At 39.6% G+C, this 72,089-nt stretch overlaps 2 non-coding genes across 2 annotated transcripts; one reads left to right on the forward strand and one right to left on the reverse strand.

Annotated features, from left to right (window-relative positions):
* Positions 1 to 14,505: 14,505 nt before the first annotated feature.
* Positions 14,506 to 14,612, forward strand: LOC127109461 (small nucleolar RNA R71). The gene has a single exon (XR_007796743.1). It is a non-coding gene; the product is annotated as a small nucleolar RNA R71 (small nucleolar RNA).
* Positions 14,613 to 56,327: 41,715 nt separating this feature from the next.
* LOC127109480 (small nucleolar RNA R71) lies at positions 56,328 to 56,434 on the reverse strand. Its single transcript, XR_007796759.1, has one exon. It is a non-coding gene; the product is annotated as a small nucleolar RNA R71 (small nucleolar RNA).
* Positions 56,435 to 72,089: the final 15,655 nt, after the last annotated feature.

A 72,089-nucleotide genomic window follows, 5' to 3' on the forward strand; every position in this document is an offset into this window, starting at 1 on the left:
AATGTATGTTATGCTGTACATATGATGTAAACTGAAAAATAAAATCGAAGTTATGAAAACTTAAAATGCCCGGACAAAATTGGGGTAATGCACAAAGCACCGCCTGAAAAGGCTCTCTTAACAACATATGGACCTTCATAGTTTGGAGTCCACTTGCCCCTGGAATCGGGCGCGAAAGACAAGACTTTCTTGAGCACAAGGTCACCTTCTCGAAACACACGAGGCTTGACCTTCTTATCAAAAGCTTTCTTCATCCTTTGCTGATATAACTGACCGTGGCACATGGCAGTCAATCTCTTCTCTTCAATCAAATTTAGCTGGTCATAACGACTCTGAACCCATTCAGCATCAGTCAAATTGGCTTCCAACAAGACTCTCATTGATGGGATCTCCACCTATACTGGGAGTACAACCTCCATGCCATAAACAAGAGAGAAAGGGGTTGCCCCTATTGAAGTGCGGATAGATGTACGATATCCGTGTAAAGCAAATGGCAGCATCTCATGCCAATCTTTGTACGTGACAACCATCTTTTGGATAATCTTCTTGATATTCTTATTAGCAGCTTCAACAACCCCATTCATCTTGGGTCTATAGGGAGAAGAGTTGTGATGCGCGATCTTGAACTCACTACACAACTCTTTCATCCTTTTGTTGTTCAGGTTAGATCCATTATCAGTAATGATCTTATCCGGCACACCATATCGGCATATGAGTTGATTCTTGATGAACTTCACAACTACCTGCCTAGTCACATTTGCATATGATGCCGCTTCAACCCACTTGGTGAAGTAATCAATTGCTACGAGAATAAATCTGTGTCCATTAGACGCTTTTGGCTCTATCATGCCAATCATGTCAATTCCCCACATGGAGAAAGGCCATGGTGATGAAATCACATTCAAAAGTGTCGGGGGAATATGAATCTTGTCTGCATAAATCTGACACTTATGGCACTTCTTCACGTATTTGCAGCAGTCAAACTCCATTGTCAGCCAATAGTAGCCTGCTCTCAATATCTTTCTAGCCATGGCATGTCCATTGGAATGAGTACCAAATGAACCCTCATGGACCTCATTCATTAAAAGGTCTGCTTTGTGTTTATCCACGCATATGAGCAGAACCATGTCAAAATTTCTCTTATAAAGCACATCACCATTGAGGTAGAAACTTCCTGATAATCTCCTCAGAGTTTTCCTATCCTTCACAGATGCCCCAGGCGGGTAAGACTGGTTCTGAAGGAAACACTTGATATCATAATACCATGACTTATCATCCTTCACTTCTTCAACCGCAAACACATGAGCTGGTCTATCCAAGCGCATCACAGTGATATTGGGAACTTCATTCCAGAGTCTTACCACAATCATTGAAGCAAGTGTAGCGAGAGCGTCTGCCATCCGATTCTCATCTCGAGGAATATGATGGAAGTCAACCTCCTTAAAGAATGTTGAAATCCTCCTCGTGTAATCCCTATACGAAATGAGGCCAGGCTGATTCGTTTCCCATTCTCCCTTTATCTGATTAACAACGAGGGCCGAATCACCGTATACATCAAGATGCTTGATCCTTAGATCAATGTACTCCAACAATCCCATAATACAGGCCTCATACTCAGCCATATTATTCGTGCATTTGAAAGTTAGCCTTGCTGTAAAAGGAATGTGTGTGCCATGAGGAGTAATAATCACTGCCCCAATACCATTTCCATATTGATTTACAACGCCATCAAACACCATACTCCATTTGGAACCAGGCTCTGGCCCTTCATCGAGCGTAGGCTCATCACAATCTTTCATTTTCAAATACAGAATCTCCTCATCTGGGAAGTCATACTGAACTGACTAATAATCCTCAATCGGCTGATGTGCCAAGTGGTCAGCCAAAATACTACCTTTAATAGCTTTCTGAGCTCGATACTCAATATCATACTCGGATAACAACATCTGCCAACGGGCAATCCTCCCTGTTAAAGCAGGCTTCTCGAAGATATACTTGATCGGATCCATTCTGGATATCAACCAAGTCGTATGATTCAACATGTACTGGCGTAAGCGCTTAGCAGCCCAAGTCAAAGCACAACATGTTTTCTCAAGCATTGAGTATCGAGACTCACAATCAGTGGACTTCTTTCTCAAGTAGTAAATAGCATATTCTTTCTTCCCTGTTTCATCTTGCTGACCAAGGACACAGCCCATAGAATCTTCAAGAACAGTCAGATACATAATCAAGGGTCTCCCTTCTACAGGCGGAGACAGAATCGGAGGTTCGGACAGATACTCTTTAATACTGTCAAAAGCTTTCTGGCAATCCTCGGTCCAATCATGGGACTGATCTTTCTGGAGGAGCTTGAATATCGGCGCACATGTGGCAGTCATGTGGGATATGAATCTGGAAATATAATTCAAACGGCCAAGAAAACCTCGGACTTGCTTCTCAGTTTTGGGCGCAGGCATCTCTTGTATTGCTTTGGCCTTTGCAGGATCAACTTCAATACCTCTTTCACTGACAATAAAGCCCAATAACTTGCCGGAACGGACTCCAAATGTACACTTGTTGGGATTCAGACGGAGCTTATACTTTCTCAAACGCTGAAAAAGCTTCAACAAGTGCTCTACATGTTCAACTTCCGTTCTTGACTTAGCGATCATATCGTCAACATATACCTCGATCTCCTTGTGCATCATATCATGGAACAAGGTGGTCATAACTCGTTGATACGTGGCTCCGGCGTTCTTCAAACCGAAGGGCATCACTCGATAACAGAATGTTCCCCAAGGTGTGATGAATGTTGTCTTCTCCATATCCTCGGGTGCCATCTTAATCTGATTATATCCGGAAAATCCATCCATAAATGAGAAGACATTGAATTTAGCTGTATTGTCTACCAACATATCAATATGTGGTAGAGGAAAATCATCTTTCGGACTAGCTTTATTCAAGTCTCTATAGTCAACACACATCCGGACTTTTCCGTCTTTCTTAGGCACAAACACAATATTGGCCACCCATTGAGGATACATAGAAGTCAACAGAAACCCCGCATCAATTTGCTTATGAACTTCCTCTTTGATCTTCACTACCATATCAGGATGAGTTCTTCTGAGCTTCTGCTTCACAGGCACGCACTCAGGTTTTAGAGGTAGGAAATGTTGCACAATATCTGTATCTAGACCAGGCATGTCTTCATATGACCAGGCAAAGACATCAACATATTCTCGTAGCAATTCAATCAACCCCTTCTTAACAGACTCTTCCAGGAGTGCCCCAATCTTCACTTCTCGCACACAATCTTCAGACCCCAAGTTGATTGTTTCCAGATTCTCAAGATGTGGCTGAATGATCTTCTCTTCATGCTCAAGTAGACGGGTAATCTCGTCAGGAATCTCTTCAACATCATCTTCTTCCGCTTCAAATACAGGGATTCAAAGTTGGGAGATGGTGTTGGGTCATTATGTTCAATGGGTTTGATCAACCTGCATAATGATTTTGGATATAAAGAGCTTTAGAATTCAAACAAGGCAAATCATTATGCAGATGAAAAGATTGATTTTATTCTTATTTTTGAGGTTTTATGTGATCACCAATTTCATGCAAAAAAACGAAAAAGGAGAATAATTGGAAAAACAAATATTTAACATGAATCTATTGAATGAAAATATCATTGTATTTATGCGGCAACAATGTCATCACTTCTCCTTTTGGCATGGGAGAAGGGTTTTTTAAACACAATGAACATTACTTTGACTTATGGATAACTGTTGGAACATCCACAGCGACCTAATTATTGCAGATCCCCCAAGGGATGATGAAGTTGCCAGAATCCTCTTCGTCCTCTTCCAAGATGGCAGCAGCCTCCTCGTCTTGACCAGTGTGGATGAAACCTCCATTCTTGAACATCCCTTGCATACTAGAAACCCCAAATGAATAACCTATGCCAGCCCGGGTCTTGTTGTCTTCTAGCTCAATCATTTTCCCTAATCCAGCGGTTGCACCACACTCAATGGCCAACTTTGCATCTTTGTAGGAAGCAAATGAAGGAGTTCTCTTCTCAATAGGTTCAGCAATAGATAAAGCTTGGAAAGGAGTTCCAACTTCATCCTCAGCATCTATATATGAGAAGGAAGACAAATGGCTAACCAGAAGATCCTTTTCTCCCCCTACCACCACCAACTTCTTATTCTTCACAAATTTCAGTTTCTGGTGTAGGGTGGATGTCACGGTGCCTGCCTCGTGAATCCATGGTCTGCCTAGTAGACAGCTATATGATGGGTGAATTCCCATAACCTGGAAGGTAATCTGGAAATCACTTGGTCCGATTTTGACTGGGAGATCATCCTCACCAATCACAGTTTTGCGAGACCCATCGAAAGCCTTCACAACTACTCCACTCTGCCTCATGGGAGGCCCTTCATATGACAGCTTCGTAAGAGTGGTTTTTGGCAATACATTCAATGATGACCCAATGTCCACCAGTACATTGGACATGGCGTCATCTTTGCAACCCATAGATATATGCAATGCCAAGTTGTGGTCTCTTTCCTCCTCGGGGAGATCAGAGTCACAAAAACTCAAGTTGTTACAAGCAGTAATGTTTGCAACAATGCTATCGAATTGTTCTATCGTGATATCGTGATCCACATATGCCACATCCAAAACCTTCTGCAGAGCCTCTCGGTGTGGTTCTGAATTCAAAAGCAATGATAACACAGATATTTTGGATGGTGTTTGTAGAAGTTGGTCTACAACGTTGTACTCGCTCCTTTTGATGAGCCTCAGCATCTCATCACAGTCTTCTTTCGCATGGCCACTCGGGCCAGTAGCAGCAGGAGTTCTCAACGTAGAGGATGGCTTAACAACAAGTGTCGGATTCGGGGTGCTCACAGCATTCCCAATCGGAAGCTCAACAAAGTCAACATCAACACTTCCTCGAGCATCAGCCTGAGGTTTTGGCGGAGCTGAAAATACACGACCGCTGCGGGTCAAACCACTAACATCAGCAATGTTAACAACAGATGAAGATGGCAAGGACACCTCTTTCCCATTTTCCACTGCCACAACATTGTAGCGATAAGGGACTGCCTTCTCAGAAGAGTATGGTACTGGTCCGGCCGGTTTAATGGTTAATGCAGGAGAAACCTTCTACTTGCTACCATCATACTTGATGACAACAGGCTCAGGTATCCGGAACACCGGGGAAATCACGTTGACCTCATCAGCATCTTCGTCAACATTTCTGTTTTGAAGGATCTCAATAACTCCTTCATCCAACATTTCTTGAACATCTTTGCGTACCTGGCGACAACCTCTTTGATTAACAGAACATACTCGGCATCTATCACGGTCATGCTCATAATGACTATAATCACATAGCAAACGATGCATCTTGACCAGAGATTGTCGAATATGACTGACGTATTTGACTTTGTATTTGCCAGGGCAACCCTGGACCATGTTGACAGGTTTCCCATGCTCGGGCAATGGGTTCTTCTTCATGTTAGGACTTACATCCTCGAAACACAGAATGCCACACCTCACAAGGTCCTGAACTTTGGTCTTCAAAGGGTAGTAATTCTCCACGTCGTGGCCGGGAGCACCAGAATGGTAAATACAGTGTAATTCGGGCTTATACCACCACTGAGGGTTAGTAGGCATAGCCGGTGGGTCTCGCGGAGTAATCAACTTCCTCTCTATCAAAGAGGGATATAACTCTGCGTACGTCATCAGAATAGGACCGAAGGTGACCCTTTTCGTCTCATAACTCGTGCTGGTTTGATTACTGTTTCGAGGCTGGTAGGCCTGCTGTTGCAGATGGTGTTGTTGTTGTTGATATTGCGGATGTGGTGGTTGCTGATTGTTGTTATGTTGCTGGTATTGCTGATTATCTCTGAAGACATGTGCTATATGAGCCACCTGGTGCTGGTTACCGGCGGGACGCACGATCTTCCTCCTCACATAGGGTCTTCTTGGTTTCATATGAGAGGTCACAACATGTGCCTCTCCATCTTTCTTTTTCGCAAACGCCCCATAACGTTTGGCAGAAAAGCCTTCTTCTCTTGTCAGACGCCCTTCCCTAACCCTTTCTTCTAGACGCATCCCCATATTCACCATCTCGGTGAAGTCAGAAGGAGCGCTAGTAATCATCCGCTCATAATAAAAAGAACTCAAGGTCTTCAAAAATATCTTCTCTTCTAGCGGGGGCACGATCTGTGCTGCTACCTCTCGCCACCTCTGGGCGTATTCTTTGAATTTTTCCTTGTCCTTCTGGGACATGGCCCTCAATTGGTCCCTATCGGGAGCCATATCCACATTGTACTTGTATTGCTTGACGAAGGCCTCGCCAAGATCGTTGAAGGATCGGACGTTCGCACTGTCTAAACCCATGTACCAATGCAGAGCAGCACCAGACAAACTGTCCTGAAAGTAGTGGATGAGCAGTTGGTCATTGTCGGTCTGAGTCGACATTTTCCTGGCATACATGACCAGGTGGCTGAGAGGGCAAGTATTTCCCTTGTATTTCTCAAAGTCAGGGACCTTGAATTTCACAGGGATCTTCACATTAGGAACCAAGCAGAGTTCAGCAGCAGACTTGCCGAAAAGATCCTTTCCTCTGAGAGTTTTCAATTCCTTGCGAAGCTCAAGAAATTGATCGTTCATAGCGTCCATCTTCTCATAGACATCTGGGCCCTCAGACGGCTCAAAATGATAGATGGTGTCGTCTACTCTGGGCAGAGTATGCACGATAGTAGGAGGAACAGCAAGGATCGGGCTAGATGCCGGCATAGAAGCAAAGGTGGGAGCAGGACCCTCGGGCATGAAATTGGGAGGCATCCCCCACGAGAATCCGGCTGGCATGGCCGTTGAAGCAAAGTGTGCACTGGCTGCGGGCACAGTAGAAGAGACAATCTCAGAGATGACTGTCCTCTGGGGAGGAGTTGAAGGTGTCGGAGAAGACTAGCTCTGGGAAGCCATGAATGACTCCATTAAGGCACTTAATCTGGCCACTTCCTCTTTCAGCTCGCGGTTCTCTTGTTCCAAATGATCCATCAGTCTGGATGTTGGCTCTGGTGTAGTACCGGTGAGTCAGCTTGTCTTGAAAATAAATGAAGAACACAAAGTTAGACCACAGGACAAGAAGTCGGGAACAAAACCTGCTTATGCACATGATGCATGCAATGATTGTGCACATGATTTGTTTTTTTTCAAAGGAACTTTAGGGTTCTATTTGCAAAGTTTGGAAGTATTAAACATTTATCACATATGGAAATATCTCATCAAATAATATCTGGAAACATTTTTACACTAAAGAAGTACAGTTTTGGTAACCAAATATAATACAAGAGAGAAGGGAAATAAACATCTTATGGATCTCTAGTCTAGAAGCAATCGTCCAAAGCTCTGGACACAGGAAGATAAGATGCACGAAGCCTCTTCACCTCCCTCTCGTAGGCTGCCTCCATATCTGCCTTCTCTTTGGCGAGTCGATCGTACTTCCTTTTCCAAAACTTGGAAGACTGAGGAAGTAGAGAGGTTCATGCATCATCAGGATCATCAATAGCCTGATGTTCGAGGAACTCTATCAAAGCATCCTTCTCCTTGATTTGCTGAAGAAACTCCTCTCTTTCACGGATCTAAGCACGTGATCGGTCTTCGTCTTTCAACTCCTCTGCTCCTTGGTCAGGGAGGGTTGAAGGCCTAGCCATAACCAAAGGTGTAGGTCTTGGATACTCGTAAGGCATGAGATACTCAGACGCTCTCTTCCTAACCCAAGCAGTGTAAGGCTCCATAGCAACACAATTCTTAGGACCCAACTCTTTCCTTCCTTTCCTATGAATCTTGCGCCAAGCGTGAACCATTCTGCCCTTCAAGTTTTGGGGATCTTTACCCTCCTGAAAGAACACACCCTCTAACAAAATGTTATTAGGTTTATCCTTTAGAGGGAACCCAAGCTGACGACGTGCCAAAACAGGGTTGTAGTTAATCCCACCACATGTACCAAGAAGAGGTACATTGGAGAATTCACCACAAGAGTCGATAATCTGCACACCATCATACACACGGTTGTACCAAGAGATATCATCATTAGTGAGAGACATAAGTCTCGTGGACCACCGTAGACATCCTTTGTTCTCCTTGAAGGCGACCGTCTGCGGTAAGTGAGAAATAAACCACATATACAACAGAGGAAAACATCACACAATGGCACCACCACCCTTTGCATTCCTCATATGCAAAGAAAAATAAGCGTCACCCAACAGAGTCGGAACGGGATTAAGAGTAGAGAAGATCCTAATAGCGTTCATATCCACAAACTTGTCGATGTTGGGGAACATCACTAACCCATAGATGAGAAGTACAAATGTGGCCTCAAAGGCATCCTCACTCATGGCCTTCCCATACATAATAACTTGAGCAATGAGGAACTCAGAAGGGAGACCTTGAATTCCACCTTTGGTAGTCATATGAGCACCAACCAGAGGTTCATCTATGTGCAACATGTCTGCTATCTCTTGAGAAGTAGGAATACTCTCCAAGCCACTGAACAACAACTGGTCTAGAATCGGTATACCCACAAGGTAGGCATACTCCTCAAGTGTAGGCAAAAGCTGGAAATCCGGAAACGTGAAGCAACGGTACAAGGGATCATAAAACTTCACCAATACACTAATCAATCCTTCGTCCACCTGAGTAGTCAGAAGAGGAAGAAGCTTCCCAAAACAAGCCTTGAAACCCAAGGGATCTAGTACATAGGATGTCAGATTCCTTAACTCTTTCAAATCTTGGTGTCTGAAACTGTACTTCTTTGTCTTTCAATGTCTGAAAATTTGCAAATAGACCTCTTAAGTTCCTTGAAAGTTTTCTTCATTATTGATGATATGGATGCATGAATGCATGAATGCATGAATGCAACAATGACACTCAAGGATCAAGCAAAGCACACCAAACAAAGGTCATGGGATGGATCATATCATCCTTAATATCAATCATCCATTTTGGTGGATTATGGTTTACACCTTATCAACATCCAAGTTCCATGGATATTAAGGATACATGAACGGATCAACCACGAATCAAGGGTTTGTTGCGAGTCACAAGCATGGAGCCTCGGTTAAGAACCACCCAAAGGGAGTGTACTAGGGTTTAAACCTGCCAAACATGTTCTACAAGAGGTTCCCATAGTCATCATTCCATCTTTCGGATATTATCGGAGAAACGACTACTCGTATTCCAAAAATATTCTCAAGAGAGACTCTTATGAGTGTAGTATCGTGTAACAATCGTATCAAACCTTACACTTGAATGACTTTCGCATTACATCCTAAGAATAGGCCAAGATGGGCTTGGTAAACTAAGGTCCTTGGCTTCTAAGGTCTATATTGGAAAGAGTAATGTCTAACCACAACTACTTGTGTGACATTATTGATCCCAACATGACCTCCACCAAGTGAATGGACTTGCAAGTCAACTTGCTAAGGAATAACTCCACACAAGTCAACAAGACTATGCCATTCTCCTATCCTAAGTGCACTCGAGTCTAGGTATAGAACTCATCTCACAAAGATCACCAAGCATACAAGGAATTAATATTCAAGCAATTCAATCATTACATACAATACAGTAATCCCAAATTGCACAAAAATATGTCACAAAACAATATACCATACAATACAACAAATATGAAAAGTAGGCAAAACCCACTAGGGTAAACACAATGCGTGCCCAGCAGAGTCGCCACTTTTCTGTAGCGGGGTATTCGTTACCATTAGAGATATTGACTAAATCCAAGGTAAATCATACAAGTCGAGTCGCCACCGCACTTCTATTTATCCAAAGGAATGGTTAGAAAGCGAACAAAAACCTAAAAGTTTTATCGAATCAAAAACTAGTAAAAGAGAGTCAGAGATCTGGGTAAGGGGGTTGGTTATGCAATGGGAAGGTGTTAGGCACCCAAAACATCCTAGGTACTCCTAGGGAGCCCTTTTCATACAAGTTATTTATATTTGTGTTTTTGGATGGATAAACCCATTGCCTACGTACCATCTTATAAAAGATTAGGATCAAAACCTCGTAGTTCGGGGTAAAAATCTCAAAACAAGTTGGTGAATTGATTGGTCCAAAAGCCTTAAGGTCTTTTGTTATCAAAGGAAGAAAACTCAACCTAAAACCACAAATCCACCATGTGAGGATAGCTTCAACATGCTAGTGAGGGGTTAACCCTATAATAAGCATGGAAAACTCATTGTCCATCACTAAGGATATAGGTGAGTATTACATCTACCACAAAGATAACTCAAACCTAATAGCTAAAGGTTATGAAATTTTTTTGATTAGAAAGTGGCCATTGAAACCACAAAAAGACATTTGAATGGGTTATATTTACCACTTAGAAGTATATACAAAATGGTCAAAGTTGACTTAAAGATTCAATTCAAAATAAGTATTATGAAAAGCAAGTTTGAAAATCAAAAGCATAAGGCTTAGGTTTCTAATGTTGAAAACAAGTGTTAGATTTTTGCACAAAAGTTTTGGCTTGGGTTAGAGTGGAGAGAAGAAGAAGAAGGGCTAAAGTCCTAAGCATGTAAGAGGTAAGGAAGAAGAAACAAAACCACAATGGAGTTCCTCTCTTGAGATCATATTGATGATCCAAGTAGCTCCCATCCTTTGGAATAAGCAATCACATAAGCATAAACTCAAGCAATCAACAGTCAAATGAACTCTTGGAAGGATCTTCAAGGCATCTTGTAATTCTTTCTCTTAGAAGCTCATGGCAATGGTTCCCCAAATTTGAATCAAGGTGGAATCCCTAGCACAAGAACACACACATCAAAGAGTTTTATGAAGCAAATCAAGAATGGACAAGAGTGAGTTTAGAGGTTGTGTACTTCATGGTCATCTTCAACATTAAGGTCCTTTTACTCCAATTTTTGCATAGGGAATGTCCTAGAAACTAAGTCCATTTGTCCATTTCTTTGCATTTGGTCCACAACAATCAAAACAAAACACAAGCACAATGACATATACACAATTATGTGCTCAAGTGAGCAAAAGGCAAATTGTATTAACATAAACATGTGCTCAAGTGAGAAAAGGAAAAAGAAAATGGATAATATGTGCAAGAATAGTAAATTGCATAAAAGTAAAGAGCAAAAAGTAAATGTTAATTGTTAATGGTTAGTGTTAGTAGTTAGTGTGCCATAAGGCAAATTTAGCGCTATGTTAAGCAATCGTAATTGGACTTATGTAGAAGTCACAACTATCTGAGGCCGGTCAATAATAATGTAGGCAACAACACAAGTTAGAAGTCTTGATTAGTGAACCAAGTTCCAACAACTTGCCATGCCAAAAAGAAGAAGAGAATTGATCTTGTATTGGTTTAAGTCTTTTGCATAATTTAGGAAACAACCTATCCTTAATGCAAAGCCATTCACTTGATCAATTGATCAAGATGAATTAGATTTGAATCAAGGAAGGTTAAGTCTCCCTAATCAATGCTAACTTGTCAACCTTCAACTCATTGATCAAAAAAGAAAAAGAAGAAGAAGAAAGAGATGAATAATGGAAGATGAAAATGCATAAGATGAAATAAATGTACCAATCTATGTATGTTGACCAAATGACATTGAAAGTCAAAGTCAAACAATGAGAAATCAGAAATGAGATGAAGATTGGAGGTCAAACAATAAGCAAAATATTTTTGGCATTTTTAATATTAAAATAAACTTGAATTAAAAATAAAAGAAAGGTCAAACTTCAAAATCACTTCAAATCAACCTTGAAAGGTCCAAGTGATTTATCCTAAGTTCAACAATGTCAAACAAAGTTTGGCAAAAAATTTCAGCATTTTTAAAAGTCAGAAACTATTTTTAATCAATTAAAAATGAATAAAAATAACCTAATTGAACTAAAATCTCAAATAAATCTCAAATCAATTAAAAAATTGATGAGAATATTTTTCATAGATCCATCATCATTCAAAAAGGTTAGGAAAATATTTTTGTATTTTTTGAATATCAAAAACTATTTAAAATGAATTAAAAATAACCAGAAAAGAGAAAATTCACAAAAAATATCAAATGACAAAATAAAAAATATTAAAAATCAAAATTAGAAACTAGAAATTATTTGGAGAAGAATGCAATTGGTCCCATATTTTTTGGAATTAAAATGAAGAAGATATGAATTTTTGAAAATAATGGGAATAAAAGAAAATAAATCAGAAAATAGAAAATGCCAAAAATCCAGAGGCTTCAGATCTGGATTCATTAATTGACGTGGCACATCTGAAGGCAGGGAGGCGCGCGCGCATGGTGTAGTTGAGTCAACAACATCACACATGGCATTATTAAAAGTCATAAGATCAAACGGTTGTGATATAAACTGGAGAAAGCATCCAACGGTCCACAATGCATCTGGCAAAGGGACGGTCATCGGAGCCACATTCTTCTCCGGTGAGCATGAAGATTCCGGTGACATTTGCAGGTTTCAAAAACTTAACCAAAATACACGATCCATACATCATTGGAAAGCTGTGATGATGTACATCATCCCTGTACCACTCAATTCCACTATAGATCTCTATATTGAGAGAAATCAGAGATGGAAATTCTGTGGTGTTCAAGTGAACTTCATGGATTTCAACAACTAAGTACTCAAAACAATTGCCTCTATGAAGAGGACTTCAGCCAACATAATATCCAAGCAAATAGATCAATAAATTGTGAGTTTCGAAGAGAAAACCAGTTGAAGAACAACCTTGAATTCTGGAGATTTGAGCTTGCTTCCTTGCTTCCTTTGGCCAAACAGAAGATCAATGGAGTGTGAGAGAGAGGTCTAGGAACTTTAGATCTAGAAATTCAACCTGATTTAGTTGAATTTCAGATCTGAGAAATTGAAGAAAAATTGGAATAGTTCCTTTAGGTGTGGCTCGGTTTTCAGTTCAGCAACATTTCAGGTTGATTCATGGATGAAATTTGAATGGAGTGAGGCTCTTATTTATAGATGGAAAGGCAAGGTAAATGTGATCAAAGCCGTGTGCATGGAATTGGATATTCATTGCATGGGCTTGCATGATCATTCAAAAGGCCCAAATTCAATGCCAAATGCACTCTGAATCATAACTGAGCTGAAATGGTCGTGGAATTGGCAATGCACAAGCTTGCATAATGAGTTCCAACATGTTATGCATAATCATGCCTAAAACTTCTCCTCTTCGAAAATGCCATTTGCCAAATCCAAACATGAGCATGTGAGTAATGGTTGGAAAGGTTTTGATGTAAGGAACATTTGTTATGTTGGGCAAAAATCCATTTGAAGTGTGGAAATTGGTGAAATTTGAGTTTAAAGTGCAAGGTGCAAAACATGTAAAGGCAAAGTTTCTAAATTTGGACAATGTTCAAGCCCTTCTGTTTTGATGATGCAAACTTCAAATGAAACAACCTCCAACATAGACGTTGTATATCTTTTCAAGACAATCAAAATGGACTTAAATTTTGCATCATTTGGATTTTTGATGAAAGAGTTATGGGCACTTGAAGTTGGACTTTTTTGCCTTTCAATGCATTTGGTCCAAAGTGACCTATAATGTTTTGCATTATCACATGTATTTCCCTTGAGATTTTGAAATTTTGTTCAACATAACATTTGAAGTAGACATCTTAAGATTTCCAATTAATTTTATCCCACCTCAAAATCATAAGAAATGAATGAGTTATGTCCTTGGGAAGTTCACCTAAAATTAGGGTTTCAGTCAAAATGACCTATAATGTCTTCGAATGGGAGATGACCTTCCAAGCTTCAAATTAATTTTTGATGAACATGAAAATTGTTCATATTATCCTTAAGAATATTTTTTCTTTTGGGATCATCTCCATTTGACCAACACATAAAAAGTTAGGTCTCAATGCATTTCAAAATAGTTAGATGAATTGACTGATCAACTTCTCAAGTCCATGATTCATATCTTGATGAATTGATGATTTAGGACAATCAAATAAGTTTAAATATGAATGAAATGACGAGTTAAAGAACTTCCCTTAATTGTATTTGATCATGGGCTGAGGTTGCTTCAAGAGCAAGGCATTGTGGTGCACAGATGAATTAGGGTTTCTTTGGGGAACAAACCTCAAACCCTTTGACCTTCCTTGATCAAAATGATGAATTGAGATGCTAGGGAGGCATATTTGATGGAGGGGAGCTTTGGTAACTATTACCATGCTTGCTTTCCTCTTCTTTTGACCATATCTTTGTACCAATGATCTCCTTGAAGCTTTTGACCTTGTGATTGTTCAAGCTACAAACAAAAGATGTTAGTGACATATTTTTGTGCTTTTGGTTAGTAAACAAAATAAGAAAAGCAATAATATACAATTCAAGCATGCTTGGTGATCTCAAACCACTCACAAGAGGTCCTACCCAAAGGTAAAGGGAACCAAGATGCTTATGATCCTTGAGGCTTTGCAAATGCAATGTTATGATGCCAAGAGGGATCTTAGGGTCAAAATTGGGGTCTTACAATGTGGGCATGCTCTTAACAACTCTTTATATCTCTCCCAGGCTTCGAACATTGATTCTCCTTGGTTCTGGGTAAATCTAGTTATATGGTTTCGAAAAACGGCGGTCTTACTTGGGGGAAAGTATCTAGCAAGAAAAACTCTTCTAAGGTTATCCCAAGTCGTAATGGAATTGGGTGGAAGGAAATCTAACCATGATAGGGCTTTATCTCTGAGGGAAAAAGGGAATAATCTTAAACGTATTGCCTCAGGAGAAGCTCCATTGGTTTTAAAAGTGTCTGCTAATTGGAGAAATATTTTTAAATGTTGGTTTGGGTTCTCAGTAGCGAGACCTGCGAATTGTCTCTGTTGCACTAGTTGCAACAGGGAGGGTTTAAGTTCGAAATTATTAGTTGGGATGGTTGGGTTTACTATACTAGAACTAGGTTCTTCGTTAGATGGTTGGGCGAAATCCTTAAGAGGTCTTTGGTTTTGATCTTCGGCCATAGCTCTCCTAATTCTATGAAAGAATAAACGTGCGCGAGCATAACGTTCAGGTTCCGCCAGAGGGTATACTAAGCTTCTGGTGCTGCGAGCTTTTCGCATTGACCGGCGGGAAATAGCCTAAGTCTAAACGATATAACAATAGGGTAATGAAATTTGACGAAATTGGTCCCCGACAACGGCGCCAAAAACTTGATGCGTGCTTTTCGCAAGTATACGAACGCGTCAGAGTAATATAAAAGATTTTCGAATCCACAGAGACCAAGTGTCAATCTATCATTGTCTGTTGTTATGGTGTTTATCAAAGGTAATCAAAATAGGAGTTTTTAGAGTGTGCAATGAAAAGTAAAGTGTTGAATAAAGTTCAATTAATAAAGACAGGCTCAGATGTAATTCACATAATCAATTAATAATCCAAGTACTTGCTAATAGAACTACTTATGGGCAGTGTTTCCTACTTTGAAAAGAACTAATTTAACAGGAACTGTCGCTTTCGCGTATTCAGAACCGAGTTGTACTCCCTAATCAAACCCTCTTATTGTCACTTATAAAAAGGCGCGCATTGCGTTAGAGTAGTAAACCTATTTTTAAGAAATATAGTATCTTGACTAAGTTGAAAAGTATTTTAACCTGGATTTCTTAACCAAAAGAGGTTCTCACGAACCAGACTCTAAACTTATAAACGCGTCCGAAAATAGTTTTAAAATCTCTTTTCTTCTTAAGTTAAAAACTCCTAATGAACTAAACAAAGAGCTTTCACTGTTTTTGAAATAGTTAAAAACAATTAAGTTTAAATAGACGTTGGACGACTTTCGATCTTACCCAACGAAAATTAAGTGCGAGAAAACTTAAGTTGAAAGTTAAAATAGACCTTAAGTGTTTCTACGAACAATTGTACGGATTATCGGTTCAATTACGATACTTACATTCTAACCTTATAGATTTAGTTAGACGGTAAAGTAAAGGTGCATTTAATTTAAATAAAAGTAGTGCGAGTGCGGAAAATAAATAAAAGTAGTGCGAGTGCGGAAAGTAAATAAAAGTAGTGCGAGTGCGGAAAATAAATAAAGTAGTGCGAGTGCGGAAAATAAATAAAGTAGTGTGAGTGCGAAAAGTAAATAAAAGTAAAGCGAGTGCGAGAAATAAATAAAGTAAAGACAGTGCGAGAAATAAATAAAGTAAAGCGAGTGCGAGAAACAAATAAAGTAAAGACAGTGCGGGAAATAAATAGATAAAGGCAAGGCAATAAAAACCTGCTCCAATCGGAGGGTTGAATAAAATGCGAAGTGGAAATGAAAATGGCGACAAGATTAACTTCCTTCCAAAGTGCTCCAAACTCGATTACAGACTCGATCACAAACTCGATTACACAATTGTGGTAACACCCCAATGCGAAGCGATTACCACTTTAAAATACTGAATATATGCCTAAGTGAAACTAAGTTTGCTCTAAGTTTGCCTCTGCTCTAAGTTTGGATGATTAAACAAATGAATTCGAGTTTCTATTTATAAGCAAGTAAAATGATGGAAATGACAAGGATGCCCTTCAGTTTGAATTTGGGAGGGAAAACTTTTCCTCTTGTGGAATCCGCCACAAATCCATGGCGCCCGCCATAAAGCCAAATTGTGGCGCCTTAGGGGAAGTAGTGGGGAATGTGGCAGTTGAGGGAAGTTGAGCTAGGAAATGCCATGGCTGGGTCTATGGCGACAACCACAAGTACAAAATGCTGAACTTTAGGGTTTTTAGCTCATTTTCACTCCTTTTCTCGATCGGGGCTCCGATTAAAGTAAAAACCTGAAAACAAAGAGAAACATAGTAATAACACAACAAAATAACAATAAAACTACTAAAATGCATGCGAAATCGGAGTCGAAAATAAGGTGAATTTCAGTGTCATCATGGAGTAGTCCTTAACAAGTTGGCTTGAGATCCATCTGCTCAGTGGAGACTCTTTTGGATTTGGAAATGTCACACAAGTATTTATGGTTAGGCATTACTATCTCTAAATTGGGTCTGAGAAGCTAAGGACCGTAGAACATTTACCCCTTCTTGGCTTATTTAGGACGTAGTGCGGAGACTGTTCAAGTGTAGACTTGATAACAGTTTTCACACGATACTACACTCAGACGAGTTTCTCTTGAGAATACTATGGGTTGATGAGTCAGTCATCTTAACCTCTAATATCCGATAGATGGAATTAAGACTCTGGGAACTTAGAACATGATCTACAGATTTTATCCTTAGTTCACCCCTTTGGGATGGTTCTTACCCAGACTCCATGCTCGTGACTCACAACAAACCCTTGATTCTTGGTTGATCCGGTCAAGTCTTATCAATATCAATGGAACTTGGGTGTTGATAAGGTGAAAACCATAATCCACCAAAACGGATGATTAATCTTGACAATGACTTGATTCATCCCTTGACCTTTGTTTGTTTGCCTTGTGTGTGATCCCTTATTTGTTATTGTTGCATTCATGCATTCATGCGTATCATAACATTCATCACACGAAAATTTCAAGGAACTGAGGTTTTATTTGCAAATATTTTCAGACCATGGATTGTGGACGAAGGAATACTAAGAAGTACAGTTTCAGATGTCCCGACTTGAAAGAGTTAAGGAAGCTAGCATCTTTTGTATTAGATCCCTTGGACTTCAAATAATGTCATGGAAAGTTATTGTCTATCTTGTCTGCTGATGTGGTTGAAGGACTTTTGAGTGTGTTGGTGCAGTTCTATGATCCTCTCTGCCGTTGCTTCACTTTCCCAGATTATCAGCTTGTGCCTACATTGGAGGAGTATGCCCATCTATTAGAGATACCCGTTTCTTGCAAAGTGCCATTTAGTGGGTTGGAAGAGATTCCGAGATCCCGTCTTATTACTGAAGCTCTTCACTTGAAGAAGTCTGAGATATGGCTCATTGGGTGAAGAAAGGAGGTTTATTTGGGTTGCCATCTGATTTCCTCATCAAGGAAGCCACTGCTTTTGCTCAAGCTGGTAGTGTGGATGCTTTTGAAGCTATCTTTGTGTTGCTCATTTATGGATTAGCTTTGTTCCCTAACATTGACGGTTTTGTTGATGTTAACACCATTAGACTTTTCTTGATTGGGAATCCTGTGCCTACTTTGTTGGGTGATATGTACTTCTCTTTGCATCTAAGGAATTCTAAGGGTGGGAGAACTAGTGTTTGTTGCATTCCTCTTATGTACAAGTGGTTGATTTTGCACTTGCCTCAGACACATGCTTTTGTGGAGAACAACCAATGTCTACGGTGGTCTCAGAGACTTATGTCTCTCACTAATGATGATATAGTTTGGTATGATCCTTCTTTGAGCAGTTTGGATATTATTGATTGTTGTGGTGAATTCTCTAATGTGTCTCTCATTGGTACACAAGAAGGAATTAACTACAACCCCGTTTTGGCTCGTCGACAACTTGGGTACCCCTTGAGAGACAAACCTAATAACACTTTGTTAGAAGGCCCTTTCTATCAAGAGGGTAAAGATCCCCAACATTTGAAGCAGAAAATGGTTCATGCTTGGCATAACATACATAGGAAAGGTAGATCTGAGCTTGGTCCGCATAATTATGTAGCTTTGGAAGCATACACTCCTTGGGTGAAGAAGAGAGCTTTGGAGTTAAAGATGCCTTATCCTTGTGAGAGACCTATGTCTATGGTTGTGGTTAAGCCATTAACTCTCCCGAACCAAGATGTAGAGGAGTTGGAAGACGCACTCGCCAAGATGAAGCAAGAGAAGGATATGTGGGAAGAACGTTTCCATGCTTTGAGCAAGAAGCATGATGAGTTGCAGTTGGAGTCTAAGGACAAGGATGCACTTATTGAGCTACTTGAAGACCGAGTGACAAAGAGACAGAGAGAGCCGAAGGTTTCATCTTCTAGCATGCCCTAGCCTTCCGTTGCTTAGAAGAAAATTGTTGATCAACTTGTCCTTCAGAAGACTCAGATGAAGGCTTCTTTTGAGACCGAGATCCAACATATTCGAAGGAAGTACGCGCCTTCAGCCAAATCTTCTGGTATTGTTGTTAGGGATCCTTAGGATGACTAGTTTCCTTTTCTCTTGTGTCTTTTTGGTTTCTGAAGTTGTACTCAGTGTAATCCTTCCAATTACATAAATAAAAAGAGATTTTTTATGGTCATATCAAATTGTTGCAATTGTTGTTAAGTATATATCTATTTGTAAATAATATAGTAAGTACCTTGAAAATAAAAATAATCAAACATTGCATTTCATGCATCATTTGCATAAGCAAGTTTCTCTTTCGCCAAATGTCTCATTGGTGTTTCTTATGTGCTTCAGCCAAGCTGACTCATCAGTACAACACTCACGCCAATCATCTGAGAATCATGGAACATCTTAAGCAAGAGAACAGAGAGTTGAAGGACGAGATCGCTTGACTGACTGCCATGATGGAGTCAGTGTTGGTTGCTCATAGTCAATCTTCTCCAACGCCCATAACTCTTCCTCCTCAGAGGACTGTTATTTCCGAGGTGGCTACCTCTACCATGCCCACTGCGACCGCTCACTTTGCGCCTTCTATGCCTTCCGGATTCCCATGGGGAATGCCGCCGAACTTCATGCCTGAAGGCTTTGCGCCTACTTTTGCTTCCATGTCAGTATTTATCCCGGTCATGTCTGTGCCACCTCCCGTTGTTCACATCTTACCTCGTGTAGAGGATACCATTTATCATTCCGAGTCGTCTGAGGGTCCGGATGTTTATGAGAAAATGGACAAAATGAAGGATCAGTTTCTTGAACTGCGCAAGGAATTGAAGATGTTGAGAGGTAAAAACTTGTACTCTAAGTCTGACTTTGAAAAATACAGAGGGAACACATGTACTCTAAGTCATCTAGTGATGTATGCCCGCAAGATGTCTACCCAAACTGACAATGATCAACTGTTGATACACTACTTCTAAGACAGTTTGACCGGTGCTGCGCTCCGTTGGTATATGGGTTTGGACAGTGCAAGCATTCACACTTTCAATGACTTGGGAGAAGCTTTTGTAAAACAATATAAGCACAACGTGGATATGGCGCCTGATAGAGACCAACTGAAGTCTATGTCTCAGAAGGATAAAGAGACATTCAAGGAGTATGCGTAGAGGTGGAGAGAGTTGGCTGCTCAGATCACTCCTCCTTTAGAGGAGAAGGAAATGACAAAGATATTTTTGAAGACCCTGCGTTAATTTTATTATGAACGTATGATTGCTAGTGCCCCCATTTACTTTATCGAAATGGTAAACACGGGGATGAGGCTTGAGGCAGGTGTCCGTGAAGGACATTTGTCAAAGGAGAAAGCATCATCGAGTAAGAGATATGGCAGTAGCTTTGGGAAGAAGAAAGATAGCGAAGCTAATGCAATTTCTAGTGGGAGGCAGAGGAGGCCTCAGATCATAAGGAATCAACCACCCCGTCAACACCATCATCAATTATCTTCAGTCATTCATGTATTCTCGAATAATCAAGCAACACCAATTCAGCAACAATAATAACATCAACATCAACATCAACAACCACAATAACGCACAAACACCTACAACAAAAACAATACCAGCAATCATCATCAATAAAACATTGAGAGGAAGAAGGTCTCTTTTGACCCAATTCCTATGACTTACGCCAAACTTTACCCGTCTTTGGTTCTCAAGAACCTACTCCAACCAAGAAACCTGCCACAAATTCCAGAACCACTTCCATGGTGGTACAAGCCTGAACTCTGTTGTGCTTTTCACCAAGGAGCACCCGGACATGACATAGAGAATTGCTATCCACTCAAGTATGAGGTTCAAAAGCTGATAAAGAGTGGAATGGTGTCCTTTGAGGACCGTGCACCAAATGTGAAAGCAAATCCACTACCTGCTCATGGGAATTCTTTTGTCAATATGGTGGACGGTTGTCTTGGAGAGTTTAAAGTGTTTGATGTTCGTTTTATCCGGAGGTCCTTGGTGACGATGCACAAGGACATTTATATGGTGAGTGATTGTGAGCATGACCATGACGATTGTGCTATCTGTAGTGTCAACCCGATAGGTTATGAGGTTATGAAAAGGGACATCCAGCGGTTGATGGATGAAGGCATGATTCAAATTGTTCAATCCCGTCATGTAGATGATGATGTGAATGTCATAGTGCCCGTTTTTAAGAATCCCGAGAGAGTGGTGATTCAGTACAATAACAGTAATAGTAACAACGTCATCAACAGATCGGTATCGCCGTTGGTTATACGGTTAGCGGGTCCAGTCCCGTATTCATTCGATAAAGCTGTTCTATATCAATACAATGCAATAATGATGAAGGATGGTCAAGAGGTCCCGTTTCCTACGACTAGTTCTGTAGTAAGTATTGCTGATGTTACCAAGGCGACCCGTAGTGGTCGTGTGTTTGGGCCGGTGTTCCCAAAAGATAAAGCAGAATCAACTGTCAGTAAGGAGGTGGAAGTGCCTGCTGTAACAATCTCAGTTTCTGTGATGAAGAACTCCCTGAGGAGGGTAGGAATCATAATCTGGATTTGCATATCTCTATAAATTGCAAAGACTATGCTTTGTCTAATGTGCTTGTTGACACCGGGTCGTCACTGAATATGTTGCCGAAGTCAACTCTGTCAAAGCTGACATATCAAGGAGCGCCTATGAGGTATAGTGGCGTAATCGTCAAAGCTTTTGACGGTTCATGCAAAACAGTGATAGGTGAAGTGGACCTTCCAGTGAAGATAAGTCCGAGTGATTTTCAGATTACTTTTTAAGTAATGGATATCCACCCGGCCTACAATTGTTTATTGGGAAGGCCATGGATCCACGAGGCGGGAGATGTTACCTCCATGTTGCATCAGAAGCTCAAATTTGTGAAGAATGGCAAGCTTGTCATTGTTGGTGGGGAAAATGCGCTAATGGTTAGCCACCTGTCGTCTTTCTCTTACGTTGAGGCTGAGGATGAGGTTGGGACTCTGTTCCAAGCCTTATCTATTGCTGCTGAAAAGAGAGTTGGGGCACCTATGTCCTCATTGAAGGATGCAAAGAAGATTGTTGAAGAAGGCAATGTTGATCAATGGGGGCACATGGTAGAGGTCTCCGACAACAAAGGTAGAACCGGTCTGGGCTTTCAGCGAGGTTCATCAACTGCAAGATCATATGATATGCAACTTAGCTTCCATAGCGGAGAGTTCATTCATGGCAATGAACAACACTTAGCTGATGTGCTAGAGGATGACGAAGAGGAAGACTGCACCAATTTTGTGACACGTGGAAAGGCTTGCAACAATTGGATTGCTGTTGATATTCATGTTATTTTGCATCGACCTAAGTAATTGCTTTTGTATGTTTTCAAAAATCCTTCTCCTATGCCTAAGGGAGAAGTGAACATTGTTTGGGACTTTTGAAATTGATCATTAATAAAATTAATTCTATTCATCCACATCTATGATGTTTTGATTTTACTTTTTGCTTTATTCTGAAAATAGCAATCACAAAAAATATAAATAAACAATATAATTGTCCATCTGCATAATGTTTGATCACAAATTCACTTCTCTAAAATCAAAATATCAAATCATTATGCAGGTTGGTTTCTAACCCCATTGAATACAATGATCCTTCTCCTTCTCCAAATTTTGAATTCCCTGTGTTTGAGGCCAAAGAGGAAAGTGATGAAGAAGTGAGTGATGAATTATATCGTCTTCTTGAGCATGATGAAAAGACCATTCAGTCGTTCGAAAAGCAAATTGAGTTAGTCAACTTGGGTTCTAAGGATGATGTGAAAGAAGTCAAGATTGGGTCTCGAATGTCTCAAGATGTTAAGAAAGGGTTGATTGATCTTCTTTGAGAATATTCAGATGTGTTTGCTTGGTCCTATCAAGACATGCCTGGTTTGGATTCTGAGATTGTGGAGCATAGATTGCTGTTGAAGCCAGAATGCCCGCCAGTCAAACAGAAGTTGAGGAGAACGCATCCTGATATGGCAGTAAAGATCAAAGAGGAAGTGCAGAAGTATATTGATGTCGGTTTCCTTGTGAACACCAAATATCCGCAATGGGTGGCCAATATTGTGTCTGTGCCGAAGAAAGATGTAAAAGTTCGTATGTGTGTTGACTATAGAGATTTGAATAAAGCCAGTCCGAAAGATGATTTCCCTTTGCCACACATTGATATGTTGGTAGACAATACTGCTAAATTCAAAGTCTTTTCGTTTATGGACGGATTTTCTGGATATAATCAGATCAAGATGGCACCCGAAGATATGGAGAAGACCACATTCATTACACCCTGGGGAACATTCTGTTATAGAGTGATGCCTTTCGGTCTAAAGAATGCTGGTGCAACTTTCCAGAGAGCAATGACTACTCTTTTTCATGATATGATGCATAAAGAGATTGAAGTTTATGTCGATGACATGATTGCTAAATCAATTGATGAAGAGGAGCATGTTGAGCATTTGTTGAAGCTATTCCAGTGTTTGAGGAAGTATAAACTCCGCTTGAATCTCAATAAGTGTACTTTTGGTGTTTGTTCTGGTAAGTTGTTAGGCTTTATTGTCAGCGAGAAGGGTATTAAAGTTGATCCTGCCAAGGTCAAAGCAATACAAGAGATTCCTGCGCCCAAAAATGAGAAGCAAGTCAGAGGTTTTCTCGGCCGCTTGAATTATATCTCAAGATTCATTTCACACATGACTACCACATGTGCACCTATATTCAAGCTTCTTCGGAAATATCAGTCTTTTGATTGGACCGAAGACTGCCATAAAGCTTTTGACAATATCAAGGAATATCTGCTTGAGCCTCCGATTTTGTCTCCGCTTGTGGAAGGAAGACCATTGATAATGTATTTGACCGTGCTTGAAGAAAGTATGGGTTGTGTTCTTGGTCAACAAGATGAGACTGGAAATAAAGAATTTGCAACTTACTACCTCAGTAAGAAGTTCACCGACTGTGAAACTCGATATTCTATGCTTGAGAAAACTTGTGGCGCGTTGGCTTGGGCTGCTAAGCATTTGCGTCAATATATGTTGAATCATACCACTTGGTTGATATCCAAAATGGATCCAATCAAGTATATGTTTGAGAAGCCTGCTTTAACTGGGAGAATTTCCTGTTGCCAGATGTTATTATTAGAGTATGATGTTGAATACCGATATTAGAAAGCGATCAAAGGTAGTATCTTGGCTGACCATTTGCTCACCAACCGATTGATGATTACCAGTCAGTGCAATATGATTTTCCGGATGAAGAGATCTTATACTTGAAAATGAAGGATTGTGATGAACCATTGCTTGAAGAAGGGCCAGAACCTGGTTCCTATTGGGGCATGGTATTTGATGGAGCTGTTAATCAGTATGAGAATGGTATTGGGGCAGTGATCATTACTCCTCAAGGCACGCATTTTCCGTTTACAACTAGATTGACTTTCAAGTGTACAAACAACATGGAAGAATATGAAGCTTGCACTATGGGGCTCGAAGAGGCCATTGATCTCAGAATCAAGCATTTAAATGTATTTGGAGATTCAGCTTTGGTTGTGAATCAGATCAAAGGTGAACGGGAGACGGATCAACCCGGTTTGATACCATATAAAGATTACGCGAGGAGGATTTCAACTTTCTTTACAAAGGTTGAGTTTCATCATATCCCTCGAGATGAAAACCGGATGGCAGATGCTCTCGCAATGTTGGCGTCAATGATCGTAGTGAAGTATTTGAATGAGGTTCCCAATTTGACTGTGATGCGTCTTGATAGACCAACTCATGTGTTTTTTTGTTGAGGAAGTCAAAGATGAAAAGCCGTGGTATTACGATGTCAAATGTTTCCTTCAAAGTCATATTTACCCGTCTGGAGCATCTTTGAACGATAAGAAGACTTTGAGAAGATTAGCCGGCAATTTCTACTTGAATGAAGAAGTACCGTACAAGAGAAACTTCGACATGGTTCTGCTCAGATGCGTGGATAGACATGAAGCAGACCTGTTGATGACTGAAGTGCATGAAGGTTCCTTTGGTACTCATTCCAATGGAGATGCAATGGCGAAGAAGATGTTGCGAGCAAGTTACTATTGGCTGACAATGGAATCTGGCTGTTGTAAGTTTGTAAAGAAATGCCACAAGTGTCAAATATATGCAGATAAGATTCATGTTCCTTCGACACTATTGAATGTTATTTCCTCCCCATGGCCCTTCTCCGTATGGGGAATTGATATGATTGAGCCTAAAGCTTCGAATGGATATCGTTTCATTTTAGTGGCAATTGACTACTTCACAAAATGGGTTGAAGAGGAATCATATGCAAATGTAACCAAGCAAGTTGTTGTAAGGTTTATCAAGAATCAGATTATATGCCGGTATGGTGGGCCAAGTAAGATCATTACTGATAATGGATCGAACTTGAATAATAATATGATGGAAGCTCTTTATAAAGACTTCAAGATTGCACATCATAATTCTTCTCCCTACAGACCCAAGATGAATGGGGTTGTTGAAGCTGCGAACAAAAACATTAAGAAGATTATCCAGAAGATGGTTGTGACGTATAAGGATTGGCATGAGATGCTCCCATTTGCTTTGCACGAGTATCGTATATCCATCCACACTTCCCCAATGCTCCCCGTAGAGGTTGAGATTTTGTCGTTGTGTGTGCTTATGGAAGCCAAGTTGACTAAGGATGAATGGTGTCAGATCAGGTTTGATCAGTTGAACTTGATTGAAGAGAAGAGATTAACTGCCATGTGTCATGGTCAGTTATATCAGTAGAGGATGAAGAAAGCTTTTGATAAGAAGGTCAGACCTCGTGTATTCATAGAAGGTGACCTTATGCTCAAGAAGATCTTGTCGTTCAAGCCAGATTCTAGGGGCAAATGGACTCCTAATTATGAAGGCACATATGTTATTAAGAGAGCCTTTTCAAGCGGTGTTTTGATTCTTACAACTATGGATGGTGAAGAGTTCACACGCCCTGTGAATACCGATGCAGTCAAGAAATACTTCGCCTAAAAAAAGAAAAAAACAGCTCGCTAAGTTGAAAACCCAAAAGGGCGGGCTAGGAAAAAAGGAGCGTCTCGGTGGATTGGAAACCCGAAAGGGCGATCCAAGCAAAAATTAGAGACATAAAATAGAAAAGAACTTTATCCCGATAAATTGAGTACCCCACCTTGGGGAAATTTATGCAAAAATTAGGGATTATGGCAAGTAACTGCATTCTGCTGATCTCCAATATTGGGAAACTTTGTTGAGCACAAGGGTTGACGTCGATTCATCATCCCCGGTAGCGGTCAAAAGCACAGCGGATATCAAGAGTTGATAGAAGGATTAACGGTCAATTGTATTGAATGTAACCCTTTTCCATGTAAATTACCATTTTCAAAGGAGTCTTGTCATTTACAGACTATCATTCTATTAAATAAAGTTGAGCTTTTATCCAATTGTTTCTACTCTTATTTGTTTCAGCCAAATAGTTTTAAATTTTATTATGATCATTTTTGAAATTAAAATTTTTAAATCAAAATCATTTTCTTAAACATATAAAAGGAAGAATTATTCAGAGGCAGTTTTAAAGCAATATCAACAACATTTCGAAAAAATAACAAGTCTTAAGTGCGGAGCATTAATGGTTCCCCCAAGCAGATAACCCTTCGGGTATCCTTAGCTGAGTTTGTTGGTTCAGTTCTCCTATGGAGTGTTTTATCCCCAGTGGAGCTTCTGTACTTTTCCTAGCTGAGTTGGTTGATTTAGTCCCAGGCAGAGTTTGTGTGTTCCTTAGCAGGGTTGATTTTCTGTTTTGATCTTCAGCAGAGTAAGATCGATTTCCCCAGTAGATCGCGTTGGTTTCTCCGCCAATAGCCATCCAACTCGCTCCCAGTTAGAGTTTCCTCCTGGTTTCTGAGCAGCTATTTGTGTTTATCCTCTGTATGGTTGACCTAAAATTCCCTGCAGATTCGATAATATTTCCTTTCCTCTGCAGATCTCGTCCTTCCCCAGATATTGTTGAGCCTTTGGGATGTTGATCTCCCTGTTCTCCGACAGTTGTATCCCGTTGTTGTGGATTGACCGAGGATTGTACCAATGATTCAAATTGTTTGTGACACCTTTGTATCCTTTGCGATCGTTTTGTTAACATAATCATCATATATACATATACGTATACATCATATAATTTCATGATTACATATTTTTGCATAATCATATTTGTTGATTCATTGTCTGAGATTCTTATTCTTTGTTATGGCGGTACTTTATCCCCATACAAGTTTGGCGTCTGTCATCCTTCAATTGTAGAGTGTCGACCCCTTAAGTAGAAAGATTTTAACCTTTCTCCCTTCCCCACTGAGTTATTTTTGTAGCGGTAAATTCATGATCATCAAGATATGGATAAACTAGAGATCAATAAAACTAGAGTCGCCACCGCGCTTTTATTGTTTCCAAGGGAAAAGGGAAAAGTACGAACAAAACCCAAAAGTAAGAAGTTTTCAAATCAAAACTAATAAAATGTTAGAGATTACAGGTAAGGGGGTTGGTTACACAGAGGGAATGTGTTAGCATCCAAAATGTCCTAGGTACTCCTAGGGAGCCTTTTTTGTGTGCATATGTATTTTGTATAAAATGATGTTTACAAACAAATAGAATGGGGGATGAGAAAAGAATTCATTAATTATATTTTTGTGATTGACAAGACCTTCGGACTTGTGCTTATGTACCAACATAAAAATGAGGGATCAAAACCTCGTAGTTCATGATACAAATTTCAAAGTGGATGTATTGCTTTTAACAAAAATTAAGTTTGAAAGGCACAGAGGCCCAAAAATGGTTTGAATGAGTTAGTTCTTTTTGGCTTTTTGAAGGTTTAAGTCAAGTATAATTAAGTCTATTTACAAGTTTCATTAAGAAAAGGAAGTTTGAAAATTTAATGGCATAAGGCCAAAGTTTCTATCTTTTTGCAAAGTAGTCAAAGTTTAGAACAAAACTAGTTCAAACAAAGAAAATTTAAAAAATGAGGGATAGATTTTGAAATTAAAGAAATGGGGAGGAGATGAAAAGACTAATCCTATGCACAAAATTAAAAGTTAAGGGTTGAAAGGATCTGACCAATGGGTAACAATTCAATAGACAAGAATGTCAATAGAAACCCAAATTCCCTTGGACATTTAGAATCAAGCAACACACAAATGCACAATTATATCAATCTTGAAGAGCAAGGCATCAAATAAAGATAGCCACATCCAAGCTTAGCCACTCCATGATCTTCTTCAAGATAACCCATGTAACAGATGAATTCACAACTCACAAGTTCAAAATAATAGCTTCACAATGATCATGTTGCAGATGAACTCAAATGGATCTTCAATAACGTATCAGATGAAGTTTCAAATCACAAGCACTTGGTTACATGAAAGTTGGCATTCGCCAAGTCCTTTAGCATAGGAATTTTGCCTAAATTCTAAGTCCATTTGTCCAAGATCAAGTCAACAGTCCACACAAAAGTTTTTTAGGATTTTTGTTGTTATTATGTACATTAATGGTCAAAAAGCACACAAACAAAGTATCCATAAAATGGAAAATATCACACAATATGGTCCAAGTGGACAAAGTGAAAATTGCATTAACATAAACAATTAGAACGGTATGAATAATGGCAAATGAATAAAGACTAAAATTAAATGACATTAAAGTAAATAGCTTGAAATTAAAAGTTAGTTGTTAATGAGTTAGAAGTTAGTATTGTTTTGCTTTTGCTTTTTGCTTTTTAGTCATTCTTTTGAGAACACTCAACCCACTTATCACAAGCATGGATCCTTGAACCAAGACATCTTCCAAAAGGAAGAAAAAGAGGCCAAGTTTCCACACAATACCATGAAAGAGGGGAGACTTACAATCTCACTAACTAGAATGCTATGCCTTTTTATGTCACAAATTTAGCGCTATGTTAAGCAATCGTAATTGGACTTATATAGAAGTCACAACTATTTAAGGTCGGGCAATAGAATTTTGGTGTTAATGCATGTTAGAGACATAGTATAATGGACTATGCTCATGAAACATACCAAACACAAAAAGAATATGCAAAAGAGGTGGCCTAATCTCATCCATACTTATGTTGATTTTTCAATCAACTAGCTTTAGGACTTTGAGATATCATAGGCCAAATGAGATGAATGTATAAAGAATAGGAATAAGATGAAGTGGGGGGGGGGGGGGGGGGAATGGATCAAAACTCAAATTGGTCAAAGGAGGACTTTTACCAACTTAATATCATCCATTCATTTTGGAAGATAGAATGTACATTCCATCAATCCCCTAAATCCAATGATATTAACTTGACAAAGTCAAATCAACCTTGACCAAGGCCCAACAACAAGAGTCAAACTCAAATAAGTCATCACAATTGGTCAACACAATTAATTGATATTTATTCAAATTAAAAAGACTAAAATAATACATTTAAATTAAATATGGTTTGTCAAATTCCTAAAACCTCATCAAAACACCAAAGAAATAGCCATGAGATTTATCATAGGTCAAACAAGGTCAAAGGACCTTGGAGAAAAAATATCAGAATTTTTAACGACTTAAAAGTATTTTTAAACAATTAAAAACAAACACAAAATCAATTAAATCGTGAAAAATATTAATAATGATCCAAAAAATAATTTTAATTCAAAATTTGAAAGAGGAAATTATTTGAATTTTTTTGGTGAAACTCTCATATTTTTTGGATCAATATAAAAATTAATATGAATTAATGGAAATAAAAGGAACAAAATAAAATTATAAAATATCAAAAAAACATGAGCCACTTGATTTCTCTCACTAATTGAGGTGACAAATCAAGTGGCCTGAAACGCGCGTTCCACCACCCACATGAGTCAGCGCGCTGTAGGAATTGTAATCATAATGAGCGCTCATGAATAAAACAAATTGGATGGATCCTATGGTTGGGAGACGTGCCAACGCACCACCGGAGCTGTAACTCCGATCTTCTTCTCTGGTGGACCTCACCGGACTGGTCCACCCTCAACCATCACCAAAATAAAAAAGGAGGACATGATCTGAAAGAAAAAATGGCGTAGAGCACGAATCTTACCTCAATTTCAACTAACTCCAAATATATAAAAAGATATGAGGAGTTGAATTTTAAGGTGTGTTAACTGAGTTGCTTCGATTTGACCTCTAAGCAACTCAATCTTCTTGCCTACATTGGTAGGACTTCAGACAACCAAAGATCCAAGAGAATTGAGTAGAATTGAGTGAGAATCGAAGATATGAAGTTTTCTGAAAATTACCTTCAATGTTATGCAGAACTTGATGTTGCTTGCTTCAAACACGATCTGATCACACTTGAGAAGCTAGAAGGAAGTGATTGGAGAGGTCGCAAGGTTGTGGATCCTGAAGTTCTTGAATCTCCAAAAGTTGAGATTCAAACTCAAATTTCAAATTGAAATTTCTCAGGTTTTCCTTTATAATGAGAGGGTTTGAATTGGGGGGCAAAGCTGGCGCGCAAGGTGTGATTCAAATGAGCTCATAAGCCTTCTATTTATAGCCAAAGGGAATGATATTTGCACACTTCAAAATCTGTCCAAAATTGGCAATGTGAATGGCACGAGTGCATGGGCATGTACAGGCCCATGATGCAATGCATTAAGGTCCAAAATAATTCAAATTGAAGTCTGAATGAAGCTTGAATGGCAAGGCAATGTGAACTAAAGTTTGTACATTTGCTTCTTTCCAATGATGCAGCCCTGTTAAATCCATGCGCAAACCTAACAATCTTCATCCAAAATGCATGAACTTGGGTTTTTTTGGAAAGCTTGGATCAAGGGGAACAAGTTTTATGTTCAACACTTTTTCCTTTGGAGCTTGGAACATGGAGAATTTTGAGGTGGAAGTTTGGAAATTTCAACATGTTGAAAAATTTACTAAGTGTGAAGCTATATACTTCAATATTCCACCTTGCTTAACTTTTTATATGAGCTTCAAATGAGAAACGTGTCTTCATCAAAGTTATAGCTATTTCAAAGACCTTCAGAATAGTTACCAATTTCATGTCATTTGGATTTAAAATGATAGAGTTATGCATTTTTGAAGTTTGGAAAATCACTTGTTCAATGGTATAGGTAAAAAATGACCTATAATGTTTCCTCATATCACATGATCATAAAAGCTGAATTATCTCTCACTACAAACATAAAAGTTGAAGTAGACATATTGAATTGGATTTTGCAACTTGTAAATATTTCATCTCATAAAAATTGAGCAAACTATGGCCTTGGGAAGTTGACTTTCAAATTAGGGTTTAGACAAAATGACCTATAGTGTTTCAACATAGAAAATGATTTTCAAAGAAAAACTAGCTCTAGGTCTCAACATGAAAGTTGTTTGGAATGTAATTTAGAATAATGTTTCTCTTGGAATCATTTTCATATGGTGAAAATTGTAGGAGATAGGGTATAGGGAGACCCAGTTTTGATCAGATGAATTCATCTGGCCAACCACCATCAACCAACTTGCTAACCTTCCATTCTTCGGACTTTCTTGACTCATGGTAGATCATATATACATAAGATGATGAATTTTGAAGTGTCCCTTGAGAAATTTGTTCAATTGGTGAGATAGCTTGTTGGAGAAGTTACTTAAGATACCCAGTCAAACTAGGGTTTCCAAGGCAAATCACTTCCAAACTCTTGAAGAACACTTGATAAATTCATGGTTGTGCTCTTTGTCATGAGGGTCTCAAACCCTAGATATAAACTTGATAAATCAATGGGATCATGCCTTACCTACAAAAGAGTTAGGCAAATGGAGAGACATATTTATGGTATTTCGGTTAATAAAATGATACAAGTATGATACAATCACATGGTGCTTGGTGATCTCTCCCAAAACAAACCCAAATTAAAGAGGGGTAAGGAGGATGCCAAGGTATGATCCTAATGCTAATGCTTATGATGAAATTGCATGAGGGATCTTAGGGTCAAAATTGGGGTCTTACATCTGCCCCTATTTAAGGACATTCTAACCAAGGATGCGAAGATTAAAATCTTCGGCTCGACTCAGTAGAATGGGCTTAAATAACAACACATATAAACAAATTTTGGTCCCTAAGAGACCTCATGATGCATATGATATGATTGCAAAAGTAAATTCTTTGTGGGGAAATATTGCCACAAAGGAAAAGAAATCAGAGAGACCGAAAATCCACAGGAGTATAATGCATTCCGTAAGGAAAACTCACTGGGAAGATAGAGACTCTAGGGGAAAAAGGAGTTATGGCGTAGGGCAGGCTACGACTTAAAATTGCTGGGGGACTAGAGGAATTCCATACAAAAATGGAAAAGACTCAGCCGGGGAACAACAACATCTTAAGGGGATACGAGTAAGTCAGGATAAAACTGGAGTACTTGAATCATACAGGAAAAGCGATTTCACTAAGGAAAGGCACACTCAACTCGACTGGGGAAGAAATAAACTTCAACACAGGAGGAGCAGAAATCTATTATCTACTATCTGTTACTGGCTGAGGAGATAATAAAGATATGACAGAGAGGACATCTGTCATCGGTTAGGATGAACATATCAAGGATGACTCACTGAGAATTTCCAGGAAGGAGTATTCATTACCGGTTACTGGGTAAGAATAGCCTTGCTGGGGAAAACTGTAGAAAATAGGATTTACAACTACCAATTACTGGGCAGAAGACCAAAGGTGAGAATATCCGTCATCGGTTAGGATGAACATATCAAAGATAGACTCAACAGGGAAGAAAGTCCTCAATGGTTAAGATGAACATATCAAGCATAGACTTTCCTGGAAATGTCAAGGAGGATACCCGTCATCGGCTAGGATGAACATATCAAGAATATACCAACTGAACATAAAGAAGTAAGGATTAATCTATCAAATGTTGGATATAAGACCATCAAAGATAAAATCCGTCACCGGTAGGAGGAACATATCCAGGATCGACTATGTGAGGGGAGAAAATAGGAATTACATCTATCAGTTACTGGATAGAATATCATTGAAAAGAAAATCCGTCACCGATTAGGATGAAGATATCAAGGATAGACTCTGCGGGAGAAAGTAGGGTTTACAACTACCGGTTACTGGGTAGAATACCACAAAGAGGAGGAAACCCGTCATTGGTTAGGATGAACATATCAAGGATTAAGTCTATGGGGAACAAAATAGGGATTACAACTACCTTTTTACTGGGTAGAATACCACAAGATGAGAATATCTGTCATCGGTTAGGATGAACATATCAAGGATAGACTCAGGAAGGCGAAAGAAAGATATCCGTCATCGGTTAGGATGAACATATCAAGGATATACTTCCTGGGGAATCAGAAACAAATGAATCTACTAGGGATTCCACTTCTGGGAAAACTGGGATACTATTGACGGGTATTGGGCAAGAAGTAACAAACTGCCAACTAAGAAGAATATTACTAGTTACTGGGTAACAAACTCTTAGAGAACTAAGGCCATCTATCTAGGTAAGATCTAGAAAGAAACGGTCAATCAAGACTCAGCCCAATGAGGATATAACTCAAGGGGAATTGTTCCATCCAGATAAACAACTGGGGAGGAAACTAAAGTAATAATCATCCACGAGGAAACAACTCAGTGGGGAAGAGGAGAAAGGTTAAAGTCTTTCTGCCTAAGGGGCTGGCACTCTACCATTGAGGGAGGACAAACACCGAGGTTCGTATGGGGATAAAGTACCGCCATAACAGAGAATGAGAATCTCAAACCAACAAGTTAATTAGATATGATGATGCAAATATGCAATTATGAAATTATATGAATGTATGTGTATATGTATATATATATGATGATTATGCTGACAAAACGATCACAAAGCATACAAAGGTGTCGCAAAGAATTTGAATCATCGATACAATCCTCGGTCAATCCATAAAAAGAGGGAGACAACTGCTGGAGAACAGAGAAATCAACATCCCAAAGGCTCAAATCTAGCCGAGGGAGGAGATCTGCTCAGGAGAGGAATCATTATCGAGTCTGCATGGAATTTTAGGTCAATCACCATATCAAATGGGAGACAACCATGCAGAGGATAAACACACAATAGCTGCCCAGGAACCAGGAGGAAACTCTGACTGGAAGCGAGTCAGGTGATCACTAGTGGAGAAACCAAGACGATCTACCGAGGAAGAACATCTTACTCTGCTGAAGATCAACCCTGCTGAAGAAACACGAACTCCATTGGGGAACACAGAAACTCTGTCGAGGAAATAACACGCCGCAAGGTATTGAATCAACCAACTCATATGGGGAAAAGAATCGGAACTCCGCTAAGGAACAAACACTCCGTAGGGGAACCAGATCAACACAAACAACTAGGGATACCCGAAGGGTTAACTACTTGGGGAACCTCTGATGTTTAGCACTTAAGGACTTGCTGCTCTTTGAAGTGTTGTTGATACTTCCTTTTAATTGCTTTGAAATATTCTTGTTTTTATATGTTTTAACAAAAAAATATTTTGATTAAAAAATTTTAAATTTCCAAAATGATCATAATAAAATTTAAACTATTGGTTGAAGTAAATAAGAGTAGAAACAATTAGACAAAAGCGCAACTTTATTTAATGGGATGGTAGTCTGTAAATGACAAGACTCCATAGACTTTTATAAAGTTTGAAAATGGTAATTTACATGGAAAAGGGTTACATTGAATACAAATGATCCTTAATCCTTCTACCAATTCTTGATATCCACTATGCTCTTGACCGCTACGGGGATGATGAATCGATGTTAACCCTTGTGCTCAACTAAAGTCTTTCCGATACTGGTTGATCAGCAGACTGCAGTTACTTTCCGTGATCCCTAATTTTTGCATAAGTTTCCCCAAGGTGGGGTACTCAACTTATCGGGAAATTCTTTCTGTTTTTATGTCTCTAATTTTTGCCTGGATCACCCTTTCGGGTTTTCAATCCACCGAGACGCTCTTTTTTGCCTAAGTCGCCGTTTCGGGTTTTCAACTTAGCGAGTTGTTCTTTTCTTTTTTTAGGAGAAGTATTTCTTGACTGCATCTGCGTTCACAGGACGAGTGAACTCTTCACCATCCATAGTTGTAAGAATCAAAACGCCGTCTGAAAAGACTATCTTAACAACATATGGGCCTTCATAATTAGGAGTCCATTTTCCACTAGAATCTGGTTTGAATGATAGAATCTTCTTGCGCACAAGGTCACCTTATCTAAACACACGAGGTCTGACCTTCTTATCAAAAGCTTTCTTCATTCTCTGCTGATATAACTGACCATGACACATGGCAGTCAATCTTTTCTCTTTAATTAAATTCAGCTGATCAAACCTGGTCTGACACCATTCAGCCTCAGTCAACTTGGCTTCCATGAGCATACAAAATGAAGGAATCTCAACCTCTACGGGGAACACTGCTTCCATACCATATACAAGAGAGAAAGGGGTTGCCCCTGTTGAAGTGCGGATGGATGTTCGATACCCATGCAAAGAAAATGGGGGCATCTCATGCCAATGCTTATATGTGACAAGCATCTTCTGAATGATCTTCTTGATGTCCCTATTTGCATCTTCAACAACCCCATTCATCTTGGGTTTGTAGGGAGAAGAATTATGGTGTGCAATCTTGAAGTCTTTACAAAGAGCTTCCACCATATTATTATTCAAGTTCGATCCATTATCAGTAATGATCTTTCTTGGCACACCATAACGGCATATGATCTGATTCTTGATAAACCTTACAACAACTTGCTTGGTTACATTTGCATACGATGCCGCTTCAACCCATTTTGTGAAGTAGTCAATTGCCACTAAAATGAAACGATGTCCATTCGAAGCTTTGGGCTCAATCATCCCAATCATATCAATTCCCCACATGGAGAAGGGCCATGGGGAAGAAATAACATTCAATAGTGTCAGAGGAACATGAATCTTATCAGCATATATTTGACACTTGTGGCAATTCTTTACAAACATGCAACAGTCAGATTCCATTGTCAGCCAATAGTAACCTGCTCGCAACATCTTCTTTGTAATTACATGTCCATTAGAATGAGTACCAAAGGAACCTTCATGCACTTCAGTCATCAACAGGTCTGCTTCATGTCTATCCATGCATCTGAGCAAAACCATATCGAAGTTTCTCTTGTATAGTATATCACCATTCAAGTAGAAATTACCGGCTAATCTTCTAAAGTCTTCTTATCTTTCAAGGATGCCCCAGACGGGTAAATTTGACTTTGGAGGAAACATTTGATGTCATAATACCACGGCTTCTCGTCTCTGACTTCTCTAACAGCGAACACATGAGCTGGTCTATCAAGATGCATCACCGACAAATTGGGAACCTTATTCCAATACTTCACTACAATCATTGACGCCAACGTTGCAAGAGCATCTGCCATCTGATTCTCATCTCGAGGAATATGATGAAACTCAACCTTTGTAAATAAAGTCGAAATCCTCCTCGCATAATCTCTCAACGGTACCAAACTAGGTTGATTTGTCTCCCAATCACCTTTGATTTGATTCACAACCAAAGCAGAATCTCTGAAGACATCTAAATACTTGATTCTGAGTTTCATGGCCTCTTCAAGCCCCATAATACAAGCTTCATATTCTGCCATGTTGTTTGTACACTTGAAAGTCAATTTAGCTTTAAATGGTAGATGCGTGCCTTGAGGAGTAATAATCACTTCCCCAATGTCATTAGCATACTAATTAACAGCTCCATCAAATACCATGCCCAACGGGAACCAGGTTTTGGCCCTTCTTTAAGCAATGGTTCATCACAATCTTTCATTTTCAAGTACAAAATCTCTTCATCAGGAAAGTCATACTGCACTGACTGGTAATCTTCAATCAGTTGGTGAGCCAAATGGTCAACCAAGATACTACCTTTGATCGCTTTCTGAGATCGATATTCGATATCATACTCTGATAACAACATCTGCCAACGGGAAATCCTCCCAGTTAAAGCAGGCTTCTCAAATATATACATGATCAAATCCATTTTGGATATCAACCAAGTGGTATGATTCAACATATATTGGCGCAGACGCTTAGCAGCCCAAGCCAATACGCAACAAGTCTTCTCAAGCATAGAATACCGAGTCTCACAGTTAGTGAACTTCTTACTGAAGTAGTAAATTGCAAGTTCTTTCTTTCCAATCTCATCTTGCTGACCAAGAATACAACCCATACTCTCATCAAGCACAGTCAAATACATGATCAACGATCTTCCTTCAACAGGCAGAGACAAAATCAGAGGCTCAAGCAAATATTCTTTGATACTATCAAAAGCTTTCTGGCAGTCTTCAGTCCAATCACAAGACTGATCTTTCCGAAGGAGCTTGAATATAGGCGCACATGTGGCAGTCATGTGTGAAATGAATCTGGAGATATAATTCAAGCGGCCGAGAAAACCTCTGACTTGCTTCTCGGTTTTGGGCGCAGGCATCTCTCATATTGCTTTGACCTTGGCAGGATCAACTTCAATACCCTTCTCGTTGACAATAAAACCCAACAATTTACCAGAACGCACACCAAAAGTACACTTATTGGGATTCAAGCGGAGTTTATATTTCCTCAAACGCTGGAATAACTTTAGCAAATGCTCAACATGTTCCTCTTCATCAATTGATTTAGCAATCATGTCATCGACATATACTTCAATCTCTTTATGACTCATATCATGAAAAAGAGTAGTCATTGCTCTTTGGTAAGTTGCACCAGCATTCTTCAAACCGAAAGGCATCACTCTATAACAGAATATTCCCCAAGGTGTAATGAATGTGGTCTTCATCATATCTTCGGGTGCTATCTTGATCTGATTATATCCAGAAAATCCATCCATAAACAAAAAGACTTTTGAAATTCTGGTATCAGATATGAGATGTCGAAGGTAATGTCACGACACTAATATTTGAACAACAACTAAAATATAAACAGGATAAAAACAAAGAAATAATTGAACAAGTGACACAAGCAATTGTTAACCCAGTTTGGTGCAAACTCACCTGCGTCTGGGGTATACCAAGCCAGGAAGGAAATCCACTAAACAGAAATAGTTCAAAGACTCTCAGTAAATAACTTTAAGTTACAATCTTTTCACCTAATCTTTACCCGTGTGACTTTTATCTAAGAACTCTTAGATGTAAGACCCAACTCACTCCTCCTCAATCACAACAGTGATATAACAACAAATATTACAAAGAAAGAAGACACTCTTCAAGGACACATACTTGATCTTGCTTAAAAGCTTCAACCAAGTGAACACACACTCGTGCTTCAAAACTTAGAGTGGACAAATTACAACATAAAAGTCAGCCCAATTCAAACATCAATAAGATGAATGAATGGCTCACAATGCACAAGCTCACACAAGACTAAAACCCTGAAACTCTCTCACTCTTTCGTTCGTTTCTTGTGTGTTTAAACCAGGTTTTACATGGCCTTTAAATAGAAGCTTTTGAATGGGCCTGGGCAGCATAAAACCCTAATTCTATTTTCCTTGCGTATCTTCTAAGTAATGACCGCTAATAATCCCTTATTGGAAAATAGATCATTCTGGTTTTAAATCAAATTACTCCTTAAATAGCGCATTCAATCTCCACATAATCACACACAGATTTGTATGAAAAGCGCAATATTAAGATACATAACATTCAGACTGAATGTTCTATATACACATGTCTTAACATCGGGTCTGACATCTTAGCTAAATCCTGCACAACCATATTTAAACATCCTGTAGGAAGTTGATATCACATGTCAAGACAACACGCGTGACAACTTGTGATAACTCTAAGTTTTACCAAAATTGATGCCAACACATAGAACCAACAAACTCCCCCTTTGGAAAATTTTGGCTAAAACATACATCAGATCATACGTTTCACAAGAAATCAATCACAGTATCAGTTCAGCAGCAGAAGTAAACATACACATATTACTAGCAAAAATAACAACTAGTAAACACACATGCGTTTGTGCTCAGAACACTCCACCTCCCCCTTCAGCTAGTCCACACCAAGCACCAATCTACTTCACACAGACAGAACACTTCCCCCTCTTCTCCCTCTTTGTATCAAACAACCAACATCATCTCCAACATCATCTATAGCTATAACTACTTCTCCCCCTTTTTTAGCCAAAAGAGACCAAAGAGACAAAATAAATGTCTATTCAGTCATAAACCAAAATGTCAAAAGTTAAGGGTTACAGAACCAAGTACAAAGTAAACATCAAAACAGCAGAACATAACTGCCAAAATCAAGAAAATCCATCAAAATAGCAACAAAAATATCATATCAATGGGGGCCAAATTCAAAGGAGCTAATAATAGGAGCTTCAGCTTGCAGCTTCATCAGCATCAGAAACAGAATTACCACTTGTCTCATCATTAGTTGCAGACCTCTCACTAGAGGTGTGGGCTTCAGCTTCCTTAGCAATTCAATATTCTCACCTTCAGCTCGTTCCAAGCTTGCAATCAGGGCTTCCAACGATTCTTTCCTAGCTGTTGTTACCCTTATCCCTTCACCTAGCTCTTTACACGTCTCCTTCAGCTCAGCAATAGTTCCAACTTTTGAGGTTGGTTTTTTCATAGCAGATGTCGTGACAATGTCTTCGACATGACTGCCTTCAAACAGTTTATAATGCACTGACAGAGCAGGTTTTCTTCTACTTGGTAAGTCATTAGAACTCAGAATCCCAGGGTGTTGACTCAGGATAATCCCACAAATCATAGAGGGAAAGGCTATAGGAAGCTTCACTTCATTAGTAGATGCATGCTTGAAAATTTGTTCAAACATAAATCTACCATAGTCAAATTTTAGTTTGGTTCCAATAGCAAAGATAAATCTTCCAAGGGTATTAGAAATTGTGGAAATGTGGTTGGTAGGCACCCGATTTGCAGATCCTATTTTGTGCAATATAGCATACTTGACAGTCAACTTCCCAGCAGGAAGATGTTTTTTAATAGGCCACCCTTTCACATGTCTTGCTGTAATTTCTCTAAAGACCTCATTGTTTGTAGCTTCCAATTCACCTGCACCCTCAACTCTTCTTCCTAGAAAATTGTTAATGACAGTGGGAGAGAATGTGATACACTTACCTTTCACAAATACTTTGCAAAATTCCTTGTTGTTCTTATCAGCAATATCCTCAGAAACATTGACAATGAATTCCTTAACCAAACCCTCATAGCACTAAAATAACCCAGCCACAGTCTTCATCAACACAACAGTCTTTATTAGGTCCATGACCTCTTTGACTTTAACAACATCCTTTCCTAACTCCCTATCTACAGCGACCCTTCATTGAATCACAAATTTCCATTTGGCAACTCCATCTTCAAGATGGAAAGAGATATTATCCAAATGCACAACGACAACTTTCACAGGGGACTTCCTCACAGTGGTCCTCTTCACAGGGGATAGGTCAGGGACATCTTCCTCAACATCTTCTTCAGACTCAGAAACTTCTCTAACCTTCCTATTCTTCACATCAACCTTGCTCCAAGATTTGGAAGGACCAACACCAGCAGTCTTCTTAGCTGTTTTAGCTGACATCATTTCAGCCACAGATCTTCCTTTTCTAGTCTTCATACGCTTAGCCACACTACGCTTTAAGTGATGAAGTAGGCTATCCTCTTGATCATCAAACCTATCATCCTCTAGGTTAATCACATTGTTTTCAATATCATGCTTCTCAGAATGGGAAGCATTGGCAGTTATAGATGCCACATATTTTCCTTTACCAGACACAGTTTGCCCTAGAGAGCACAAACCTTCAACAGTCATGTCCTTCTCATATCTAGAGGAATCGTCATCCTTCTCACTATGATGTTCAACCTCAGGAGAGGGGTACATTTATATAGGGGAGTAGAGACTCCATTCATAGAATGTCCTTCATTAAGGATTATAGTGACTAGGTTTCTTATGACACGATCAATGTGGTGTATATCTTCCTTAGAACTAGTGGCATGAGTTGAGCTAGAAGGGATACTAGAGCTGTTACCTTGATTGGGGCATGCAGAAGCTGATGCATCCATGGGATGGTTTAAATCAAGGGCTTCGCAGGGAATAACAGATAGAGGAATCACATCCAAAATCTCATCATCGTGAATGTCCATGGAAGGAGTGTTAACCTTGTGAGTAGACTTAGTAGTTTTTGAATCAGATATAGTTTGATGTTGTGACATCTTAACGTTTATGTGGAGAAATTGCAGTTGCCCTAGCAGAGGAGTGTGAGGAAGAAGTAGAGAGTTGGAAGAGTTGGAGTAGGTAATGAGGTTGCGTGTGAAAAGGTTATAGATGGTATTTCCAAGATTAGGTGATGATTTACCATAAATGGGCGCTTTATTTTAAGAAAATAGACAATAATTTGATTACTTTTTCCACTCCATATTAATTGCTACAAATTTTCATAAATGCAAATCCCTAATTTCCCTCTTAGGAATTCAAATTAATTTGCATCCAAGGCCTTTGTAAAAATATCAGCTAACTGTATCTCAGTAGCAACATGCTCTAGGGCTACAATTTTATCCTCCACGAGTTCTCTAATAAAATGGTGACGGATATCAATATGTTTTGTCCTGCTGTGCTGAATTGGATTCTTAGAAATGTCTATAGCAATCAGGTTGTCATAGTACAATGTCATGACATCTTGCGTGACATTGTATTCAGTTAGCATTTGTTTCATCCACACCAGTTGAGAACAACTACTTCCAGCTGCTATGTATTCAGCTTTAGCAGTAGGCAGAGACACACAATTTTGTTTCTTACTAAACCATGATATTAAATTGTTCCCCAAGAAGAAGCATCCTCCTGATGTGATTTTCCTATCATCAACACTTCCAGCCCAATCAACATCACAATATCCAGACAGCACAGATTCAGATCCATGAGTGTATACCATCCAATAGTCACTACTGCCATTGATATATTTCAGGATCCTTTTCACTAGGTTTATGTGACTCACCTTTGGTTCAGATTGATATCTAGCACATACACCTACAGCAAAAGCAATGTCAGGTCTGCTTGCTATGAGATATAGCAGACTCCCTATCATGCTTCTGTAGTGACTTTGATCCACACTGACACCATTTTCATCTTTAGACACTTTTAGATGAGTAAGAGAAGGTGTCCTTTTGTGGCTTGCATTCTCCATGCCAAACTTCTTAACAATATTTTTGGCATATTTACTTTGAGATAGAAAGATAGAATCTTCCATCTGCTTAACTTGTAGCCCAAGAAAATAGGTTAGTTCTCCAACAAGGCTCATTTCAAATTCAGAATGCATCTGTTCAACAAAATGTTGAACCATCTTACTTGACATCCCACCAAACACAATATCATCCACATATATCTGAGCCACCATGAGCTTTCCTCCTTCATTTTTGACAAATAAAGTCTTATCAATGCCTCCCTTCCTGTATCCATTGTCAATGAGAAACATTGTGAGTCTCTCATACCAACCTCTAGGAGCTTGTTTCGACCCATAGAGGGCTTTCCTCAACTTATACACATGCTTTGGAAGATTTGGGTCTGTGAACCCTTTAGGTTATTCAACATACACTTCCTCATTTAAGTAGCCATTTAAGAAGGCACTTTTCACATCCATTTTGAACAGTTTAAACTTCAGAATACATGCCACTCCTAGAAGTAATCTAATGGACTCCAGGCGAGCTACATGAGAAAATGTTTCATCAAAGTCAACTCCTTCAACTTGAATGTATCCTTGTGCTACCAATCTTGCTTTATTTTTAGTAACCACACCTTTTTCATCAGATTTATTCTTGTAAACCCACTTTGTTCTAATAACATTTATTCCTTCAGGTCTTGGAACCAATTCCCACACTTCATTTCTCTTGAATTGGCCTAACTCTTCCTGCATGGCATTGATCCAGAATTCATCAGTTAAGGCTTCTTTGACATTCTTAGGCTCAGTCTTGGACACAAAACAGGCATATGAGATCACTTCCCTTGATCTAGTGGTGACCCCTTTATTTGGGTCTCCTATAATGAGATCTTTAGGATGATCCTTCTGAATTCTGATAGAGGGTCCCTTATTAACATTATCAGCTTCAGGTTCAGCTTGAGTGGACTCACTCACATTACTTTTGTCCAGGAGATCAGTTGGGGCATCATTCAGAAATGTTTCAACATCGTCTGTGACATCAGTCTCTTGATCATCAACAACAACATTGATAGATTCCATCATAACTTTTGTTCTGGAATTAAAAACTCTAAACGCTATGTTGTTTGTTGAGTAGCCCAGAAATATTCCTTCATCACTCTTGGGGTCCATTTTCCTTCTTTGTTCACGATCATCCAGGATATAATATTTACTACCAAACACATGGAAGTATTTGACAGTAAGTCTTCTTCCCTTCCAGACTTCATATAAAGTGGTTGGGGTCCCTTTCTTCAAGGTTACTCTATTGTGAACATAGCAGGCCGTGTTCATAACTTCAGCCCAGAAGTGGTAAGGCAACTTCTTAACATGAATCATAGCTCTAGCAGATTCTTGGAGAGTTCTATTTTTCCTTTCTACCACACCATTTTGCTGATGTGTAATGGGAGAGGAGAACTCATGACCAATTCCTTCAGATGAATAGAATTCAGCAAATTTATTGTTCTAAAATTCTTTCCCATGATCACTTCTGATTTTGATAACATGACTCTCTCTTTCTCTTTGAAGTCTTTGGCAAAGATCTTTGAACACATCAAACACATCAGATTTTTCCCTTATAAAATTTACCCCGGTATATCTGAAGAAGTCGTCCACCACAACATAAGCATACCTTTTCCCACCAAGACTTTTCACTTGCATAGGTCTCATCAAGTCCATGTGGAGAAGTTCCAACACTCTAGATGTGGTGTCATGTTTGATCTTCTGATGTGACATCTTTGTCTACTTTCCAATCTGACAATCACCACAAACTCTTCCTTCATCAATCTTTAATTTTGGGATTCCTCTGACAGCTTCAACAAATATAATCCTCTTCATTCCTTTAAGATGCAGATGACCCAGTTTTTGATGCCATAGTTTCACTTCTTCTTCTTTAGCTAGAGTACACATTGATGAATAGCTAGTTTCTTGAGAATTCCACATATATCAGTTGTCCTTAGACCTGACTCCTTTCATGATCACTTCATTTTTTTCATTAGTAATCAAGCATTCAGTTTTTGCGAAGTTCACATTTAGACCTTGGTTTCATAGTTGACTGATACTGCTCAGGTGTTCAGTCAATCCTTTAACAAGCAACACATTATTAAGGTTAGGGACTCCAGGACAGTTCAACTTTCCAATCCCCTTGATTTCACCCTTTTCTCCATCACAAAAAGTTACATAGCTGGTGGCAAAAGGTTGGAGGACAATTAATAGGTTTTTGCTTCCAGTCATGTGTCTGGAGCATCCATTGTCAAAGTACCAGTCTTCTTTGGCTGAGACTTTGAAGGAAGTGCGAGCTATCAAGTTAGTAGCACCAGCCCTAGGAACCCACTGTTTTCTGTGAATAAGGATATGTTGTTTGGGTCTAGGTTGATGATGAGTAGGACTAGGATAACCATACAACTTAAAGAAAAATGGTTTTATGTAGCCAAATTTCCCACAGTAATGACATCTTCATCTTTGGTGTTTTCCTTTATGTTGTCTTTCCTTGTGATGTTGAGACACCTGATGTGACATCTTTGGTTTGCTACCAGTGGGACTACACTCAGGAGAGGATTCATTGAACCCAAGGCCAGTCATGTCTCCTGCCATCTTTCCAGTCTGGAGGATTTTGTCTAAGGTGTCAGATCCACTATTTAGCATTCTAACATACTTTGTCATCTTATCCAGTTTGGAGTTCAGGAACACGACTTTGATCTTCAACTTAGAAATGGTTTCAAAGTGTTCTGTCTTCTCATCCTCTAGTTGGGTTATCAATTTCTTCTGATTCTCTACTTGTTGACACACTTCTTCACTTCTGAAACACAACTTCCTGTAGGTCGTAGCTAATTCATCAAAGGTTACTTCATCATCACTGGAGTCTTCATCAGAATCCCATCTTCCAGTCAAGGCAGTCACAAGATTGGCAGACTCTCCTTCTGTTTCACTTTCATCAGACCAAGTAGCAGTAAGACTCTTCTTCTTTTTCTTTAGATAGCTCCCACATTCAGCTCTAATGTGTCCATACCCTTCACATTCATGGCACTGAATTCCTTTGCTCTATTTGGATTTTTCCTCAGATTTTGTTCTTCTTCCAACATCATTGGACCTACTGATGTCAAATGAGTTATTCTTGACATTAGACTTTGACCTTACATCCATCCTCTTCAGGAGTTTGTTGAATTGTCTCCCAAGTAATGCTACATCATTTGCCAGATCTTCATCAGTATCCTGACTACTGTCTTCCTCTTTCTCTTCAGTGTTTGACATAAAGGCTATGATTTTGACTTTCTTTTCAGATCCATCACTCATTCCCAACTCGAATGTTTGGAGGGATCCAATTAGCTCATCCATTCTCATCTTGAAGATATCTTGAGATTCTTCTATGGCTGTCACTTTCATGGCAAATCTCTTGGGAAGTGACCTGAGAATTTTCCTCACAAGCTTTTCATCTGACATCTTCTTACCTAGGGCTCCTGAGGCATTAGCAATTTCAAGGATATTCATATGGAAGTCATGAATACTTTCATCTTCTTTCATCCTCAAATTCTCAAACTTAGTAGTAAGAAGCTGCAATCTAGACATCTTCACTCTAGAGGTACCTTCATGAGTGGTTTTAAGAATATTCCAAGCATCTTTAGCCACCTCACAGTTGTTCACCACTCTGAAGATGTTCTTATCAACCCCATTGAATATAGCATTCAATGCTTTAGAGTTTCTAAGAGCTAGTTCATCCTCCTCCTTGGTCCATTTTTTCTCATCCTTCTTATCAGTTGTAACTTCTTCTTCCTTAGTAGTGAAGGGATGTTCCCAGCCTATTAGAACAACCTTCCAAGCCTTATTATCCAAAGATTTCAAGAAGGTTACCATTCGAGGTTTCCAGTAGTCATAGTTAGATCCATCCATAATTGGTGGTCTGTGTACAGATCCTCCGTCTCTATCCATAGTACCAGAAAGTAACATCCCAAGATCTCACCCAGAACCAAAGCAGGATGCCTGCTCTGATACCAATTGAAATTCTGGTATCAGATATGAGATGTCGAAGGTAATGTCACGACACTAATATTTGAGCAACAACTAAAATATAAACAGGATAAAAACAAAGAAACAATTGAACAAGTGACACAAGCAATTGTTAACCCAGTTCGGTGCAAACTCACCTACGTCTGGGGGCTACCAAGCTAGGAAGGAAATCCACTAAACAGAATTAGTTCAAAGACTCTCAGTAAACAACTTCAAGTTACAGTCTTTTCACCTAATCTCTACCAGTGTGACTTCTATCTAAGAACTCTTAGATATGAGACCCTACTCACTCCCCCTCAATCACAGCAGTCATATAACAACAAATATTACAAAGAAAGAAGACACTCTTTGAGGACACATACTTCATCTTGCTTTAAATCTTCAACCAAGTAAACACACACTCGTGCTTCAAAGCTTAGAGTGGACAAATTACAACACAAAAGTCAGTCCAATTCAAACATCAATAAGATGAATGAATGGCTCACAATACACAAGCTCACACAAGACTAAAACCCTGAAACTCTCTCACTCTTTCGTTTGTTTCTTGTGTGTTTAAACCAGGTTTTACATGGCCTTTAAATAGAAGCTTTTGAATGGGCCTGGGCAGCATAAAACCCTAATTCTATTTTCCTTGCGTATCTTATAAGTAACAACAACTAATCATCCCTTATTGGAAAATAGATCATTATGGTTTTAAATCAAATTACTCCTTGAATAACGCATTAATCTCCGCATAATCACACACATATTTGCATGAAAAGCGCAATATTAAGATACATAACATTCAGATTGAATGTTCTGTATACACATGTCTTAACATCGGGTCTGACATCTTAGCTAAATCCTGCACAACCATATTTAAACATCCTGCAGGAAACTGATATCACATGTCAAGACAACACGCGTGACAACTTGTGATAACTCTAATTTTACCAAAATTGATGCCAACACATAGAACCAACAACTTTGAATTTAGAAGTATTGTCTACCAACATATCAATGTGTGGCAAAGGGAAATCATCTTTCGGACTAGCTTTATTCAAATCTCTATAGTCGACACACATGCGGACTTTTCCATCTTTCTTCGGAACATGCCCAATATTGGCCACCCATTACGGATACTCATCGGTTACAAGGAAACCAACATCAATCTGCTTCTTCACTTCCTCTTTGATCTTCACAGTCATATCAGGATGCGTTCTTCTCAACTTCTGCTTGACTGGCGAGCATTATGGCTTCAACAACAATCTATGCTCCAAAATCTCAGAATCCAAACCAGGCATGTCTTGATAGGACCAAGCAAACACATATGAATACTCTCGAAGAAGATCAATTAACCCCTTCTTGACATCTAGACACAGTCGAGACCCAATCTTGACTTCCTTCACATCATCCTCGGAACCCAAGTTGACTAGCTCAATATGCTTTTCAAATGGCTGAATTATCTTTTCATCTTGCTCAAGAAGACGAGATAATTCATCGCTCACTTCTTCATCACTTTCCTCCTCGGCCTCAAACACAAGGAATTCAAAATTTGGAGAAGGAAAAGGATCATTGTATTCAATGGGGTTAAAAACCAACCTGCATAATGATTTGATATTTTGATTTTAGAGAAGTGGATTTGTGACCAAATATTATGCAGATGGATAATTATATTGTTTATTCATGTTTTTTGTGACTATCATTTTCAGAATAAAGCAAAAAGTAAAAACAAAACATCATAGATATCGATGAATCAAATGAATTTTATTAATGATCAATTTGAAAATGCCCAACAATGTTCGCTTCTCCCTTAGGCATGGGAGAAGGATTTTTAAAACCTATAAAAGCAATTACTTAGATCGATGCAAAATAACAGGAACATCAACAATAGTCCAATTGTTGCAAGCCTTTCCATGCGTCACAAAATTGGTGCAGTCTTCTTCTTCGTCATCTTCTAGCACAACAGCTAAGTGTTGTTCATTTCCATTAATGAACCCTCCGCTACGGAAGCTAAGTTGCATATCTTCAGACTTTGAGGTTGATGAACCTCGTTGGAACACCAAACCGGTTCTACCCCAAAGCGGCCAAGAAAACCTCTGACTTGCTTCTCAGTTTTGAGCGCATGCATCTCGCTGACAATAAAGCCCAACAACTTACCAAAACGAACACCAAAAGTACACTTATTGGGATTCAAGTGGAGTTTATACTTCCTCAGACGCTGGAATAGCTTCAACAAATGCTAAACATGTTCCTCTTCATCAATTGATTTGGCAATCATGTCATCGACATATACTTCAATCTCTTTATGCATCATTTCATGAAAAAGAGTAGTCATTGCTCTATAGTAAGTTGCACCAGCATTCTTTAGACCGAAAGGCATCACTCTATAACAGAATGTTCCCCAAGGTGTAATGAATATGGTCTTCTCCATATCTTCGGGTGCCATCTTGATCTGTTTATATCCGGAAAATCCATCCATAAACGAAAAGACTTTGAATTTAGCAGTATTGTCTACCAACATATCATGTGTGGTAGAGGGAAATCATCTTTCAGACCGGCTTTATTCAAATCCCTATAGTCGACACACATGCAGACTTTGCCATCATTCTTCGGCACATGCACAATATTGGCCACCTATTATGGATACTCTGTAGTCACAAGGAAACCAACATCAATCTGTTTCTGCACTTCCTCTTTGATCTTCACAGCCATATCAGGATGCGTTCTTCTCAACTTTTACTTGACTAGCGGGCTTTCTGGCTTCAACGACAATCTATGCTCCACAATCTCAGAATCCAACCCAGGCATGTCTTGATAGGACCAAGCAAACACATCTGAATACTCTCGAAGAAGATCAATCAACCTCTTCTTAGCATCTGGACACAGTCGAGACCCAATCTTGACTTCCTTCACATCATCTTCGGAACCCAAGTTGACTAGCTCAATCTGCTCTTCAAACGGCTGAATAATATTTTCATCTTGCTCAAGAAGACGAGATAATTCCTCACTCATTTCTACATCACTTTCCTCCTCGGCCTCAAACACAGGAAATTCGAAATTTGGAGGAGGAGAAGTATCATTGTATTCAATGGGGTTAGGAACCGACTTGCATATTGATTTGATATTTTGGTTTTAGAGAAGTGAATTTGTGACCAAATATTATGCAGATGGACAATTATATTGTTTATTTATGTTTTTTTTGTGATTACCATTTTCAGAATAAAGCAAAAAGTAAAAATAAACATCAAAGATGTGGATGAATAGAATTAATTTTATTGATGATCAATTTAAAATGCCCAAACAATGTTCACTTCTCTCTTAGGCATAGGATAAGGATTTTAAAATATAAGAGCAATTACTTAGATCGATGCAAAATAATAGGAATATCAACGGCAGTAAAATTGTTGCATGTCCTTCCATGCAGTACAAAGTTGGTGCAGTCTTCCTCTTTGCTATCCTCTAGCACAACAACTAAGTGTTGTTCATTGCCATGAATGAGCCCTCTGCTACGGAAGCTAAGTTGCATATCTTCAGATCTAATAGCTGATAAGCCTCTCTGGAACCCCAAACCGGTTCTGCCTTTGTTGTCGGAGACCTCTACCATGCGCCCCCACTGATCAACAGGACCTTCTTCTACAATCTTCTGAGCATCTTTCAACGAGGACATAGGTGCCCCAACTCTCTTCTCAGCAGCAATAGATAAGGCTTGGAACGGAGTTCCAACCTCATCCTCAGCTTCTACATACGAGAAATATGACAGATGGCTAACCAACAGTGCTTTCTCACCTCCCATAATTACTAGCTTGCCATTCTTGACAAATTTGAGCTTCTGGTGCAGAGTGGAGGTAACAGCTCCTGCCTCATGAATCCATGGCCTTCCCAATAAACAATTGTAGGTCGGGTGGATATCCATTACTTGAAAAGTAATATGAAAATCACTCGGACCTATCTTGACTGGAAGGTCCACTTCACTAATAACCGTTTTGCGCGAGCCATCAAAGGCTTTGACAATCACCCCATTATATCTCATGGGAGCTCCTTGGTAAGATAACTTCGACAAAGGTGACTTCGAAAGCACATTGAGTGACAGAACGGTGTCAAGAAGTACGTTTGACAAAGCATCTTCCTTACAGTTCATTGAAATATGCAAAGCCAGATTATGGTTTCTTCCCTCCTCGGGGAGTTCTTCGTCGCAGAAGCTCAGATTATTGCACGAAGTGATGTTAGCCACAATGTGATCAAACTGATCCATAGTAACATCTTGCTCTACATATGCTTGTTCAAGAACTCTCTGTGCGCTTCAGAATTCATTAGCAGAGACAACACTGAGATTTTTGAGGGGGTTTGGAGCAGCTACTCAACCACATTAAATTCACTCCTTTTGATTAATCAGAGTACCTCATCATCCTCATTGGCTTTCAAGTTGCTGGATTCACCAGACTTATCCTTCGAACAACCAATTGGTTCTACATTAGGTACCTCCATCTTCTTACCAACAATCAATTCCTCTTTACTTTCTGGGACAACTGGCCAAACACTCGACCACTCCGGGTCACCTTCGTAACATCAGCAATGCTCACCACTGAACTAGTCGTAGGTAACGAGACCTTTTGACCATTCTTCATTATTGTAGCATTATACTGATATGGCACAGCCTTATCACATGCATACAGGAATGGGCCTACTAACCGTATTACCAACGACGATACTGATCTCTGACTGACATTCTTGTTATTGCTGCTATCATACTGGATTACCACCTCTGTTGTTGCTTGAAAACGGGAACTATGACATTGACTTCGTCATCTACATGACAGGATTGAACAATCTGAATCATGCCTTCATCCATGAGACACTGGATGTCCCTTTTCACTACATCACACCCTCTTGGGTTCACGCTATAAACAACACAACCATCATGGTCATGTTCACAGTCACTCACCAAACAGATATCTTTGTGCATCTGCACCAAAGATCTTCGGATAAACCAGACATCAAAACCCTTGAATTCACCAGGACAACCGGCCACCATATTCCTTGAAGAGTTCCCATGAGCGGGCAAAGGGTTAGCTTTCAAATTTGGCGTGCGGTCTTCAAAAGACACCATACCACTCTTCATAAGCTTTTGAACCTCATACTTTAATAGATAGCAGTTTTCAGTGTCATGCCCAGGTGCACCCTGATGAAAAGCACAACGAAGCTCAGGTTTATACCACCAAGGAAGTGGTTCTGGGATCTGCGGTGGGTTCCTCGGTTGAATCAAGTTCTTGAGAACTAACGAGGGATATAGTTCGGTGTATGACATAGGAATTGGGTCAAAAGAGACCTTCTTCCTCCCAAAGTTCTGCTGCTGATGATTATTGTTGGAATTATTGTTGTTGTAGGTGTTTGTTCTTTGTTGCGGTTGTTATTGTTGATGTTGATGTTGTTGTTGAATTGGTGTTGTTTGTTGATTAGAAAATACTGATATAACGGAAGATATTTGATGATGATGATGTTGACGGGGTGGTGGATTTCTTCTGATTTGAGGCCTTCTCTGCCTCCCACTGGAAATTGCATTTGACTCACTATCCTTCTTCTTGCTGAAACCACTGTCATACCTCTTACTCGTTGATGCCTCATCTCTTGACAAACATCCTTCACAGACCCCTTTTTCAAGTCTCATCCCCATATTTACCATTTCGGTAAAATCATTGGGGGAACTAGCGATCATTTGTTCATCATAAAATGAACTCAGAGTTTTCAAGAAGATCTTTGTCATCTCTTTCTCCTCCAAAGGAGGGGTGATCTGGGCAGCCATCTCCCTCCATCTTTGCGCATATTCTTTGAATGTCTCTTTGTCTTTCTGAGACATAGACCTCAACTGGTCTCTATCTGGCGCCATATCCATATTATATTTGTATTGCTTCACAAAAGCCTCTCCCAAGTCATTGAAAGTGCGGATGCTTGCACTATCTAACCCCATATATCGACGGAGTGCAACACCAGTCAGGCTATCCTAGAAGTCGTGAATAAGCAATTGGTCATTATCTGTCTGAGTTGGCATCTTGCGAGCATACATCACAAGATGACTAAGCGGACAAGAATTCCCCTTATATTTTTCAAAGTCAGGCACTTTGAACTTCACTAGGATTTTGACATTGGGCACCAAACGCAATTCAGCAACACTCTTCCCAAACAGATCTTTACCTCTCAGCATTTTCAGTTCCTTGCGCAGCTCAAGGAATTGATCTTTCATTTCGTCCATCTTTTCATAAACATCCGGTCCCTCAGACGGCTCAGAATGATAAATGGTATCCTCTACGCGAGGCAGAGTCTGCACAACTAGAGGCGGCACGGACATGACCGGGCTAGATGCCGGTATGGAAGCAAAGGTAGGCGCAAAGCCTTCTGGCACAAAGTTGGGCAGCATTTCCCATGGGAATCCGGCAGGCAAGTTTGGTGCGAAGTGGGCGGTAGCAGCAGGCACGGTAGAGGTAACCACTTCTGTAGTAACAGTCCTCGCGGGAGGAGTTGCAGGTGTTGGAGAAACATGGCTTTAAGCAACAAGAACTGACTTCATCATGGCAGTCAGTCAGGAAAGCTCGTCCTTCAACTCTCTGTTCTCTTATTCTAGATGCTCCGTGATTTTCTGATGATTGGCCCTGGTGTTGTATCGGTGATTCAGCTTGGCTAAAGCACAGAAGAAACATGAATCAGACATCTGGCAAAAACCTGCTTATGAAAATGATGCATGAAATGCAATGCTTGATTATTTTTATTTTTTCTTTCAAGGAACTTACTATATCATTTGCAAATATATATATATATATATATATATATATATATATATATATATGACCAAAAATCTCTTTTTATTTATATAAATTGGAAGGATTATACTGAGTACAATTTCAGAAACCAAAATAAAAGATACAAGAGAAAAGGAGACTAGTCATCTTAAGGATCCCTAACAACAATGTCAGAAGATCTGGCAGAAGGCGCGTACTTCCTTCGAATGCGACGAATCTCGGTCTCAAAAGAAGCCTTCATCTGAGTCATCTCGAGGACAAGCTGGTCAACAATCTTTTTCCAAGCAACGGAAGGTTGAGGCATGCTAGAAGATGAGACCTCTGGCTCTCTTTGTCTCTTCGTCACTCGGTCTTCAAGTAACTCAATCAGTGCATCTTTGTCCTTAGACTCCAACTGCAACTCTTCATGCTTCTTGCTCAAAGCATAGAAACACTCTTCCCACATATCCTTCTCTTGCTTCATCTTGACGAGCGCGTCTTCCAACTCCTCTATATCTTGGTTAGGGAGAGTTAATGGCTCAATCACAACCATAGACACAGGTCTTTCAAAAGGATAAGGCATCTTCAACTCCATAGCTCTCTTCTTCACCCAAAGGGTGTAAGCTTCCAAAGCTACACAATTGCGCGGACCAAGCTCGGATCTTCCTTTCCTATGCACATTATGCCAAGCATGCACAATCTTCTACTTCAAATGTCGGGGATCTTTACCCTCTTGATAGAAAAGACCTTCTAACAACATGTTATGAGGTTTGTCTCTCAAGGGGAACCCAAGTTGACGACGGACCAAAGCAGGGTTGTAGTTAATTCCTCCTTGTGTACCAATGAGAGACACATTAGAGAATTCACCACAACTATCCATAATCTCCAAGCTGCTTAAGGATGGATCATACCAAACTATATCATCATTAGTGAGAGCCATAAGTCTCTGAGACCACCTTAGATATTGTTTGTTCTCCACAAAAGCAGGCGTCTGAGGCAAGTGCGAAATAAACCGCTTGTACAAAAGAGGAATGCAACAAACAATCGTTCCACCACCTTTAGAATCCTTAAATGGCAAGAGAAATACATATCACCTAACAAAGTAGGCACAGGATTCTGATGACACTGAAATTCACCGTATTTTCGACTCCGATTTCGCATGCATCCTAGTAGTTTTATTGTTATTTTGTTGTGTTATTACTATGTTTCTCTTTGTTTTCAGGTTTTTACTTTAATCGGAGCCCCGATCGAGAAAAGGAGTGAAAAAGAGCTAAAAACCCTAAAATTCAGCATTTTGTACTTGTGGCTCCCACTGTGGCTGGCGCCATAGACCCTGCCATGACGTGTCCTAGCTCAACTTTCCTCAACTGCCACGTTCCCCACTACTTCTATTAAGGCGCCTCAGATTGGCCTTGTGGCGGGCGCCATGGCCTTGTGGCGGGCTACACAAGAGGAAACATTTTCCCTCCCATTTTCAAGTTGAAGGGCATCCTTGTCATTTCCATCATTTTACTCTCCTATAAATAGAGACTCGAAATCACTTGTTCAATGACCCAAACTTAGAGCAGAGGAAGATCCAAACTTAGAGCAGAGGCAAACTTAGAGAAAACTTTGTTTCACCTAGGCATATATTCAGTATTTTAAAATGGTAATCGCTTCGCATTGGGGTGTTACCACAATTGTGTAATCGAGTTTTGTAATCGAGTCTGTAATCGAGTTTGGAGCACTTTGGAAGAAAGTTAATCCTGCCGCCATTTTCATTTCCGCTTTGCGTTCTATTCAACCTCCGATTGGAGCAGGTTTTTATTACTTTGCCTTTATCTATTTTAGTTTCCCGCACTCGCTTTACTTTATTTATTTCTCGCACTCGCTTTACTTTATTTATTTCCCGCACTCGCTTTACTTTATTTATTTCTCGCACTCGCTTTACTTTATTTATTTCCCGCACTCGCTTTACTTTATTTATTTCTCACACTCGCTTTACTTTATTTATTTCCCGCACTCGCTTTACTTTTATTTATTTCTCGCACTCACTTTACTTTCATTTATTTCCCGCACTCGCACTACTTTTATTTACTTTCCGCACTCACACTACTTTTATTTAAATTAATGCACCTTTACTTTACCATGTCTAACTAAATCTATAAGGTTAGAATGTAAGGATCGTAATTGAACCGATAATCCGTACAATTGTTCGTAGAAACACTTAAGGGCTATTTTAACTTTCAACTTAAGTTTTCCCGCGCTTAATTTCCGTTGGGTAAGATCGAAATCCGTCCAACCCCTTTTTTGAAACTTCATTGTTTTTAACTATTTCAAAAACAGCGAAAGCGCTTTGTTTAGTTCATAAGGAGTTTTTAACTTAAGAAGAAAATAGATTTTATAACTATTTTCGGACGCGTTTATAAGTTTAGAGTCTGGTTCGTGAGAACCTCTTTTGGTTAAGAAATCCAGGTTAAAATACTTTTCAACTTAGTCAAGATACTATATTTCTTAAAAATAGGTTTACTACTCTAACGCAACGCGCGCCTTTTTATAAGTGACAATAAGAGGGTTTGATTAGGGAGTACAACTCGGTTCTGAATACGCGAAAGCGACAGTTCCTGTTAAATTAGTTCTTTTCAAAGTAGGAAACATTGCCCATAAGTAGTTCTATTAGCAAGTACTTGGATTATTAATTGATTATGTGAATTACATTCGACCCTGTCTTTATAAATTGAACTTTATTCAACACTTTACTTTTCATTTCACACTCTAAAAACCCCTATTTTGATTACCTAAGATAAACATCATAACAATAGATAACGATAGATTGACACTTGGTCTCTGTGGATTCAACAATCTTTTATATTACTCTGACGCGTTCGTATACTTGCGAAAAGCACGCATCAAGTTTTTGGCGTCGTTGCCGGGGACCAATTTCGTCAAATTTCATTTCCCTGTTGTTATATCGTTTAGACTTAGGCTGTTTCCCGCCGGTCAATGCGAAGAACTCGCAGCACCGGAAGTTTAAGCTTAGTATACCCTTTGGCGGAACCTGAACGTTACGCTCGCGCACGTTTATTCTTTCATAGAATTAGGAGAGCTATGGCCGAAGGTCAAAACCAAAGACCTCTTAAGGATTTCGCTCAACCATCCAACGAAGAACCTAGTTCTAGTATAGTAAACCCGACCATCCCAGCTAATAATTTTGAACTTAAACCATCCCTATTGCAACTAGTGCAACAAAAATACTTCACAGGTCTCGCTATTGAGAACCCGAACCAACATTTAAAAATATTTCTTCAATTCGTAGATAAATCCCTATCGTGGTTAGATTCCCTTCCACCCAATTCCATTACGACTTGGGATAACCTTAGACGAGTATTCCTTGCTAGATACTTTCCCCCAAGTAAAACCGCCGTTCTTCGAAACCATATAAGTAGATTTACCTAGAACCAAGGAGAGTCGATGTTCGAAGCTTGGGAGAGATATAAAGAGTTGGTACGAGCATGCCCACATCATGGTTTAGAAAATTGGTTAATCATTCAAACCTTCTATAATGGACTTCACTATAACACTAAGATGACCATCGACGCTGCCGCAGGCGGTGCGCTGATGAACAAACCTTACTCTGAAGCTAGTGCCCTCATCGAGGATATGGCTCAAAACCATCAATCATGGGGAGTTGAACAAGCGACAGTTGAGAAGAAATAAGCCCAAGGAGGAGTGCATGAACTAAGCTCTATAGACATGATGCAAGCTAAAATGGACGCGTTAGCCCTTAAGGTCGAGCATATGTGCATAAACCCGAATATTGTAGTCGCAGTTTCGTCGGATTGTGAGATATGTGGAACCAAAGGACACCAATCTTCAGAATGCAGTCTATTAAATGAAACCCACTCTGAGCAAGTGAACTACACCCAAGGGAACCCATACTCGAATACCTATAACCCTGGATGGAGGAATCACCCGAACTTCTCCTTTAAAAACAATAACCCTATCCAAAATAATGCACCTCCGAGACAACCTAGTTATCAAGCCCCAAGATCAAATCAACCTATGCAACATGTACCACCAAAGCCGAGCCTTGAGAAAATAATGGAAAATTTTATCACCGCTCAAACCCAACAAAACAAGGAGTTCATGAACCAAAACATTCATGTTAACGAATTGATTACTCAGTTAGGAACCAAGGTTGACCATATAGTTACTCATACTAAGATGCTTGAAACCCAGATCTCTCAGGTAGCTTTAAACCAATCCCCCCAAACCACACCTAGAGGACAGTTCCCTGGACAACTTCAACAAAATCCAAGAGGGAAAGCTAATGCTATTACCCTATGAAGTGGGAACGCTTATGATGAGCCACCAAACCCAGGATTGAGTGAACCCAAAACTTCTAAGGAATATACCAAACCCACGGACAAAGTAAAGGAACCAGAGGAATATGAAAACCAGGAAGGTCAAGAAAAAGGAGAAAAACCTAAAGATAAAACTTATGTACCACCCCCGCCATATAAACCACCTATACCATATCCGCAAAGACTCAAACAAACCCAGATCAATAATCAATATCAAAAATTTATTAAACTATAGAAAAACTTCACGTAGAAATCCCTTTCACAGAAGCCATCACCCAAATACCTTCTTATGCAAAGTTTCTCAAAGACATCCTTACCAACAAACGTAGACTAGACGATCCGAAGCCTTTGGAATGTAATGCTATTTCCGAGAACAAATTAGCCAAAAAAGATAAAGATCCTGGAAATTTCTCCATTCCTTGTCTTTTGGGAAGTCATGTCATCGAAAAAGCTTTTCTAGACTTAGGAGCTAGTGTGAGCTTAATGCCTTTAGTAGTTTGTGAGAGGTTAAACTTAGGAGAATTACAACCCACTAAGATGTCACTTCAGTTAGCCGATAGATCTGTTAAATATCCGATAGGCATCTTAGAAGATGTCCCTGTTAGGATAGGTCAGTTATTTATCCCTACTGATTTTGTTGTCATGGACATCAAAGAGGACAATGATATACCAATCCTTCTAGGTAAACCATTCTTATCGATTGTAGGAGCCATAATAGATGTCAAGAGAGGAAAGTTGACCTTTGAGGTAGGTGACGAGAAAATAGAATTTATACTTTTGAAATTTCTAATGGCACCTATGATGGGAGATGCGTGTTATGCCTTAGATATCATTGACGAATGTGTTAGAGAATTAGAACAAGAATAAATTATAAAAACAATTAAGTTACCATCGACTCTCATAATGGAAGATGATGACTTTAAGAAACCCTTCATCGATGATAACCTTCACGAATGTTTATCCCTTACCCCAGATCCTATGCCATGCCCTAAGAAACCAACCTTAGAACTTAAGGAACTGCCTAAGAATCTAAGATATGAGTTCCTCGATGAAGAGATGAACCGTCGAGTTATAGTCAATGCTACCTTGAGCCAAGAGGAAACTAACCAACTTTTAGACGTTTTACGAAGATATCCCTCAGCCTTAGGATATAATATCTCTGACCTGAAAGGTATAAGCCCATCTGTATGCATGCATCGAATTTCGCTCGAAGAAGATTCAAAACCCTCCAAAGAACATCAGAGAAGAATAAACCCTATAATGAGTAATGTTGTTAAAAAGGAAGTTCTTAAGTTACTTGAGGCAGGTATAATCTATCAGATCTCGGATAGTAAGTGGGTGAGCCCTGTGCATGTGGTACCTAAAAAGGGAGGCATCACAGTTGTGCAGAACGATAAAGGCGAACATGTAGCAAAACGGTTAGAAGGAGGATGGAGGATGTGTATAGATTATAGAAAATTAAATAAAGCAACCAAGAAGGATCATTTCCCTTTACCATTTATAGACCAGATGTTGGAGCGTCTAGCCAGACACTCTTACTTCTGCTATCTAGATGGATACTCGGGATTCTTCCAAATACCTATCCACCCCGAAGATCAAGAAAAAACTACCTTTATATGCCCTTATGGAACTTTTGCCTACAGACGAATGCCATTCGGCCTCTGTAATGCCCCAACTACTTTCCAACGCTCCATGATGTCCATCTTTGCAGATTACTTAGATGGTATTGTGGAAGTGTTTATGGATGATTTCTCGGTTTGCGGATTCGATTTCCACAATTGTCTTGCTAACCTTGAGAAAATCCTGGAGAGATGCGTGGAGGTGAACCTCGTGCTAAACTGGGAAAAGTGTCATTTCATGGTGATCGAAGGAATAGTTTTAAGACATATAGTTTCCGAAAAGGGTATAGAGGTAGATAGAGCTAAAACTGAAGTTATAGAAAACCTAAAACCACCAAAAACTATCAGAGAAGTCCGAAGCTTTCTTGGACACGTTGGATTCTACCGGTGTTTTATTAAGGACTTCTCCAAAATAACTAAACCCTTAACTGGACTTTTAATGAAAGATGCTGAATTCATTTTCGATGAAAAATGTAATGACGCATTTAATCTTTTAAAGCAAGCATTAGTATCTGCACCCATTATGAAACCACCCGATTGGTCAGAGCCTTTTGAGATAATGTGTGATGCTAGTGATTACGCGGTTGGAGCCGTTCTAGGACAAAGGAAAGATAAAAAATTACATGCCATTTATTATGCCAGTAGAACCCTAGACGTTGCCCAACTTAACTATGCAACAACTGAAAAAGAACTACTCGCTGTAGTCTTCGCTATAGAAAAATTTAGATCTTATCTAGTAGGAGCAAAAATTATAGTTTACACTGATCATGCTGCCATTCGTTACCTATTAAGTAAAAAAGATGCCAAGCCCAGGTTACTTCGATGGATTCTATTACTACAAGAGTTTTATTTAGATATAAGAGATAAAAAAGGCACTGAAAATGTAGTAGCTGATCACCTTTCTAGGCTAGAACATCTAAAACCAGACTTAGTACCCATAAATGATGATTTCGCCTATGATAGACTGATAGCTAGACTAGAAACCATTGAAGATAATAACCTAGGCCCTGATGAGCACTCCCAAAATTCCTTAGCAATAAGTAACGTACCCTGGTATGCAGATTTCGTTAATTACCTAGCTGCTGATATTGTACCCCCTGATCTTGACTACCACCGCAAGAAGAAATTCTTCCAAGATTTGAGAAACTTCTATTGGGACGAATCGCTCCTTTTCAAAAGGGGTAAAGATGGCATCTTTCGTCGTTGCGTTCCAGAAGAAGAGGTAAATAGTATTATCGAGCATTATCATTCTGCACCTTATGGTGGACATGCGAGCACCTCTAAGACATACGCCAAGATTCTTCAAGTCGGCCTATTCTGGCCTACCATGTAGCGTGATGTCTATGCTTGTATTGTCAAATGTGATAGATGCCAACGCACTGGAAACATTTCAAGGCGTGATGAAATGCCTCTAAGAAACATTCAGGAAGTAGAACTCTTCGACGTATGGGGTATAGATTTCATGGGACATTTCCCACCCTCCTTAGGAAACAGGTATATCTTAGTAGTTGTAGACTACGTATCTAAGTGGATTGAAGTCATAGCTGCACCCACAAACGATACTAGGGTGGTGATTAAGCCATTTAAAAACTATATATTCCCTAGGTTTGGAACACCACGTTTAGTTATAAGCGATGGAGGATCACACTTCATATCGAAAATATTTGACAAACTTTTAAGAAAATATGGAGTTAGGCATAGAGTAACAACACCATACCACCCACAGACTAGTGGCCAAGTAGAAGTATCCAATAGGGAGATAAAATAAATCCTAGAGAAAACCGTTTCTATCTCTAGGAGAGACTGGTCTAAGAAGCTTCAAGAAGCATTATGGGCCTATAGAACCGCTTTCAAAACCCCTATAGGAACTACTCCTTACCAACTAGTCTATGGAAAATTCTGCCACTTACCGTTCGAATTAGAGCATAAGGCCTATTGGGCCATTAAAACTTTGAATTTAGACTACCTGACCGCTGGAGAAAAGCGTACCCTTGACATTCATAAACTAGAAGAACTTAGGCAATCTGCCTATGAGAATGCAAAAATATACAAAGAGAGAACAAAAGCCTATCACGACAAAAGAATAGTAAAGAAAAACTTCAATATAGGCGATCCTGTTCTCCTTTTCAACTCTAGGTTACGACTCTTCCCTGGGAAACTACGCTCAAGATGGACTGGCCCTTTCGAAAAATCCAAGATTCTGAGATCGGAGCCGTAGAAATCAAGAACGAAACCTATAGTCCATTCATTGTAAATGGACAAAGACTGAAGCTCTACAAAGGAGGAGACATTCCAGCATACTACTCAAGCTACACGCTGCGTGGGAGGCAACCCATGGTTTTTCATTTTACTTTTTTGCATTTATTTAATTTAATTTAATTTTTATTTTTTCACCGAGACTAAATATTTGAATGGTTTGTATTTTCAGGATCACTTACCTAACTTCTGCAGGATGCAGGATTTCGACAATATGCACGTAGCCTATATAGATGATGCTCAGAGAGAGCGCTACATCGCTCTGTATCAACGCCCTATGGCACCCACACGTTATCCTGATCAGCACTGTATGGAGGCATTGGGTATCGAGCCGAGTATTCGATTCCTGAGCCACCAGCTTCACTGGGACGAGTTTGTTGACGATCTGAGTAACACCTACAGGAACTTGACATTGGAGTTCCTCAATTCATTTGATTATGACCCATACTCTGGACCGGATGGGTATGCTGCTTTCAGGCTCTTTTGAGTTGAGTACTCTTTCAGCCAGAAAGAGTTCGGTGACCTATTGGGTTTCCAGACCACTCCTAATACTGTCCCGGAGACACCTATGGGATATTTTCTGGGTAAGGAGGTGGAGAAGTTTTGGAGTGATATATCAGGTGGTGGAAGCCAGGATCCATCTACGCAGCTGTCTCAGGTTATACATAACCCTGCCTTTAGATACTTTCAGATGATATTGGCACATTCCTTCCTAGGAAGACCGGATGCTGAGACATTACTAAGTGAAGAGGAGATCTTCCTACTATTTTGTGCATCCCAGTCTCGCCGAGTAGCATGTGGGAACTTTCTGTTATGTGGCCTCAGCGGTGTCTCCAGATCGACCGAAGGAGTCATCCATGTGGGCAGGATCATTACACAGATTGTTGTCGCTTTAGGTCTATCTCGCAAGCTGTTACATCTCCAGACCTACTGTGGGTACACTACCATGGACATCGACTTCTGTTTGACCAGAGGGTTGATGAGGAGAGCCTTTTTCCACCCATGTCAGTTCCGATTGCTAGTCGACAACGAGGCTATTCATTATTTCACACTGCCTGATCCTATGATGACTAGTGTGCATGACCCAGCGAAATGGAGTTATGCTCTGGAGGGCCAGGGAGAGACCATCGAGGAGCCGAGATCACCACCCATTGCTGAGTACACGCCTACACCACCTTCTCCCAAGATCACTGTATTCTCTAACAATCTATCATTGCAGACCCCAGACATCCGCACCCAGATTGCAGAGTGTCGTAGAGAGATTGCAGAGCTTAGACAGGAGGTGGCTGACCTCACATTACAGATGGGAGTATATGATCTCACCCACGCCACCGAAGCCGACTGTTTATATCAGAAGATCGCAGAGCTCAGACAAGAGGTAGCCATGCTCCGTGGATCCACACAGGAAGACGACATCCCTACTATATGATCTCACCATTTCATCTTATTTTATCTTTTTAAATATATTTCTCGCATTTACATAACTCATTTTATATCATCGCATTTGGAATATTTCAACTATGTCTACACATTGATATTTCTACTTTTTACATATATATATATATATATATATATATATATATATATATATATATATATATATATATATATATATATATATATATATATATAATATATATATATATATATATATATATATATATATATATATATATATATATATATATATATATATATATATATATATATATATTATATATATATATATATATATATATATATATATATATATATATATATATATATATAATATATATATATATATATATATATATATATATATATATATATATATATATATGTCTTATGTTTATTTTATTTACATTTTTATTTTAGTTGTTTATTTATTTATTAATCTAATGTTTAAATTTTATTTTATTTTTATTTTTTTACTTTTATAAATTCCTGCAAGCCAATGATACTAGGAAAATCACAAGACAAATGCTATCCGGACCCCTCAAGCCAAAAGACAATGAGAAGCCTAAGCCAAAGGACCAAAATCCGGCGCAGCCGAATTTTGCCTTGTGGCGCCCGCCATAGACCCTGTGGCGCCCGCCACAGCGTCTGTAAAAGCTCGGGGCAGTCTCCCTTTCTTCACCATTTTCACACCTTACAACCTTCCAAACCCATTTTTCCACCTTGCAAAAACGTCCTTGAGCCCACAAAAAGCTCACACCTTTCTCATCCTCACACCATACAAATCATTTTCCCGATTTCCATTTTCATTTTCATCCGTCGGATTTCATAAAAATCCAACCTTTTCACATCCCACTACATCTTCTTCGTCACGTTTCTAGAGCTACACAATGGAGTTTAATGGATTTATTCTTCGAGGAGGGAAACTGGGAGATACGCAAAGGAAGATTATCGAACGGTTGCAAAATCGGGAGATCCTCCCGACAAGGTATGTTGACGAAAATTGTCTCTACACTTTAGGTATCTATCATAGCATATTTCATTTATTAGATAATTTAGGTTTGCATAATTTCTTTTCAAACAAAGAACCTACCTATGAGCGATTGACAATCGAATTTTTGAGTTCTTTATTCTATATTGTCAATCCTAACACTGCTAGCACAGTTGGTACTGTCAGATTTAGAATGTTTGCTGTTGAATATGAATTCAGTACCGATGAACTAGCAGGCTTGTTAGGAATCTCTCATGGGACGGTGCTATTTGTGAGGCCCCTTTGGATTCGGATTGGTCAGTCGAGGTGTTCTCCTTCTGGCAGAGATTGTCAAACACTTCCATAAATTCTTTTGAAGGAGTTCTTGCCTCGACTATCCATAACCCGACCATCAGAGTTTTTAGATATCTGTTGGCATGTACTATTTTTGGCCGGGAGAATCCAAATAAGGTTAATGCTAGAGAGCTTCTATTTTTGCAAGGAAGCCTCACAAATAGACGAATTAATTCGGTCCCGTTCATGCTCGCTCATATGACTTTGACTTTAAATAAAGCGGGACCGATTTCTTTCGGAGGATTAATTACGCCTATCGCTCGGGCGCTTAACTTGAACAATGAGATAGCTACTCTAGACCCCTTACCTCCTCGCACAATTAACCTAAAATTTATAAGAGACATGAAATTGTGCCGTTTGAGGAGAGAAGGAGGCTATGTGCTTATGGTTCATGGTGTAGCTATCCCATCTGTTGTTTTACCATGCACTAGACGTACTGATGTACGAGATGAAAGGAATTGGACCTACGCTTTAGATGCTCCACCTGTTTTGGGTCCTCTTCCTCCTAACATTCTTGATGAGGTGGGACATGACACTGATGATGAATATGATCGGAGAGAGATCTCCCGTACCCCATGTGTCCCCCCATCACACTTCACCACCACACACCGCACCATCTTCTTTTTCTGCAGGTACCGCTCCTGGCTTTTATATTACAGAGGAGATGTGGCATGACTACATGGATAGAGAGCAAAGGCTTGACGACCTACTCTCTAGCATCCAACAACAACTGGCGAATAACATGAGCTTCATGCAAGAATCGCAGCGGAGGACAGACAGGTCCTATGACACTGTTTTACAATCCCTGCAAACGATCACAGATACACAAGCCCGTTAGCAACACTACCACCGTCAACATACTGCACTCATCGAAGCCACTCAAGCTTCCATCATGGGTAACCTTCAAGAGGTGAGGACCGCTCAGGATTCCTTACAGGCCAGGATGGTTCAGCGAGACCGTCGTCGTACCCAATCCCGTCGTCCACCTCAGGATGGCGAGGGCACCAGTGGTCAGCAGTAGGTTGTCAGGTAACTCTTCCCTTATCTTATTTCGAAACATTGGGGACAATGTTCGATTCAAGTGTGGGAGGAGACTTTATCGTCTTTTCTTTATCGCTTTTCTTTGTGGTTTTTTAGATAGTTTGTTTATTTTTATTGCCTTTTAGTTGTTTATTTTGCTTTTAGTCTAAGTGTCTTAGATAATGCATGAGTCTGACGAGTCACCAAATATAGTGTATCTTTAGTACAATTCAATCTCCCCATACCTTTAGCCCCACCAGAAAAAAAAATTGCAAAAGAAAACAGTATTATTCCGAAAGTTTTCGGGTTTTAAAGACAGGTTTGAGTAAGGATGTGGTGACTTGGGAGAACTTTGCGAAACATCAGTATTATTTTAGCACCATGGACTTCGTAAATATAGGAATTAGTCCCGAAACCCCATATACCATGGCCTTAATCATCATTTCGGTATAAGTCCTCAGTAGTTTATCTCAGCAGTCAGCTCCGACCTACGCATCCTCTACGCAGGGGGCCGATGCAAATAAGTGAATGATCCAGCAAATTAAATAAAAGAAAGCAAAAAGGCAACTCCGGTATAGGTGACCCTCACAAAGTCATTTAAACCAAAGAATTGTAAAAATTTGCTACAAAAAGAAAAAGAAAAACTTACCCGCTGTCAGTTGGTTCAGAGGTATCTGGCGTTGAACTCGGTAGGGAAGATTACGATCCGATCCCCCACAACAACAGTTGGGTCAAATAAAAGGGTTTACACATATTTATGTGCCAGAAACCCCATGCTTAGATCATAATCACTAACAGGTCACTCTACTATGAAGCATGTACGGATAACGGGCTTAATGTGATTGCGCCTGAATGAAAAGGACACAAAAAGAGATGAAGAGGCAGGCCTAGGTACTGTGGGATAATATGGGTTGGTTAATATAGGAATGAAGTTTATGTCCGTATTTGCGGATAAGTGTCATCATGATACCCTTAGTTCACTCAGTTAGTACCTATCACTGCATCCCGACTTGAACTTAGAAATCTTTTAACCTGAAGCACTCGTTTACACCAGTTTTTCTTCTCTGAGCTTTTTAATGTTTTGCTTGAGGACAAGCAAATGTTTAAGTGTGGGAGAGTTTGATGACACTGAAATTCACCGTATTTTCGAATCTAATTTCGCATGCATTCTAGTAGTTTTATTGTCATTTTGTTGTGTTATTACTATGTTTCTCTTTGTTTTCAGGTTTTTACTTTAATCGGAGCCCCGATCGAGAAAAGGAGTGAAAAAGAGCTAAAAACCCTAAAATTCAGCATTTTGTACTTGTGGCTCCCACTGTGGCTGGCGCCATAGACCCTGCCATGACGTGTCCTAGCTCAACTTCTCTCAACTGCCACGTTCCCCACTACTTCCACTAAGGCGCCTCAGATTGGCCTTGTGGCGGGCGCCATGGCCTTGTGGCGGGCTACACAAGAGGAAACATTTTCCCTCCCATTTTCAAGTTGAAGGGCATCCTTGTCATTTCCATCATTTTACTCTCCTATAAATAGAGACTCGAAATCACTTGTTCAATGACCCAAACTTAGAGCAGAGGAAGATCCAAACTTAGAGCAGAGGCAAACTTAGAGCAAACTTTGTTTCACCTAGGCATATATTCAGTATTTTAAACCCTCCGATTGGAGCAGGTTTTTATTACTTTGCCTTTATCTATTTTAGTTTCCCGCACTCGCTTTACTTTATTTATTTCTCGCACTCGCTTTACTTTATTTATTTCCCGCACTCGCTTTACTTTATTTATTTCTCGCACTCGTTTTTGTTAGCCTATGGCACGGATCTAGAAGGGGGGGGTTGAATAGATCCCAATTAAAAACTTGAGTCGGCGCTACCAATTTAAAAGAAAATTGGTTTTAAAAATTGTTTTAAGTGCGGAAGCAGCCGAGGAAAATTTTAGTCTAAAACGAACCGTTATTGGAAAACCGGATATGCATTAAGCTAATAGATTAGAGATAAAATGAAATACAAATTACTACACTATTTGCACACCCAATTGATATGTTTCACTAACTAGTAAGCCTAGTTCCAATGATCCAAAATACCAAATTTAAACTGGAAGCAAACTTAAGACAACTTTGGCTTAAGCAAATTTACAAACACTTGGTGTGCATACACTCCAAGAGATATTTGAGTTGAGTAAGTAATTCAAATTTATCTAGTACAATATACTATTGTACTGTGTATTCAAACAACAGTTTTAATCTCTTACTCAACTTATATCAATGTTTGGTAAAATTGCTTAAACTAAAATCACTTAATTTTTAAGCTGAAAAGCACTTATGCAGAAAATTAAAGAAGACAGAGATTTGATGAGGCAGTTCCCCCGCCGTCCTCGCTTCGGGGTACGTCTGCCCTCAAATCTAAAAATAGAATTGAGATGATTAATTAGATATCACCTGTGAAATTTAATTGTTTATACAAGGATTGCAAAGCATGTAAATAACAGAACTTCCAATGTGTTGAATGATGCTTCCTATCCTTGCTCCTTGATTCAAGATGAATCAAGACCTTCGATCGTTGTTGCTAGACCTCCGATTCCAGCCCCTTTATTGAAGAATCTTCCGTTCTTCAAACCCTCGGCCCGGCTGATCTCAAGCACAACGAGTCGAACCCGAATCCTTCACTTCAATGTCACCGAATCCGCTACTAGACTGATGAAGACTTCCTCTTCTCAATCACCTTCGCTCGGCTGAATATTGATGAAGCGATTCGTCCAAAAACCCCCAAACACAAACCCGTATTGGAGGACAAAACCCTAATGGTTTTATTCAAGAAAGAACCTGCCACAAGCTTCAACTCGAACTGGATTCTTCGATCACAGCTTCGAACCTTATCACCTTTAATCGATCACGAACCACATCAAAAGTAATTGTGTGCAGTTGATGTGTTGTGAAATGTTGAAGATGAAGATGATGAGTCTTGGACACCTTTTTCACTCTTTCTTGTTTCCTTGAACACTTGAACTCAAATTGACAAATGTTAGTTAATAAAAGTGTTTTGACTTCTATATATAGTAACTGACAAACCAACCAAAATTAACAGACTTTCAAACAGTGGAAAGAACTCAGAAAACTGAGTCTACGCACGAGCGGTCGACCATAGGTCGGCGTGCGCTGAGCCGTGAGAGATGCGCCGACCCCTATGGTCGACTCATGGTTCCATGCGCTGACCCAGGATAGCATCATTGTGCCATGCGCTGACCTCTGGTCGACTCAAGGGATTTATGCGCTAACCCGTGAGTTATGCGCCGACCCTTATGGTCGACGCAAAGAAGCATGCGCTGACCAATCTCCAGTTTAGCTGAGTTTTGCGCTGACCCGTGAGCTTTGAGCTGACCCCTATGGTCGACTCAAGGCCTTCAAATCTGCATAAATCTGTGTTTTGTGATTTTCATGCATTTCGTCATGATCACACTTTGTCCACATATGTTTTTAATCATTACAATAGGTTTAGACAAACGTAGAAAGGATATGATGGGTAATGTGTTGCATTTGTTTGTAGACGTGCATGATGGTCTTTTGTCATCATCGAAACTTGCGATTGTATGTGTTCTGACTCTTTGTCTTTACATACTCCCCCTTTTTGATGATGACAACCTGTATAAATCAACGTGACAAACAACATGCGGTATTGACACATTTTGCACACTCCCCCTTTCTTTTGTAATCTAAGGCTATCTGCAGAGAGCGACTGTTAGTTGTGGGCATTTTTGGCTGCCTGCTTTGTGCACCTTTTTCTCCCCCTTTGACAACATCAAAAAGAGAGACATAGTGATTTTTCAAGATAACAAGGAAATTTCACAGGAAATAACATAAACAGATAATAATAACACACCAATGTCATTTCTGAGCAATAGTCATTGATTAAGAACAAGTAAAACACAGAAATACATTCAAAATAACAATCAAACTACAAAGTGCATGTGAATGTCTATGTCCTAGTGGCGGTGTCCTGGATGATAACAAATGCCCGGGTTTTTGTAAGGGTCAGCCAGAGATGATAAGTATTTGGTGACACCTGTTCAGATGCTTGAGACTCTCGTCGATCGACTTTTCCTGAAGTTCAAATGACGTCGAAAAGGCTGCAAACCGGTCATTCATGCACTCTTAAACTCGTAGCCATCTATGTGGTGAGAGTCAGTTACCTCAGGTAGAGGATTTTCAGCATCATCCACAGAAATATCAAAATATTGGTTCCAGATATTTGATTTAAGCGATACCTTTGTCGGGCCAACTCTGGAGGAAAACTTGTGCCCGCGAAAGTTGTCATGAAGACCGGCGTAGAACACTCGGACAAGGTCTTCACTGTATTTAGTGTTGCACTCCAGGAAGTTGATGAAGCCTTGATGCTGCAGCAGGGCCATGATTTGAGCGAGGTGCATGCGTTTAGCGGTAAGTTTGTAGAACGCATGTTGTTGCACAACTCCTCGTTTGCCGATATCTTTGTTGAAGGCTTCGACGCGAGCGGGTGGAACGAGTGATACAGCAGATATGGGAAGAGATGCGGCGGATGATTCTCGGGATCTTTTGCCGGAAGGTCTGTGTGATGTGGAAGCCATTTGAGCAGGTTTGAAACTAAGTGTTTGGGTATAGAGAGAAGGTTTAAGAAGGGTTTTGAGAGTGATTTTGCTAGAGAGAGGTTTCTCCCTATTTATAGTGGAAAGGTTAGGGTTTTGGGAAGATGGAAGATCAAGGAACAATAGCCACTAGGTAGATGCAAGTTACAAAGTAGTGGGTAGTTTGAAAGGTGATGGAATGTAAATGCACACTTAATGATGATTTTTGAATGGGAATGCATGAAAAACGATTTAAATTTTTCTGCAAAAAAACGAAATTTTCGAGCGATGCGTCGACCATAGCCCTGTATGCGTCGACGCATACTGTTTGATTTTTGAGAAAATGCAGAAATTATTTAAGCGTGCGTCGACCATAGCCCTGCTGCGGTCGACTCATACAGTCCAAATTTCAATTTTTCACTATTTGGCACATGCAATGACAAGTTTGATGCATAATTAACAATTCATACAGCAATAAACATCCAAAGAGAGATATCATATATATATATATATATATAAACAACATCATTATGAGATATAACTGTTTTAGTCATGAGACTTTGCAGAGAGAGAAAGAGAGGAACAGTATCACCTCAATGCCGGAGTGACTTAGTGAACGGTAGACTTGTGCTTACAACAACATAGATTTGTTAGAAGTACAAGATTGAAGTCTTATATGGAATAAGGTAAAACAACAGATTATAGTGCCCGTTCCGAAATATCGAGAATGCCAAGTTCTCGGCGAATATGAAAGAAAGGTTCAGTGGCTAGCGGCTTTGTGAAAATGTCCGCTAGTTGATTTTCAGTATTGACATGTTCAAACACAATGTCACCTTTCTCTACATGATCCCGAAGAAAGTGGTGTCGAATTTCGATATGTTTGGTGCGAGAATGTAGCACAGGATTCTTGGTCAGGTTAATGGCACTTGTATTGTCACAAAAAATGGGAATACGTTCAAGTTTGAGGTTAAAATCCAATAGTTGTTGCTTAATCCATAGGATTTGGGCACAACAACTACCGGCGGCAACGTATTCCGCTTCGGCGGTTGACAAAGCAACAGAAGCCTGTTTCTTGCTATGCCAACTAACCAAAGAGTTTGAAAATAAGTGACAAGTGCCACTGGTGCTCTTCCTATCCGATTTGCAACCGGCAAAGTCGGAATCAGAACAACCTACCAAAGAACAATCATTACCTTTGGAATACCACAGTCCAAACTTCGGAGTACCGGATAGGTATCGAAGTATTCGTTTGACAGCTTTTAAATGGGATTCCTTAGGACATGATTGATATCTTGCACACATGCATACGCTAAACATAATATCGGGACGAGAAGCAGTAAGATAAAGGAGTGAACCAATCATACCTCTATACCGTTTTACATCTACTTCCTTACCGTCTTCATCTTTGTTCAAGTTGGTACACGTAGGCATGGGGGTGTCTATGGCCTTAGCTTTTGCCATGTCAAATCTCTTGATAAGGTCCAAACAGTACTTTGTCTGGCTCACGAAAGTTCCTTCTTTGAGCTGTTTAATTTGCAGACCGAGAAAGTATGTGAGCTCCCCCATCATACTCATTTCGAATTCGCCCTGCATAAGGTCAGAAAACTCTCTCACAAGATTCATGTTAGTAGATCCAAATATGATATCATCTACATAAATTTGCACTAATATTAAGTGCTTTCCTTGACGTTTAATGAAGAGGGTTGTGTCAACCTTTCCTCTTGAGTATTTTTGATCGAGTAAGAATTTGCTTAGTCTCTCATACCAAGCTCTAGGAGCTTGTTTGAGGCCATACAAAGCTCTTTTTAGTTTATAAACATGATCAGGATACTCATGGGATTCGAAACCCGGAGGTTGTGCGACATAAACCTCTTCATTTATGTGACCGTTAAGGAACGCACTCTTGACATCCATTTGGAATAGCTTAAAGTCTTTCGCACAAGCGAAAGCAAGGAGAAGGCGTATAGCCTCGAGTCGGGCAACCGGCGCATAAGTTTCCTCATAGTCGATGCCTTCCTCTTGGTTATACCCTTACGCGACTAAACGCGCCTTATTACGGGTTATTACCCCGTTTTCGTCCAGCTTGTTCCTAAACACCTATCGGGTGCCGATTACTCGATGATCTCGCGGAGGAGGGACAAGGTCCCAAACCTCATTTCTGGTGAACTGATTAAGTTCCTCCTGCATTGATAAAAACCAGTGTTCATCGAGTAGGGCTTCTTTAGGGTTTTTAGGTTCCATCTGCGAAACGAAAGCGAAGTGATAACAGAAATTACTTAGCTTAGATCGAGTTGTTACACCCTTTGAGATGTCCCCGAGAATGTTGTCGATTGGATAGTCTTTGGAAGACTTCCAAGCTTGAGGGAGATCATCGTTTGAAGGCGGATGAACTACCTCGGTTTCCTCATAGTGTACATCTTTGTCCTCCTCAATTTTGACTATGTCGGGTTGATCAATCCCCGGCTCGCCACCTTTGAGTATGTCTTCGGTAGATGTACCTGCACCATGAAAAACACTACCCTTTCCGACGTTTCTCGGATTGGTTTCATCAAAAGTGACATGTACAGACTCTTCTA

Source organism: Lathyrus oleraceus, chromosome 7 (genome assembly GCF_024323335.1).
Source record: "Lathyrus oleraceus cultivar Zhongwan6 chromosome 7, CAAS_Psat_ZW6_1.0, whole genome shotgun sequence".
In the NCBI taxonomy this organism is placed as follows: Eukaryota; Viridiplantae; Streptophyta; class Magnoliopsida; order Fabales; family Fabaceae; genus Lathyrus; species Lathyrus oleraceus.